Source organism: Carassius auratus, unplaced genomic scaffold (assembly GCF_003368295.1).
Source record: "Carassius auratus strain Wakin unplaced genomic scaffold, ASM336829v1 scaf_tig00214021, whole genome shotgun sequence".
In the NCBI taxonomy this organism is placed as follows: Eukaryota; Metazoa; Chordata; class Actinopteri; order Cypriniformes; family Cyprinidae; genus Carassius; species Carassius auratus.
The window spans coordinates 1,573,077-1,645,165 of NW_020527496.1; the positions used below are offsets into that span (position 1 = coordinate 1,573,077).

At 41.7% G+C, this 72,089-nt stretch overlaps 2 protein-coding genes across 4 annotated transcripts in view; both read left to right on the forward strand.

Annotated features, from left to right (window-relative positions):
• LOC113090812 (protein tyrosine phosphatase type IVA 3-like) overlaps positions 1-11,865 on the forward strand; it is a 26,348-nt gene extending 14,483 nt beyond the window's left edge. The window contains exons 1-6 of one of the 3 annotated variants that reach the window (XM_026256419.1): positions 1,052-1,070; positions 2,234-2,708; positions 3,133-3,225; positions 7,779-7,909; positions 10,288-10,362; positions 10,724-11,865. In XM_026256419.1, coding sequence (XP_026112204.1) covers positions 2,604-2,708; positions 3,133-3,225; positions 7,779-7,909; positions 10,288-10,362; positions 10,724-10,841 — 522 coding nt within the window. In that variant the 5' untranslated portion in view covers positions 1,052-1,070; positions 2,234-2,603 and the 3' untranslated portion in view covers positions 10,842-11,865. Of the gene's footprint in view, positions 1-1,051; positions 1,071-1,345; positions 1,560-2,233; positions 2,709-3,132; positions 3,226-7,778; positions 7,910-10,287; positions 10,363-10,723 lie in introns of those variants that run through there. The other 2 variants (XM_026256418.1, XM_026256417.1) reach the window with 2 other exon arrangements.
• Positions 11,866-55,370: 43,505 nt separating this feature from the next.
• On the forward strand, positions 55,371-58,603 carry LOC113090829 (XK-related protein 8-like). Its single transcript, XM_026256439.1, has 3 exons — positions 55,371-55,739; positions 56,675-56,868; positions 57,848-58,603. The coding sequence occupies exons 1-3, from the start codon at positions 55,432-55,434 to the stop codon at positions 58,573-58,575; spliced, it is 1,230 nt and encodes a 409-aa protein (XP_026112224.1). The 5' UTR covers positions 55,371-55,431; the 3' UTR covers positions 58,576-58,603.
• Positions 58,604-72,089: the final 13,486 nt, after the last annotated feature.

Here is a 72,089-nt window from a genome sequence, read left to right on the forward strand (position 1 = left end):
TGCGGTCACCTAACTCCTATTTCTCAAGTCGTCAAGTACGCATATAACCTTCAGGAAGTCGGCATGTCTACAACCTGACATTCAGAAGAGGCCATTTTTTGGCACAGTCCAGACACTTAGAGACTCAATATAGCCACTCGACCTGCTGCAAGATTCTTCTGAAGGACCAGTTTGTGTAACATGGAAAATCATGACACCTGTTTATGTGTACAAAGGAATATCGAAGTAGTTGTTGAGTGCTGTTTTTTCTTATGGGTCACCAGCTTGACCGTGGACCATGGCTAAAGTGCCCTAATGTTTCTATGATCTGTTTCCAGCCCATATCACCTCTTCTAAGTGGCTTTTCATTACTTTTCCCATCCTTGTTTTTCTGTAGAAATGTCCCAGAAGCACAAAGCTGCACTGAAAATTCCCAGCACAAATTATGGCGACCATACGTCCTCTTTTTCCCGGACACGTCCTGGCCAGGATTTCTGTATTGCCTGGATGACCTGGATGTTTTAGGCAATATAGAAATCCTGGCCTGATCGTGTCCAGGAAAAAGTTCTCACATGGTAACCCTAGCTCAAATATTTAACCAGTATTTATTGGACAAGAGCTAGTAATTGGCCCATGAAGACAAGCGCTGCACTGTTATGTTTACCCTCAGCGCTGTAGTTCATGCTAATGCTACAGGTTTAGCAGTAAATCTCACGCTGGTGTTGCTGTTCTTACCTCGGCAGGAATTGTTTACAAATCTCCACGAGTCTGTCTGTGTATCAGTGAATGCGTGAGACCCTTGTGTGCTGTTGACATAGCACAGAATCACCCAATTAACCTTCCTCGGCACGAAGTTAACGAGTACAGCCCCTCAGGGCCAGACCCCCGGTGGACCTGCTGACAGAAGTGTTCTTCTCATGTTTGTTTTACATGCTGGTCTTTGTTCAACAGCTTATTGCTCCACACTATCGTACATCAAGGGTACATATTACTACTCTGAGGTACTAAAATGCATGCTTCAGGGGTAGAGGAGATACAAAGATGTCCCTTTAAGGGAACTGTCCTGGTATCAAGCTGTTGTGCCCCTAAAGGTACAGTTGTTAACTTTTTTTTTTCTTTTTCTGACAGTGCAGAAAACATTAAATATCGTGAAAATCCAATTTAGATCAACCCTCACAGCCTTGATTTTGTTCTTCGGTGAAGTTGTTCAAAAGTTGGCTTATATTAACTAGTTTGTACTTTACTTAAAAGTAATGTGTGGTATAAATGACACAGTGAAATGTGAAACAGTATGCAGTTTATGTTTCATTCCAAAATATGGTCACTCAAGGACTCTTATAATTAGTGGCATCGTGACGCTGGCTGTATGGATGAGAGACTCGCCTTCTGTCAACACCTTTAACTGCTGAAGATACTCGTGTAGGACCCTACAGTCGCAGATCAGCGGGGAGCGTTCAGGGAATCGCTAGAGCTCATGAGAGCAGCATTCATACATCAGAATCTCAGCTTTCACCTGTGTGTCTGAGCCAGAATGGACTTTAATCCGTAATGCAAAAAATATTACTTAGAGACATAGCCGGGTAAGTCACAGACTTTTTGATCAGAAATGCTGGAATCAAGTGAGATTTTTTTTTTTAATCTTTCAGTTTGTCATTTTAAAGTACCTTTTGTTGAACTTTCACTGCTTGAAAACATCTGAATGATTGCTTGATGAACATTTATAGCTAAAAATGTAATAAAACATTTAAACGAGCAGTGCATGTGCAAAAAAAGTGAAGTTTAAAATAAATTTGGAAAACTAAATTAGAAGGTTTTATGAAGTTCGTGACAGCACTTGAAAAAGCAAATGCATGAAAACATGCGGTAACTCTTTACAGTTGTTCATGTAAACTAAAGTAGTTAACTAATGTTAACGAACAATCCTTATTGTAAAGTGTTACCAAAAATGCAGAGTCTTGGATAAAAAAAGAAAAGGCCTGGGAAACGTACTTACTCTTGTTTCTGCTTTCTGTAAAGCCTCATGCCCCTATCAGCCTCTGTATTACGCAATGTTTTGATTGCATGTGGTGAGTGGGATTGTGTGGGTGGGTTCGGGGACACTGCATGAAATCTGCGGTCACACACTCACAGTTAATGTGAGCCACGCTGTGTGCGTCATGTTTGTCTTCAACAGACTGCCCTGCTTCTGCATACCAGTTGATTTTAGAGAAGAAAACTCAAAACTCATCTCTTTTTCTGATTCTTTTTCCAACAGCTCTGTCTTTGGGTAGTGGCTTTGTCCATGGCGTTCTTGCAGAGGACTGGAGACTACTGCCACGCTCAACATCTACACGTCTAAACCCGGGAAGAAAACCGACCTGCGCCGATCCCTGGATGCACAGAGACGCTCTTCCTTCTGCTGCCTCCTATTGTCCTGCCACCCAAAACGCCTCACAAATCTAATGGGGTGATCTTACCTCTCTGGCTACAGTAAGCCATTAGAGAGAGGATACAGGATATTGGGGACTTTGAACATTGAGGAGTCTTGCAGTGTTTTATTCACCAAGAAAGTTCAGAGACTTGAGCAAAACCGTGAAGAGCATCCATTCGGTGAATTTGTTGGTAAACCATTTGGAGGAAGCACCATGGCTCGGATGAACCGGCCGGCTCCTGTGGAGGTGTGCTATAAGAACATGAGGTTCTTAATCACACACAACCCAACAAACTCCACTTTGAGCAGCTTCATAGAGGTGAGAATTTGTACACCGTCGTCTAGCCCCAACACTTTACCCCGTCTGTTTTCTTCCACCTTTTCACTTGAACGCACGCTCTTTTAGTAGCATGTCCCATCTCGGCTCACATGGTCTATCTCAAGACAACTCCGCCATCACATGGCCCACTCATTCTTATCTTGCTGGGGAAGTGTGCATGAACCGTAGAGGCTCTAATGATAATAGCCCATCCACAAAGCCTCATGGAAACCCATCCCAGTGCTTCGTCACATCGCAGGGATGAGGGACGGAGCATGTTCATGAGCAGCTTACCTAACTTCCCCACTATTAAAATGATTGTGTTTGTATTATAATATGATGAAATCATGTCAGAATATGGTGATTGTCGGTCTTGTTTTTATTTTTTTTAATCGCCTGTCTTTCTGTTCCCATCATGCTTTAGGATCTTAAGAAGTATGGTGCCACAACTGTGGTCAGAGTTTGTGAGATAACCTACGACAAAACTCCACTGGAGAAGGATGGGATCACAGTCGTGGTGAGTGCACATCTTCTTCATGTACTGTCAGCCGGAAACTACTCCCAAAAAAAGCATTCCAGTTATAATATAAAACAAAATCATTAAAACAAGATAAAGTTACTCACCCTCATGTTGTTCCAAACCTGTATTATTTTGAAGAATGTTGGTAACCAAAGAGTTGATGGTAGCCATTGATTTCCATAGTAATTTGTACATACTATGGAAGCCAATGGGTACCATCAACTGTTTGATTATTAACATCAAAATATCTTCATATCCTATGCATTGTTCCTTCTCATGTAAAATGTTATAATTTGAACTATTTTAAGCTATTTTACATGTCAAAAAAGACAAAAAAGTTCATTACTTACTTGATAATCTATAAATATAAAACATTAATTCAGTATGAAATAAATTCGTCAAACCACTGAGTGATATGAATGACATGAAACTAGGACTAATATTTTGAAAATGGAAGCTTAAAATTTAGTGGTCATCATACAAAAATATTTGACCCCAAAATGCCACCATCATCCAATCAGAATAAACAATAATCCAATAAGCTGTGTAAATAAATCATGTTGATTTGACATTTAAAGGGCCAGACGGTGAAAACAATGGAGAGGTAGGAGCTTCTGGTGCCGTAACTTTGGCAGTTACTGAACTTTTTCTGTGTTAGAAGTGCAAAGTGAAACCGCTCCTCACAGACCCCCGTGTGCTGGCTCTCTCTCTTTAACACACACACATACACACACTATAGTCATTATAGAGAGCGTTCTCTTCCAAGCAGCCACACATGCTTCTTATTACCAACATCAACATTTCACTGTTGCTATGGTAGCTGCAGAGCCTGGTTTCTCCGTGTGGCCTCCGATCGGTCCCCACCCACCTTCCCCCACCACCCAACCTTTCTTTTATACTTTTCCTCTTGACTTTCTCACAGCAAGCCTGAAAGAAAAGAGAAACCAGGGCGAACAGTTGCATAAGTCCTATCTTTAATACCTTGAGTGGATATGAAGGACACGTTGGCTGCTTTGACGCACCATTTGCCAAACCCAATAATTCACACAAATATGGCGGAGAGGTTGGCTGGATGCAGTGAATAAGAATTCTGTTACAAGACATGTGCAAAATAGTGCAACCCATTGGATGTCAGTTACTTGCGTTGGTGTTGATCGCCATCTGAAACATATGCTTGTTCATGTCCGCAGCTTCCTGGTGGGCTCATGCAATTTCAGTCATGTGGCGCACGAGTTGCTGAGAAACCCCAGTAGGAACAATCAGTAGTGTTGTTCGCCTCGTATATTTGTGAGCACCTGCAATAAGGGAGTAAAGTCTGTGCCATTCTGCACCCTTCCAACTCAGACCGGCTGCACCGAGATCTGCGATACTGCAGGTTTGAGCAAGTGACCCTAATTCCCAAAGTAGGCCAGGGCTGTTTACCCAACGAGCATTACAAAGCGGCCCTCCATCAACTCCTGAAAGGTTTCTGTGGCGTGTTTGCCCGGGAAATCAATAGGGTGGATTGGAGGGAAGTGGAGGAAGCATTTGCGGCGCGTCATTCATGCTTCAAAGGCTTTTCTGTACAGCCAGCCTCCTAGAGGCCTCTCCGGTCTGACTTGTTTACTTGAAAAGATTCACACCTGCTAGTGTTGAACATCCCGTCCCTAGGGCTGTAGTGTGACTGCATATCACTCGCTGGTCCCGTGTGATAAGCGTTATTTTGAGGCCTTTGAATGGTGACTTATGTGTATGTACTGTGAGAAAGCTCTTTATAATTAAGGCCTGGCCTGCCAAGCCGCTCTGGATCACATGAGTGTGTTTGTGTGGGCACCTGTGCCTGTGAAGACATGCCAGTTTGCGTGCTGGTCTACACGAGCCACACGAGCCTCTGCAGCTGAACCACATCAAAGTCCCTCAGCAGCGGTGTAGGCGGGCAAATGGGAAAAGAGGGCTTGAATTTTCCGGATGTCCTGTGAAGCATGGTGAATCGCCTCTCAACTTGAGGTCACGAGAGCACAGGAAAGCCACACATGTTTGCTAAATTTATGCAACACGTATGCTAAATTTATGCAACAGGAATGCTCAATTTATGCCATGTTCCACATGCCTCTCCTTTGCCTGACACAGAAGCATGTACGGCTTTTACTAACCACCTGAACACGGACAGGGATTGATAGACCATAAGATGTACATCACCACTTTTGTGGAAATTAAGGGTTAATAGCAGTGTCTGAAAGTCCTTAGCTTCATACACCATTTAGCGTTGATCTCAGATTATGTAGGGCATTGGTTCCCATTCTTTGTTCTGGAGTGTGTTTCCCAAAAGCATCGTTAACCAACTCTGCTCGCAAGTTCCGTCACATTTGAATAGATATCTCTCCTGTCCCTGAGAAATTAGGAGTGAGGTGCAGAGGCACTTCCTTCAGCCTGAGGTTTTTGGTGTGAAAGGGCACTTATGGTTGCCAAAAATATAACTTTGGGATTTTTTGTTATAAAAAATATATATATATAATAATAAGCAAGCCGCTGCTGCCCAGGTGACGCAAAAGTAATGCAATGCATTACTTTCGACAAAAAGTAACAAGTAATGCAAGTTAGTATTTTTAATGGAGTGCAATATTGTAATGCATTACTTTTAAAAGTAACTTTCCCCAGCACTGATGGTGATTTCCAAAACATTAGTTCTAATGAACATTCACAAACCGCTTCGCAAAGTTGTGTGGTTGGAAATATTCTTGACCTTGACCAACAACTTTGTTAATATTAGTGTTAGTATGGTTTTAATGTTGTTAGTATAACTTTGAGTTTGTCGATAATGAAGCCACAATTTTTTTAAGAGTTTGCATATACAAATGTACTTTTGTATGTGGGGGAACCACAGTCTATGATGAAAGATTGAATCAACCATCTGTAAATACATCAAAACACATGGAGAACCAAAAAAGCTAAGTTTTCCTCAAATTCCATTTTTATTAATAATGGCTATAATCTGTCATTAATTCGATCTCAGACGGATTCATTAGCATTAAGTTATTACTCAAATTCATGACGATGTCATTAACAATAGTTCTATATTGTTAAACCAACATGGTTTGAACAGCAGATGTGAAGAAAAGTCTAGAAAAGTCTAGAATTGCCCAACAATGCAACGTATGGTTGTACATAAGCAGCCAGTTACATCATCGTATGGAAAATGCACCCCTGGAAGGTTATTTCTGAATGCTACTCACTAACCCACAACTGTTGCTGGTCTATGCTTCTTCAGCACCTTCACCATCTGGATCGCCCACTTTTACAAAGAAGAACCAAGTGTAGAAACATTTGGAAAAAGCTAGTAGATCTCCCTTAGACTTTGAGACCTTGATCCCAACCTGTATTTTGACATTTAAGTAGCATTTAAGAAGTGTTTGCATTGCATGCAACTTCTCACCGGGGTTTTTTTTGTTTTTTTTCACACAGGTGTCCTATCAGAGTAAACAAAGTTGTGTTTCATCATAATTAAAGGGTTACCCCACCCCAAAATGAAAATTTGTCATTAATCACTTACCTCCATTTTGTTCCAAACCTGTGAACGCTTTGTTCGTCTTCGGAACACAATTCACAATATTTTGGATGAAAACCAGGAGGCTTGTGACTGTCCCATTTACATTGATTAATGAAAAAAAAATCATTTTGGAGTGGAGTATCCCTTTAACTTGGAACATTTATACACAGATGTTGGACAATAACGAACTGTTGCAATAAATTATTTTGCAATATATTTAGCTTTAAAAGTGTTGGTACAACCTGTTTCACCTGGTTTGATATTTAGTTGTATAATGCAATAACATTCATAGATTTAAGTGTGGTTATCATTTGTCTAAAAACTTTTAGACTCCAACTTTATTTTATTTTATTTTTTTTGCTTTTGGCTCCTTAAAGGGTCATCCACAATAACAGTGATTTGTAGTGGCTGGAGGTCATATTTTGTCAATGTCACCAAATTGAGGCAACATTATACTTATACTTATTACTAATAAATCTGAACAGTTTATCTACGCAAATGAGCAGCAGATCAACTACCAATGGGATTGCAGACAGTGGAGCTCACTTGATTTGCTTTATGATGCAATGTTTTGATACGCACTTGAAATTGAACCATGAAATTTCAACAACAAAATCAAAATGTCATGCCGGAGTGTACGTGTGTTGGCTGTGTTGCCAGTGTGATCAAGTCCAAAGTAATAGGTTGTTTCGAAATCAAAGCTCGTCTTTCAGTGTAAATAGAGGATAGTTCACCCCAAAATAACAATTGTGTCATCATTTACTCACCCTTGTGTTGTTCCAAACTCAAAAGAAGATATTTTGAAGAATGCTCGTAACCAATCAGTTACTGGTTGTCATTGACTTCCATAGGAGTTTTCCCTCAGTGGCTACCAACAGTCTTATGTTTTTAAGTCTTCGGCAGAAGAAAAAGTAATAGGTGTGAAACAATACGAGGGTGTGCAAAAGAAGACAGGAATCATTTTTGGGTGTACTGTCCCTTTAATGTGCTGATGTGAAGGTGTAACTTGTTATTCTCTCCCCAGGACTGGCCATTTGACGATGGCGCTCCGCCTCCCTCTAAGGTCGTGGAGGACTGGCTGAGTCTCCTGAAGAGACGTTTCATAGAAGAGCCTGGATGCTGCGTGGCTGTGCACTGCGTGGCCGGCTTAGGGAGGTCAGTAAATGAGCTTACAGAAACAGAATCACATTGCTCTCAAGATTTAAACATCTCTTTAACTAGCTGGCTAGCTGGTTTTTACTCAGCCCTGGGATCTCTGGGGTAAATGGGTTCATTTCTTGTCTGGTGGCCCATAAGTAAGCCCACCTCTTGTGCCCTGTTCGAGACCTTAATCTGGAAAAGAATGCGTTCTATAGAACATTATGCACTTCTGGCCTCCCAGGAGACACTTCTCCTCTATTAACTGTGGATGAAGTTGATCGTCCCCTATGGACTGAAACCGTACTGCGTACATAGAAAGCGAAGAGGTATCTCTTCAGAGGCTTTAAACTGGCCAGAGCGCTCTGCCAAAATCAACAGTCCCCGAAGTGCACTCACTCTGCTGCAGTAAGAGGCATCGGGTGAGGGCCGAAGACAAAACAGGAAGTTGCTTTTTACGAGCATTTGTTATTACTGTCCTCCTCAAACGCGTGCTCTTTCCATGACCTTTATGCCAGACTGTCTATCCCACATGACTGGGCTACATGTGAGGTATACCTTGTGGTCGTATTTCCTTCCATCCCGTGATTGATACACGAATGGAAACTCATTTAGCTGTTTTTGTTTTTTAACATTGAAAAAAATTCAGTGGGTACAACTTCGTGGTAACGACAAGGACAATAAAATCAAGCAATATTGCACACCTCAATGTACTATTTCAGTTCTAAATATGGAACAGTCTGTCTCATAAGGAGCTCCTACGAAAGATGTATTTATGCTTTCTGTTGGCGCACATGCAGTGAAACAAAACACCCCAAACGACGGCTGTAAAACCGAGTGTGACGTCCAGAGGAGGAGGAGGTACTCTGGCCCCACTGCTCTCATCTTTAGGGCGGTAAAACTCGTCTCTGACGCACTTCATCCACTTCCAAAGGGAATCGGGCTCGACTGTTGAAAGAGTGCCAGTGTTTTTTTGGCCTGACTCGTTTATTTTCATCTGATTCAGATGGCAACACTGTTTAGAGCTGGAGTTATGCTGTAAGATTTGAGGGTCTTTACTGTGCAGCGTATGTTTGAAAGGGAAGCTTTGAGGGTTAATTGTTCAAATTTGCTCTGCTGTCAAATTGGACATGAGTGATCCCTCAGTTGTGGCTTGTTAAGGAAAGGTGCTGTTACTTTAGGAAGAGAACAGAATTAAGATTTTCCATTTGGCGAGTGATGAAGTGGAAGGAAAGCTCTCATGGAATTTAAACGTGGAGTTATATGCAGAGAACAGAATATAGTAGCGATTCTAAGGTGGGCTCTTAATGTGACTTGGGCCACTACAGTTGTTTTTCACCACTCACCTTTTCTGGAATATTTTTTTTATTTTTTTTACCTTGAATAAATTGTAAAACATTAATTATTGTATGATGAATTAGCTCATCGCAATGCCTCTTTCCACTCGTTTGAGAGCGAGAATGTGGCATTGCTCCATTAATAAGATTTTCACTGTACAGCTATCAAGATCTGTCTTAGATTATGGAACAATTGAGCTTTTCTTGTGAGCCAATCAAATTATGTGTGTGTTAGGGTTGCCAAGTTTGATACCAAGTTTGATACCTTTTTATTAAATATGGACTACAATTCATATTAATAAAGTGTTTCTTCAAATATTAATACATATTAAAAGTATAATACATGTATTTTATTTAAATTTGAAATGATTCAAGTATTCCTTTGTACTTACCTCATGTCTCATTCAGCAGTGAGAGAACATTACTGTACCAAGCACATAATATTACAATTATAAAGCCTTTCATTCTCGCTCGGTCTGCAATATTGCAATGGATTGCGCTAATGACACATGTCCACAGAGGTATGCAAATACATACATTGACTGGCAGGTTGGACAGCCTATCGTAGCCCTCGGGCCGAGGGATATGATTGGAAGAATATTAGCGGGATGTGAGTCCAGCATAACAAAAATGTTTTTGAACCAAATGACCTACTCTGCCTTTAATAGGAAAATACTTGAAAGCTGCATGACGTTGTTTTAATTGTTTGTTAATATTTGTATTCATATTGAACGCCACAAACATAAGCCAACAGACTTAAAACAATGGCATGTAGCTGTCAGGTGTTTTTTTATTAAGTAAACTTGCATGTAATAGACAAATGACATAATTAAGTACACAGTCCTTGAAATTCAGCAATATCAAGTATTTTAGTAAAGTGGAAAAAAAGTGCTATCAAATGCAAAATATATATACAAAAAACACAAGAGTGCAATAAGTACAAAAAACAGCTATTTTGAGATGGCTAGTGAACGTGTCTAACAGTGATCTCTCACACACACATACATGTTCAGGTCAGTGTCACACCTCTCTCAGTATATGTGTTGTTTTCTTCTGCAGAGCTCCAGTGCTTGTGGCCGTGGCGCTGATTGAAAGTGGGATGAAGTACGAAGATGCCATCCAGTTCATCAGACAGTGCGTACATCTCTCTCTTGACTTCTTTCAAGAACCACAGACCTTGAGCTCTCGACGTCAACTGCTACATTCATACGAGTGGATCTTAAACGCTAGTTCTCAGTCACTTGCCAGAGTGCCTTTCTATAGCAAGGCCAAGCTGAACGCTCTCATCACGCAAAAGCTTCTCAACTGAACCTTTAAGCCCCGCCCCTTGTTTACAGTTATATTTTCAGGGCTATTTTCAGTCCAGCGTGGGCTGGAATGAAACGTGAGATCGCAAGCCATTTTAATCTGCCGTGTTTCTTGAAAGAAATCGTTCAGTTGGAATCTGATGAATGTAAGTCAACATGCTAATGCTCATTTGTTTGTGCGTCCTCAGGAAGCGACGGGGTGCAATAAACAGCAAGCAGCTGATGTATCTAGAGAAATACCGGCCCAAACAGAGACTGCGCTACAAACACCCGCACATTTTCAAGAACAAGTGCTGCATCATGTGACTGCCGTTCTGAACCCAGCTGAACCTGGCGGACTGGGCCACAACTGATGCACTTTGCTGATTTGTTATTAAAATATGAACTGATTCGGTCTGGATGAAAATCCCACTGGTGCCTAAAATCCTCACTCCTCGCTCTGACTGCGGTGTGGATACTGCCATGGCTTTTCAGAGGACTAAACGGCTACGTATCTCCGAGATCCGGCGAAGGCGACCTCTGACCTTTGACCCTGCACCAGGACTGACACCCTAACCATGCCTCAAATGATCGTGATTGTCTGAAAGAGCCAGACGGTGTGATAATGTGAATCGTGGACAAAATCTACTCTCTTTCTCACGCTCTCTACTGCTTTTTCTTTCTACCGCTTTCCTGCTCTCCCCGATTTTTAGACAACTTTAAAGTTTTCAGCACAGATCTTTTTACTGGTGACCTTTTCCATGATGCTTGTGTTTTGTGTGCAAACGACGGTTTAATTGGACTAATGATGAAGGGCTCATGTGAATCTTGCTATTTCTATTTGGATGTGTGCCCGACACTAAATGGTTTCTGAAGGCTACATGAAGGCGGATGAATTTAACAACAGAAATGCTTATGCGTGTTAATGTGCTTAAACTTGAGCCTTGTGTTTGCTGAAATAGTTTGAACGTGTACAGACTGTCTACAATGCTTTTCCATTCAGGTCAACAGAGATCAGATGGTGAAAAAAATGGCCCTATATAAATGATTTATGAGACGAGACTGGTTTAAAGTTGTTTTTGTCTGTTTTTTTTAAGAACACACCTCCAGCTGCATAATACAAATAAAGGCTGTTGCAATCATGAATCAGGATTGTTGCTGTTTTGTCATGTGGTGACCTCAATGTGCAACAAGTTGACTCTTTAAATCAAAATATTGCCATAGTGCCCTCTGCCGGGAAAAACTCAAATTGTTCTTGATCAGAGATGACAAACTTCTTATTGTGAATGGGCAAAAATGAACCTTTTGTCTGTAGACTGAAGGTAAAAGAATAGACTATATTTCATTAACATTTTATTTGTCTAAATTGTATTATTTGTTTTGTCTACCATGCTATGGAAAATTTTAAAGTATTTATATATATATATCGTTTACAGGTGAAATTTAAATGAATGAAATTTTATTTTGGAAAGCTCAATCCAGCTGCTGGAGGTGGTTTTCTTGAGCTTTGATGGCAGTTATGAATGATGGATCATTCATGCTTACATGAAGAAGTTTGTCAGCGTCCTCCATGCATTTCTTCATGTACTGCTCCTAAATGTCGCTTAAGCCTGCAGATCATATTTGCAAGTCTCGTGCTTGCCAGATTTCTGAAGGGATGGCTTTACATGAATCTGAATCTGAGCGAGAGCAAAAGATCTGATAAGGGGAAGGATGATGGAAGCTACGAGGAGATGAACTCAGAGCCATTGTCTCTTCAAATGATGTCCATTTTCTCTCCATTGGCTCCGTGGCTGATGATCCGTGCGTTTTCCTGCATGATGGAGCACCATGGCACAAAGCAAGAGTGATAAAGAAGTGGCTCGAAGATCATTACATTGATATTTTGGATCTGTGGCCAGGCAACTTCCAGGATCTCAAACACAGAGAACCTGTGGTCAGTCTTCAGAAGATGAGTGGACAAACAGAAGCCCACAAAGTGTGATCAACTCTGAGAAATAAAAATGCATTTCAGAGCGAATTGCGGATATTATGAAGAACAAGGGTCAACATTGTAAATACTTACTCTCATTTATTTCTTATTATTTGCAATAAAAGCCTTTTACAACTTATATGCTTATCATTGTTTTTCAGTATACCGTAGAAACAGAAGAAAAATAAGCTACAAATACTGAAGCAGCAAACTTCGCAAAACACAAAATGTATGTCCCTGCCAAAACTTTTGGCCATGACTGTATGTAGTTATGAGTAAATGATGAAGGTTTACTAGAGTACAACACTGCTCTCTGATGGTCAAACACAAATATACATTTCATCGAATCTTTTAAAACAACCCCAAAGCGCTTCACATAACAGCTAAAACAATAACTGATACGTCCAGACTTTATGAACATGTATTTGCAGTTAATTTTAGAATAGTATTTTTCTATGCATTTGGCATTTTCTACAAAATTATTTCGTAATTTCTGAATTAAAACAGTAGCTGGTCCTCACTGACTTTGATAGCGAGGGGAAAATACCTTAATGTCAGTTGGGACCAGCGACTGTTTGGTTACTTACATTCTTCAATATAACTTATATGTTCAACAGAAGACAGAAACTCATTCAGGTTTAAAACAAGTTGAGAGTAAGTAAACGATGACAGAGTGTTCAATTTTGGGTGATCTTTCTATTTAATATTAACAAACAAACAAACAAACAATACACAAAGAGAAAAGAATCCATCACTGCTCTTGACTGAAGAATTAATTTGCTATAATTGTATTATTGACGTATATTCAATTAACTTCTTGAATGCTACTGCTAAAAACACCTACTGTACCTGAAAAATAAAGCACTGTTTTTTTTATTTGGATATTATTTGTAGTTATAATGTGTATCTTGTTCTCATTTTTTTACTAACAAAGATAAAATAATAACACGTCTTTTATTTTCGCCACTTTGGCCTAAATGTATTGTCTTTTTTAATTTTATATTTTGTTATATTGTAATGCTTTTTTTTTAAATTAGGGAAATTATTTTAGCTGTACTGCTCAGACAACTGGCAAAATAGTAAAACCAACACGACAAAGAATCGTAATAAAATAATGAACTGTGGTATGATATTTTTTACCACCTCTAGCTGTAAGTAATAAATAATAAAAACGCAGTCCAAGTGGAGTGACCAGGACTGTGTTCAAACATGGCATCTCTATTGCCAAAGGTTGTTGGTTGCTTTTAGCAGGTCTTCCAGCCTCGCTATAGCAGGTTTAGCAGGCTGATTTTAGAGCAGGTTTGACCATTTCTTTAGCTAGTCAGGCTGGGAGAACAGTTGACACACCAGCTAAATTCATCTTGGTCAGGCTGGGAGACCTGCTAGACTATCTCAATCCAGATCGGTGCAGTTTAAACCAGCTAAACTATCTAAACTGCATAGACTGGTTTTGGCTGGGACTTTATTTATTTTTTCTCCAGTGTGGCTAGAATGCAAAGCTATCATAGTCATCTGGATACCTCAGAAAAAATATTACGGTATTGTTTTAAAACCATGGTATTACTATTGTGCCATGTTCATTCTTTCTATAGGCACATTTCAGCTATATTGCAGGGTTTTTGCATGTGGTGGCGAGAGAGCTGTGGGTCTGAGCTTGCAGTTTATCTGACCCATGACATCAGCATGCTGTGGCTCATTGAGATTTTCTGTGAGAGCACACCACATCATGCTGCAAAGTAACCATGCAAGACTGGACCAGTGTGGGTCACCACTTATGTTCTAATGATGCTCATAACCTTATTACATGAAAACAAAACAAACTATATAAAACTTCCTCCAAATAATGTTCTGTTTCCTCTTGAAAGTTTGTGGTAAAAAGCATTTCCTCAATTTTTTTTACCACAAAGTGTCAAGAGGAAACAGCATTAATTGGAGGAAGTTTCTTCTGTTTCTTCTGCTCGTTCCGAGATGCAAGTAATTTATTATGTAGGAAAATTATTATATTCAGTTGCTTCTCCTGCTTTTCTTAGTAATGCATAATGCCAGTTTATCAGGAAGTGTCGATTTTGTTATCTTTGACTCGTTGGATGGAAACAGTGCTTGTTCACAAATGTTATGTGCAATATTCCTATTTTGTGTTAATGAACACTGTGAACGACAAAGGCAGAAAAATTAATGAGATCAAGATGGAGATGCTAAAACTGTTCTCAAAACTCTGGCAGTTTGATAAAACCTAGAATATAAATGAACTGCGGACGGCAGATCCTTTTCCTATTTAGCACCTAAACTCTGGAATAATATCCTACCTAACATTGTTCGGGAGGCAGACACACTCTTGAAGTTTAAATCTAGATTAAAGACCCATCTCTTGAACCTGGCTTACACACACAACACACTAATACAGTTCTAATATCCAAATCTGTTAAAGGATTTTAGGCTGCATTAGGTAAACCGGAACTGGAAACACTTCCCATAACACCCAATGTACTTACTACAACGTTAGAAGAATGGCATCTACACAAATATTAGTCTTTATTAGTCTTAGTTTCTCTCTGGCTTGCTTAGTTGGGGACACTTCACTTACAGTGATATTATTGACTTGTATTATTTATTTGTACTGGCTACTGTATACAGGCCACCAGGGCACCATACAGACTTTATTAAAGAGTTTGGTGATTTTACATCCGAGTTAGTTCTGGCTGCAGATAAAGTTTTAATAGTTGGTGATTTTAATATCCATGTCGATAATGAAAAAGATGCATTGGGATCAGCATTTATAGACATTCTGAACTCTATTGGGGTTAGACAACATGTTTCAGGACCTACTCATTGTCGAAATCATACTCTAGATTTAATACTGTCACATGGAATTGATGTTGATAGTGTTGAAATTATTCAGCCAAGTGATGATATCTCAGATCATTATTTAGTTCTGTGCAAACTTCATATAGCCAAAATTGTAAATTCTACTTCTTGTTACAAGTATCGAAGAACCATCACTTCTACCACAAAAGACTGCTTTTTAAGTTATCTTCCTGATGTATCCAAATTCCTTAGCATATCCAAAACCTCAGAACAACTTGATGATGTAACAGAAACTACGGACTCTCTCTTTTCTAGCACTTTAAATACAGTTGCTCCTTTACGCTTAAGGAAGATTAAGGAAAACAGTTTGACACCAATGGTATAATGAGCATACTCGCACCCTAAAGAGAGCAGCCCGAAAAATGGAGCGCAGCTGGAGGAAAACAAAACTAGAGGTATTTCGTATTGCTTGGCGGGAAAGTAGCATATCCTACAGAAAAGCATTAAAAACTGATAGATCTGATTACTTTTCTTCTCTTTTAGAAGAAAACAAACATAACCCCAGGTATTTATTCAATACAGTGGCTAAAATAACGAAAAATAAAGCCTTGACAAGTGTTGACATTTCCCAACACCACAACAGTAATGAATTTATGAACTACTTTACTTCTAAAATCGACACTATTAGAGATAAAATTGCAACCATTCAGCCGTCAGCTACAGTATCACATCAGTGCACTATAGACCCCCTGAGGAACAGTTCCACTCATTCTCTACTATAGGAGAGGAAGAATTGTATAAACTTGTTAAATCATCTAAACCAACAACATGTATGTTAGACCCTATACCATCTAAGCTCCTAAAAGAGGTGCTTTCAGAAGTCATAGGTCCTCTTCTGACTATTATTAATTCCTCATTGTCATTAGGATATGTCCCCAAAACCTTCAAACTGGCTGTTATTAAGCCTCTCATAAAAAAACCACAACTTGACCCCAAAGAACTTGTTAATTATAGACCAATCTCGAATCTCCCTTTTCTGTCCAAGATACTAGAAAAGGTGGTATCCTCACAATTATATTCCTTCTTAGAGAAAAATGGTATATGTGAGGATTTCCAGTCAGGATTTAGACCGTATCATAGTACTGAGACTGCTCTCCTTAGAGTTACAAATGATCTGCTCTTATCATCTGATCGTGGGTGTATCTCTCTATTAGTTTTATTGGATCATAGTGCTGCGTTTGACACAATTGACCAAAGCATTCTTTTGCATAGACTTGAACACTTTGTTGGCATCAGTGGAAGTGCATTAGCATGGTTTAAATCGTACTTATATGACCTCCATCAGTTCGTAGCAGTGAATGAAGATGTATCATATCGATCACAAGTACAGTATGGAGTACCTCAAGGCTCAGTACTAGGGCCGCTACTCTTCATGCTTTATATGTTACCCTTGGGAGATATCATCAGGAAACATGGTGTTAGCTTTCACTGTTATGCTGATGATACTCAGCTCTATATTTCCTCGCAGCCCGGTGAAACACACCAATTTGAAAAACTAATGGAATGCATAGTCAAAAAATTGGATGACGAGTAATTTCTTACTGCTAAATTCAGAAAAAAAGAGGTGTTAATTATAGGGCCTAAAAACTCTGCTTGTAATAACCTAGAACACTGTCTAAGACTTGATGGTTGCACTGTCAATTCTTCGTCATCAGTTAGGAACCTAGGTGTGCTACTTGATTGCAATCTTTCCTTAGAAAGCCACGTTTCTAGCATTTGTAAAACTGCATTTTTCCATATCAAAAATATATCTAAATTACGGCCTATGCTCCCAATGTCAAATGCAGAAATGTTAATCCATGCATTTATGACCTCAAGGTTAGACTATTGTAATCCTTTATTGGGTGGTTGTTCTGCACACTTAGTAAACAAACTACAGCTAGTTCAAAATGCAGCAGCAAGAGTTCTTACTAGAACCAGGAAGTATGACCATATTAGCCCGGTCCTGTCATCGCTGCACTGGCTCCCTATCAAACATCGTATAGATTTTAAAATATTGCTTATTACTTATAAAGCCCTGAATGGTTTAGCACCTCAGTATTTGAATGAGCTCCTTTTACATTATACTCCTCTACGTCCGCTATGTTCTCAAAACTCAGGCAATTTGATAATACCTAGAATATCAAAATCAACTGCGGGTTGCAGATCCTTTTCCTCTTTGGCGCCTAAACTCTGGAATAACTTACCTAACATTGTTCGGGAGGCAGACACACTCTTGCAGTTTAAATCTAGATTAAATACCCATCTCTTTAACCTGGCTTACACATAACATACTAATACGCTTTTAATATCCAAATCCGTTATTAAAAAGGATTTTTAGGCTGCATTAATTAGGTAAACCGGAAACGGGAACACTTCACATAACACCCTATGTACTTGCTACATCATTAGAAGAATGGCATCTACGCTAATATTTGTCTGTTTCTCTCTTGTTCCGAGGTCAACCTGGACACCAGATCCAGTCTGTATCCAGATCAGAGGGTCACTGCAGTCGCCCGGATCCAGTACGTATCCAGACCAGATGGTGGATCAGCACCTAGAAAGGACCTCTACTGCCCTGAAAGACAGCGGAGACCAGGACAACTAGAGCCCCAGATACAGATCCCCTGTAAAGACCTTGTCTCAGAGGACCACCAGGACAAGACCACAGGAAACAGATGATTCTTCTGTACAATCTGACTTTGCTGCAGCCTGGAATTGAACTACTGGTTTCGTCTGGTCAGAGGAGAACTGGCCCCCCAACTGAGCCTGGTTTCCCCTCAAGGATTTTTTCTCCATTCTGTCACCGATGGAGTTTCGGTTCCTTGCCGCTGTCGCCTCTGGCTTGCTTAGTTGGGGTCACTTCATCTACAGCGATATCGTTGACTTGATTGCAAATAAATGCACAGACACTATTTAAACTGAACAGAGATGACATAACTGAATTCAATGATGAACTGCCTTAACTATCATTTTGCATTATTGAGACACTGTTTTCCAAATGAATGTTGTTCAGTGCTTTGACGCAATGTATTTTGTTTAAAGCACTATATAAATAAAGGTGATTGATTGATTGATTGATTGATTGATTGATTGACTTGATGGCAAATGATTACACAGATACTAATTAAAGTGAACTGAACTGGATGATGACATCACTGAATTCAATGATGGACTGCCTTTAACTGTCATTGTGCATTATTGACACGCTGTTTTCCTAATTGATGTTGTTCAGTTGCTTTGGCACAAACTGTTTTGTTTAAAGCGCTATATAAATAAAGGTGACTTGACTTACCTGACATAGAGGAGACACAAATATCCATGTCCAGCTTAAAATGGACCTGACTAGCACAAAAAGAATGAAGAAAGTAACCTGACAGGCTTCAGTGGTGTGGAAACTTATAAAAGAGTTAGGCCTAATTGTTGTCTGGAGGGAGTTAAACACTAAAGGTAAAGAGTATACAAATTGAGACCGTAATTAAAGCAAAATAGCACTTGTCAAGTATTGAGTACATGTACCTTAAATGAACATACTTTCCAGAAGGCCAACATTTCAATTTTTTTTATTGGTTTTCTGAAGTATTCTAATTTGTTTAGATGGTGAATTGTTGGGTTTTTGTTAAATGTGAGCCAAAATCATCACAATTAAAAGAACCAAAGACTTAAACTACTTCAGTGTGTGTGCATTGAATTTATTTAATACACGAGTTTCACAATTTGAGTTGAATTACTGAAATTAACTTTTCCATGACATTCTAAATTATTGAGATGCACCTGTACATGTTATTTGACCCCTCACTTAGTTTATTCCAAGATAGACTATTTCTTCACATTTAAATCAGCCCTTCATATTGTTAAAAGATTTGAAGTAGATTAAAAAGTTTGTAGACCAACTTTAAAATGAAAAAACCTAGCTAGAAAGCTATAAAAAGTTTTAAAAGCTTGCAGTCTGAAAGTTTTCAGTTTAAAGTAATTTGAAAGTTAAAATATTTAAGATTAAAGTTTCAATGTTTTCAAGGCAATATGCTCTATCCGAAAAACAGATAAGCTGTTTCTATTAGGACTAGGATGTTGCTAACATGTTTTATTATAATTAGCATGTTACTATCACGGGGTTAGCATTGTTTAGCATGATTAGCAAGCTACTCACATTTTGTTAGCATGATTAGCAAGCTGCTAGCATGTTTTGGTATGTTTCTATGCTAATCTAGCTAAAACCAGTTTATTCAGTATAAAAATAGCTAAAAACCAGCTAAGGCAGGCTAGCCTGCTAAACAAAAAGGGTCCACCAGCTTGGGAGACCAGCCTAAGCCCCCAAACAGCTTACGCTGGTTAGAGCTTTTTTTTTTTTTTTTTTATATTTTTTTTTATAGATAGTTGTTAAAGGGTTAGTTCACCGAAAAATTTAAATTATGTCATCAATGAATCACCCTCATATCGTTCCTAACCTGTAAGACCTCCATTCATCATCGGAACACAGTTTAAGATATTTTAGATTTAGTCAGAGAGCTCTCAGTCACTCCATTAAAAATGCATGTATGGTATACTTGTCCATGTCCAGAAAGGTAAGAAAAACATCATCAAAGTAGTCCAGCTGAAAAAGCTGCATGGAGAGTGAAGAAGACGGGGGCTGTGCAGGTGTGAAATCGCTCAAGTCTGATCGCTAAGCCCAGAGAATTCGCCGTTACTGGGAGGGGAGAAAGATGAGAGCGGTAGATTCAGAGCACCCTTTTATGAAGAAGGGAGTCCTTTATTCAAAACAAGGGCAGACTTCTTTCTCAGTGACAGCAGCCAGTCAGCGATACAGAATCATTGGTTAAAGATTTCTATTATGATCTGCCTAGAAGGATTTAGCCACTCGATGTAATGATCCTCACTTGTAAAACATGGTGGAGAGCAAACATGCGAGTTTTGTGCTAACAAAAGATCACTCAAAATGAGTTGCTTAGCTCCCTGACTCCACTGTTTCTCTCTCCAAGATTGCTGAGAGAGAAGAAATGGGAGAGCGGGGCTGTCTTCTTTGAAGAAGGCGGATCGCAAGTGGGGAAGATCGAGACTCATGCTCTCAGTGAGAGCATTCCGTCTAGGTGAGCGTGTGGCACTCACTGCCCTTCTGCATCATGGAGGGTTTCCTGCATGAGCCGCACTGGTAGGGCGACATTCGGAAAAACGTCACTAGGAAAATTGGCAGGGGATGTGCTTAGAGCTTCGAGGACGCCGAGTCTGCTTCATTCTGTTGTGAGGCGTATCAATGATGAGCGGCTTCAAGTTTTGTGGATCAGCAAAGAGATGATCGTTGTTGCTGAAGGAGAAGAAATCTGAGGATCCTATGCCAGAATGCCGGCTTGTATAGCCAGATGGACCCACCCATATTGGTGGGTTCTGGTGGGCTGCATTGCTATAGGCTTGTGCAATAGTTCTGATTCACCGTTGGTTTGTTTTATTTCACTGCAAGAAAGGCGTTTTTCCCATAGAATGCGATGCAGTACAAGTGGAGTATTGAAAGGGAACTGAAATGCGACACTGATGTCCTGCAGATGTGAGTGTGGGCACTTCCACTACATCTATAGCGTGGATTGTGGTGGATTATCATCAGTCACTCTGTTAATTTCTGCCTGACAAGGACGATCAATGTCTTAGGTGGTCTACTTCTTCTGGAACCTTTTTCTGATTGGCCCATGTGTGCCTGCGGTTGCTCTCTTTGCCTCTGTGTTGCCCTGCTACATCGCTGCTCACTTCCTTTCTCTGTGGCCCATCTTTGTAACAAGGGCTTGATTGCAGGGCACTAATTTCATGGACAGCCCTAGAGGGGAATGGCACATCTGGTACTTCAGCTGGTTCAATGTGGCTGAAGGACACACAAGAGGCAGTAGTCCGACCTACCACACATTTTTAATCAGAGACACCAGCATCCTGTTGGCCACTTGATGGTTGTTACCCTGATGGAGAGAGGACCCAGTTGTACTCCTTCATTCTGATAAACTGTGGAGGCCAAAACTCTTTGGCTAGAGCTCTCTGGTTACCAAATTTCTTCTAAATCTATTTTGAGTTCCACAGGGGAAAGTAAGTCATACAAGTTTGGAACAACATGAGGGTGAGTAAATGATGACGCAAGTATAGGTTTTGGGCAAACTATCCCTTTAAAAGATTTGAGTTTAATTTTATTAGGGTTCATCTTCTCCATTATTGTAAGCACAAATGTTTGAGATACTAGAAGCTCATGTAGTATGGTAACATTACCCCCCAAAAAGTGCATTTTCCCTGTGCTACTGTATATTCCTGCATTTGGTGTTTGAGGCTGTAGTTTCATTTTGATGTCAAATGCATGGAAATCATCATGAGTCTGGAGAGTTAGATATTGGTTATCTCTATCAAGAGCGTTTTCTAGCGCTTGCTAATACATCTTGGGTTATGATGACACTGTTGAGTAATAAGGGGACTTCTGACATTCAGTGTCTTTTATGTGGGTTATTTGTGCTTCCCTGTTTATTTGTTCTCTTTGTAGTTTCCATGTAAGTATTGAACTTTGGTGAAAAATTGTGCAGCTTATTGAGGAGAGGTCTGATAATACTTTCCTGAAGACTTATTGATGATTTCTACCTGGTGAATGATAATAAACAGTAATAATGAGGAAATACCATAGATTTACACTCATAGAGGGTTTTGAGACCAAGTCACATCTAAAGTGAAGTGACATTCAGCCAAGTATGGTGACCCATACTCAGAATTTGTGCTCTGCATTTAACCCATCCGAAATGCACACACACAGAGCAGTGAACACAAACACACACACTGTGAGCACACACCCGGAGCAGTGGGCAGCCATTTATGCTGCGGCGCCCGGGGAGCAGTTGGGGGTTCGATGCCTTGCTCAAGGGCACCTAAGTCGTGGTATTGAAGGTGGAGACAGAACTGTACATGCACTCCCCCCACCCACAATTCCGTCCGGCCTGAGACTAGAACCCACAACCCTTCGATTGGGAGTCCAACCCTCTAACCATTAGGCCACGACTTCCCCTAGAGACAGGAGTGGGCCACTCTTGGGCCAGTAAAAAAACAACAACACTCAGAACACCCTAGAAATGCCCTGAAAACCAAGCAAAACACCCTAGCATTACAAGGCCACCCACTCTATTTTAAACTAAATGCTAATAGAAATAGATGCTATTTAAAAGAAACATATAAGTATTTTCTTAGCGATATGCTATTTACACAAAGCTTATTTTCTTCACACTAAGTGTAAATAAGAAGCTATTTAGTGCAAATAGTGGCAGATATCTGTACCTCAATATTGTAAACATTGTATTGTACATTATAAAACAGTATGCAGTAATAATAGCCCCTGCCGACAAGGCGGGTGTAAATAGACACTCTTTAATGTTACTTTAATGCACTCAACAAATTTTGTTTCAGGGCTCAGTTTTTTCATTGGACTTTTTTTATTGTTCAGAAGTCAACAGAATTGATTTACATTTGTACATTTTATGTATTTTATGTCTTTTATGCAAAGTGAAGTACATGGCATTCAAAGTATACATTTTAGTAATTCATTTAAATTTTTAGCTGAGAATCGTGTCTACCACTTGAGGCTTTTTCTTTTTCCAGAGTATTGAACTTTATATTTCGAAATTAAAGGTGCTGTAGGGAACTTTCGTAAAAAAATATTTTTTACATATTTGTTAAACCTGTCATTATGTCCTGACAGTAGAATATGAGACAGATAATCTGTGAAAGAATCAAGCTCCTCTGGCTCCTCCCAGTGGTCCTATTGCCATTTGCAGAAACTCCATCGCTCCCGGTAAAAAACAACCAATCAGAGCTGCGGTCCATAACACTGTTTGTGTTCAAAATGTAGAAAAATGTATAGAATAAGCGAGTACATCATGAATCCATTTTCGAAACTGTGTTTTTAGCTTGTCCTGAATCACTAGGGTGCACCTATAATAAGTGTTTATATTCGGACTATTTTAGATTGCTTCGGGGTACCGCGGCGGAGTAACCCAGTACCTTTGTGATTCTTCATAGACATAAACAGAGAGAAGTAGTTCCGGCTACGATGTTCTTCCGCAAGACGCAAGCAGTTCTGTTTATTAACCGCTAGAGCATCAAAAGTTCCCTACCGCAGCTTTAAGCAATTATTTGGAATTTCCCCTGATCTCTATTAAATATGTTCTATAACTTTGTTTATCACTCTTGAAATTACCTGTACACTAAATAATCTAACCCTCATACTTGCATAACAATAGCAGTCTATTTATTTAGTGGTCCAAGTTGAAGCCAGTATGTATATTAATGACAATGGGACAAATATAGTTTAACACACCAAAGTTCTCAAACAAAAACTTTATTTTTTTTTTCTTGGCCAAAACAGCTTTTTACCAATACAGCATACTTGTCTTTTAAGATCATAATCACTTTTCAGCTTTTTACAATCCTAGCATGATACTTCAATAAGCTTTGAAGTCATGCTTTTTGATCACACCATCCTGTTCTGCCATGACACACTGCCTTCAGGAGAGGTAAAGTAGGTGCAGAAGACCTCCCTCACATTACAGGCCTCTGTTGACGCACTGTTTCCTCCCATGTTTCTTACTGGTGCCATGTGTCTCCCCACCTGCTCTGCCTCATCCAGCAATCTCTGGTTTTCGCTGGGGACAAGCAGGAAATTGTGAAGGATGCATGCAGCCATCACAAGTGTGTCAACATTTTTTGGTTGCAGGTTGATTCTGTTAAGAAATATTCTCTACCTGGAGGACAGAATGCCAAAAGCATTTTCAACCACCATCCTTGCTCTTGAAAGTCTGTAGTTGAAAATCCTCTTTTTGTAACTGAGGTTTGCTCTGGGGGAAGGTCTCATCAAGAATGGTTTGAGTTGGAAAGCTGCGTCACCAACCATGACGAATGGCACATCACCCGGGTGGGCAGCACCAGGTAGAGAGGTACTGGGTGGCACATGCAATGTGTTGGTATCCATTCCCCTCCCCAAATCCGAACTGGCACACTACCATTGCAGGTTCTTCCGAAGTCCCCTACTTGAATGAATCGGAACCTGTAGTCAGCATCCACAAGTGCCAAAAGCACTAAGGAGAAGGTCTTCTTGTAATTGAAGAACTGACTTCCAGACAGTGGTGGTGCTTGTATTATTATATGTTTGCCGTCTATTGCTCCCAAACAATTTGGGAAATTCCATTTTTCACAGAATCCTTGGGCCACCTCTTTCCAAGTGTCTTGTGTTGGCATGGGTAGGAACCTCTCCATCATCACCTTTTCAATGGCTGCACACACCATATGGACAGAGTTCATGACAGTTGCATGCCCTAGGTGATAGCTGAATGCTAAGCTGACCATTGAATCTCCAGAAGCCAAGTACACTGTAAAAAAGAATTTGTTGAGTCAACTAAAAATATTTAGTTACCCAGCTGGCTAAAACATTTTTGTTATCTTGACCAAAAATTTATTGTTGAAACAACTTCAAATTAGAGTGGAGTTAGTCCAGGTAACAAATTTCTTTAAGTTGACTTGACTATTATTTTCTAGTCCAGTCAACTAAATCATGTTGTGTCAACAGGGATTTTTTTTTTTTTTTTACTTCGATCAATAATCATAAACAAATGTTACCCCACTGCCTTAAATGTTTAAATAAAGATGACAAAACACTTTTTTTTTATGTTTTAATGCTTCGGGGATACCGCGGCCGAGTAACCCAGTACCTTTGTGATTCTTTATAGACATAAACAGAGAGAAGTAGTTCCGGCTACGTAATTTATTTAATGATAGAGACAACACTTTCATTCACATTTAGATTGAACAAGCAATTTGCTATCAACACATCAACTGATAATTGATAAACAAAACTAAAAATGCAAAATACAAACACACGTCTAAAGATCTGAACCGACACTTGAAAGTGTGATGTATAATAAATAACATTGGCATGGGATTGAGAAACAAATAGTTGCATTTCAATTCATCAGATCAAAACCACAGTGATTGTTTTTAATTTCATAACTCAATATGAAAATCAGAAGGTTGAACTCTGCATATTAACCCTGCACAAGTTCACATGCACTCCCCCCACGATAATGTAAGTCATGGTCAAAATGAGAAACCAAGATATATGTATATAACATCACAATTAGTTACAAAAAATGTGTGTACTGTACTTCTGTATAATAAGATATAAATGGAATGAATGCACATGGAAGCACAAAGATCTAAACAGTCAGATTCTAAATTTCATAGCACAACATGACCAGACAGAGGTGTTAACATCAGAAAGATCTTGAAAGTTTCCAAACTCGTCCCCCATCATAATGCTACATACTGAAAATGTCTACATACTGTTTAAGAAAATGAGAGGGGAAACAACATTTGTTTACATGAGAACATGCATATTCCAAGTCATGACATGATAAACTTTAGTGTACATTCTAAAATGTAGTGAAAGGCACAAAAGAACCTACATTTCCTTATAAAAAAAAAAATTATGCTGCAGCGCCCGGGGAGAAGTTGTGCCTTGCTTAAGGACACATTATTTGTGATGTTGAGGGTGGAGAGAGCGCTGGACATCCCCCACTCGCCAACACCTACAGTTCCTGCCGCGGTAGCGAGCACACGGTGGGAGCAGCTGATCTTCACAAGTTTTTGCAGAACCTCAATGGTGTATTTAATGCGCTGGAGGTAGTGGATGTTCACTGCATACAGACCCATTAGGAGTCCAAATGCCTTGGGGACATGGGAGATATCAGTGATGACAGGATGTCCAAATGAGACCAATGTTGGTTATTCCTTGGGAAGCACATCACATTGCTGTTCTTCAGTTACAATCAGAATGCCCTCTTCAATTTCTTTCTCAGCATCCTTAATGTCACTGGATGGCTGGGAAAAGAAAAAAAATATTACATTACTTAATACATTTATAACAAATGAACACACATATGTACATACACTATTAAAGTTGTGTGTTTTGTTAAAAGCACAGCTACCGATAAATGCAAATTGTAATTCACCTTCAAGTGGAAGATATTTTGAAACATTTAACCAAAAATGAAAGTAAACTGTAAATGGTGCTCCTCAACGGTTTCGTTTAGAAACATTCAAAATAACTTCCTGTATTAAACTGTTAAAAGCCTGTACACATTTCTTTGTTTTGCTGAACACAAAGAGTTTCAAATCCCATTGGAAGATAAGTGTAAAATACACCCTCAGAACCAACTATGCTAAAAATGGGGGGAAATTCTTTTCTTCAATGGTATTCTACATGATTTCTGAATGACATAAAATGTGACAAACCAATACAACATATTCAGTTTTTTTTTTCTTAATCCACTTTTAACTTTCTAATCTGTCACATTATTTTTACAATGATCAGAAAATATATTGGTGTAAATAGGTATTCCTTTTAAATAATAGTCTGTAGCACTGCATGTTCAGAGTAAATCATGACTCTTAAAGGGTTGGTTAACCCATGTATGTTTTACTCACCCTGACTTTCTTCTTTCAGACAAATCCAGTCGGATTATATAAAAAAAATATTTATGGCAATAGGTGGGTGTTTTTTTCAACAGTCCAAAAGTAGTAAAATAATGTGCATCAATTCATAATAAAAAGTACCTCACATGGCTCTGAGAGGTGAATGAGGGCCTCCTGTAGTGAATCCATGTGTTTTTGTAAAAAAATATACATATTTAAAATGTTATTCAAAACATATTTAAACACTTTTCTCTCATTTTCGTGAGAGCCTGAAAATAGGACATAGGGGTCATGCATGCACCGATGATAAGTGACCAACATGGAAGAGCGGAGAGACAACAATACGCCAATCACGAAGTAAATTCACAAAATTAGGCTTGCACGTATCATAGTCAGTGGAAGAGAAAAAAAAAAAGTGTTTAAAACTTTTTAAATATGGATATTTTTCTTACAAAAAGCGCATCGATTTGCGACAGGAAGCCTTTATTCACCCCCCAGAGCCATGTGAGACACGTTTTATTGATGGATGGGTGCATTTTATTTGACTATTTTTGGACTGCTGAGAAAAAAACACACCTGTCTACTGCCATTAAATAACTTGGAAGAGCCAGGACAATTTTTAATTCAACTCAGATCAGATTCGTCTGAAAGAAGAAAAACGTATACACATAGGGTGCCTTGAGAATGAGTAAAACATGAGTAAAAAATGAGTAAAAAAATGAGTAAAACATGACCTAATTTTAATTTTTTGGTGAAATAATCCTTTAAGCAAAGTTGCTAATGGCCAATATGCTAGCACTGAACATTTTTCAGGATTCAAAACAGTATTCAGCAAAATAATAAAGAATGGCTATGTCCATAAACAGGGTTTCTGGTGGTTTTATGGAGATAAATTCAACACTTTATAAAGTGTTGCACTTTACCAATTATAGAAAATGCAGATAAAGTCAACACTTTATAAAGACATTTTAAATACCAACTATAGAAAATTCACGGAATAAAACTGAAGGGAAAATAATGTCAAATTATGTTCTCTAAAATTTGAAGCTGTTTTCCAATGCAAATATCTACATTTTCCTAAAGGGTTCACCCAAAAAAGAAAAAGAAAGAAAATTGTCATTTACTAAACTTCAAGTTGTTTTAACCTGAATTACTTTATTTCTGTTAGTCCCAGTCCCAGATCGTCTAACACAGTACACAATCCCACAACGAGTTACAACCCCAGATCACCCAGATTTCTTCTTCTTCTTCTATTACCTGGACCACATCACTGCAGACTGATGGTGCTCAGATTGGTCATCCACAAGCGTGATCCCAGCAGTCATGTCCTTGATGAATTCCTGCGCAGAGCCTGTGTGCTTTAATAAAAACAAAGGGATGCATTAAACAGGGCCTTACAATTGTAAAGCATATAGACTCCAATAAATCTGTATTTATAAATAAATAAATTTACTTAAAACTTTTTCCAAACTCTACAGTGTAAATGCCATTTCCATTATGCCTGCATAGCATTTTGATGGATGCATGTCACATCAAGCCAATCCACAGGATTATTGAATTCTGTCATTCCAAAATATCATAAACATGAAAAATACAAAAACATGTTAAAACACTGTAAAATAATAAACATACATATAAAAATAAATCTTTACAGAGAAAGTCAAATGTATTGACATGTTTTTTTAAATCCCAAAGACAAACTATACCATCCAGACTATGCTTTTAAATGACACAACACAGAATTATAACACAATAAAAGGAAATTTAACACATTTGTGTCGATCGTTATTGTATCTCTATTTATACAAGATATATGCTATTATTACTTTTATTCTAAAATATATAGATTTGAACGTATGCAATTTACTTATGACCGTATATTCACCATAGACTGTATAAAAACAGATATTCACGCAGCATTACACTGGGTTCTAGGTTCTAGTGAGGCACTTGAATGACTAACGTTACTTCAGAAAACTGAAAGAAGAGTTTGTAACGCTACCTTCAGAACTTCATCTGAACCGTGGACTGTAAAAAAAAATCATCAGAACTAAGCTTCTGTCAGCGTGCGATATCAAATGTAACGTTAAGTTACGCGCTCCAGAAGAACTCTGAGGGAGGTGCTCATCTGTGCTGCTCATTCGTTTCCCTTATAACATGCAGAAAAGACACAGTTCGAGTAGGAATCTTCTTTTCTATTTTGAGTCTTCAGAGTGCCGCGAAACGAACATTTACATACAGTAACTTACATACAGAATATACGACTCTTTTAACCATACTTACTCTTCTGAGACAACAAATGTAATTTTGCACATTAAGCCAATAAATACGAATATTTTACTTACCAAAGTTTTATTCTAGTAAAATGTCCAAACTTTGAGGAGAAACTGACTAGAATGGCTGACGACCTTCTCTCTTCAACAGCCTTCACGAGAATGACGCGATCTCGAGATAAGTGATGTTGTGAACGTGATATTGCTATTGAATTGAGTCAACAATTTTTTTTTTACGTTATGAGGACAAATAACCTAGTTCAGTCAACTTTCAAACTAGCTGAGACACTGAAAACTTACATTTTTTAGTTGAATGAACAAATTCAGTAACTGCAAGATTTGTAAACATAAAAAAAAAAATGTATTCATCTGTGTGTCTTCTTTGTTTCAGTCGACATGTGCAGGTCGAGATGGAAGACATTAAGAGATGCTTTTGTGAAAAACAGAAAAAATAAGAATCTGCCTAGTGGATCAGCTGGTGGAAGTCAAAAGGACTGGAAATATTCAGAGATAATGTCCTCCCTTTTGCCCCACATAAAGCCAAGGTCTGTATAAATTTCAAACATGTAATTTACATTAAATTTAACAATGATAAAATGTTGTTGACTAAAGCAACAGTGTAATCTTTAAAAGAAAGTATAACTTAAATTTATAATGTTCCTATGGATTTTTTTTTTTTTTTTTTTTTTTTTTTTTGCATGGCATAAAGACATTGCAGTGACTAACTAGATGGGTAAAGTTAGTAGACAAACTTTAAGTTGGCTTGAAAAAGCCTAGCCAGAAAGTTTTAAAAAGTTTTAAAAGCTTTAAATTTTAGATAGATAGATAGATAGATAGATAGATAGATAGATAGATAGATAGATAGATAGATAGATAGATAGATAGATTAGTACGGTGGCTTTATTTCAAATCAACATAATTATTTTGTTTTTGCTGTTGCTTTTTATACAGTTCGAAAAGCAACTTGACCCTGTAAACAGTCTATGTGGAACTGTCATCATTGGGTACAGATGAATGATCCAGTACCCCTGGTATTACCATACAGAGGTCCATATCTGCATCCCCGGCCCAATCACTTGCTGAACCAACAACCTCAGAGGAGAGGCAAAGGCCCTCTAGGTCCCGTAGCCCTAGGGAGCGGGCATCCTCACCAGTAGTGGTACGTGCTTCACAAGAAAAAAGGAGCCACAAAACACAGACCACAGACATTGGGGAGAGGCTGATGTCTTTACTTCAAGAGCCTATTCCAAAACCACACATGCCAGATGCTGAACTAGATGAAGCGTATCACTTTGCACTAAGCCTTGTGCCAATGTTGCACAGATTGGATAAGGACAGGAGGCTTTCAGAATATTACCTTCCCTCCACAGGGTGACGAGAGCAATGAGGGGTCTTACTACAGAGACATGTAGCCAGTACAGGGAAAAACTTTTCTCTTTATTGTAAATAGCTACTTGTTTTTTTATGTTTATTTGATGTTTATTAATAATAATAAAAAATACTTGTCTGAGAATTTGGTATATAAAAAAACTTTCTTGAGTTTGTGGTCAGCAATTTGTTGTCTATGACATTATGATCTTTCCTCAATCCAACAGCCAGTCTCTGCTTGGGTTCTATGGCAGCTCTGTAATTGGTTGATTATCTGGTCAGTTCAGGGCCAGCTCTGCACTCATCCTAAAGTACAGATGATGGCATTGGCTGTCCAGCCTCAGTTCAGCCACAAGATGATAAAAATCACCCTGTCTCCTTCGCTGGTTGAGAGGATGCACCCAACACCGTTTCCTTCTCCTTCTGCCCCTCTGTATTCTTTCAAGTAGGAGAACAAATATCAGTGTCCTCCTCCTGCTCACAAGCACTGTATGTGAAAAATAAATGTGAGATAATTGAGAATGCATTTTAAAGGACGAAAACACAGCAACAAATATTTTATCCTTGTCATTCCTTACTACCCTAGTAAAAAAAAAAAACTATACCAAAATCTATTTAAAATACATTAACTTCATTGTATAGTTCAAATCCATATTTATTGACCTATCACTTAAAATAATAATTAACCTTTATTTGGAGCATTTCTTTATTGCAAAATGCACATTTCTTAATATTACATCTTAAACCAAATCAATATTTTAATATTGCATTTCAAAAATATATTATTTAATTTAATATCTCTATTAATAAGGATTGTGCAGTATACACTTCCCCACAATTAAAGTGAATTAAGAAAAAAATTAGTTTTCCCAATTTAGTAAAATATAGTTTAGTATAAAAAAGTAAAATTGTAGGGTATTTTTTATTAAGCACATAAATATTTAAATTTATTTTTAGGATACTTAGCACACACACACACACACACACACACACAAATATTTCCAATAGGCCTACATCAAATTTGTATTTTTTTTTTACACTATTGTGGACATTTAAGTGTATTAACTATGCCGGCAACAGCTCAACAAAGTAGGACATAGCTAAAAACATAACAATAAACACAATTACACCGGTCAAAACATAAACATTTAGCCAACTTACCCATGGTACTTGAAACCCCAAAATCAGAAAAACACGTCGGACAGGCGAATCACATGGTCTCATGCATCCAGTTGCTCCGCTTCTGATATGCTCCCGGTGTGAGTTGGCACCGCGTGGAGGACGGAATAAAACCTTGTCGCAGCCGTAATGCGCCACACATGTATTCAGTGTAAATGAGGGGTTACGGGATAATGCTTTATTTAGTGATGATTCACATACAAATGTAGTTTTATAACAAAGTTCAGGAGAAGCAGTCGCAGTTCATTAACCTGATTAACACAAGTGGAGACCAATCAGTAATCAACTAATGTCAAGGCATAAATAACAGCAGAACCTACCTCTGTTCATTGACAGTTTTCAGAATCCCGGTTCGCGCTGTCTGTCATCTTATCACAGACGCAAATTTTCCTTCCAGCAAGGATATCCATACCGGTGATTTTTCAGATCTGCTACTTTTGCTGACTATGATCATTAAACACGGGCGTTGAGCACCATCAAACGTCATTGCGACAGTGGCTCTCCTTGCCAAGCCACATGTCGTGGCCAATAGACCGTGCAAAGCTCGAGCTCGCCTCGCTTGACGCCACGATTGACCCGATCAAGACCGGGCTCTCTTTGAGCGCTGGAATCGCAGCACCAGCAGGCATTCAACCAGCCGGCTCCTCAGTTCTTACTGCAGCAAGCCTCTTTCACTTCCCGCAGCAAGCCTCTTTCACTTCTCGCAGCGGCTCAGCCTTTCACCGCGGCTTTTTCCGGCCGAGGCGCAGTTTGAGGCCGCCTCCTTTAGCGGCGCAGACCGTGCGTCATAAATCAATACATTTTCAGGTGAAGACGCTAAATACAGGTTTGCGGCTAGAAAGTAGTGCGGGAGCCGCGTGGAGTTCCGATCACATACGCATGTGGAAATTCAGATCCAAATTGAGCCTCGGATGCGTTCAAATATTTAAACTTCTGCGACCAGGCCGTGCGCAAACACCCGACAGGATGTGGTGTATTTTAACCAGATCTTTCGGTGCGAGGTCAGAATGACCTATATTTTGTTAACTTTGACATTATTCTTCAACATAATTTATGTTATTATGCTATATGTTATTACTAGTCTCTCAGCGGACGCATTAAATATTTATCCGTTTCCACTGTCCGTCCAGCGAGCACTAGTCTCTCAGCGGACGCAGTAAATATCTATTTCTCATTATTATTTTTCTTCCATCTGTCTGTCCAGCGAGCCTCAGCCCCCCAGCGGACGCAGAAAATACCTATTTGTCTCCTCTATCAGTCCGCGAGCACTAGTCTCACAGCGGACTCAATAACATCTATTTTTCCCCTGTCTGTCCAGCGAGCCTCAGTCTCCCAGCGGACGCAGTAATATCTATTGGTTTCCCCTGTCTGTCCAGCGAGCACTAGTCTCTCAGGGGAAGCAGTAAATATCTAATTCCTTCTACCTGTCCAGTGGGCCTCAGTCTCCCAGCGGACACAGTAAATACCTATTTTTCCTCTGCCTGTCCAGCGAGCACTAGTCTCATAGCGGACGAAGTATGCATGCATCTCTTCCTGTTCTTCGTCCAGCAAGCCCAGTCTTCCAGCGGACGCAGGGACATAATTCATCTCCCATATCTGTCCAGCGAGTCTCAGCCTCCCAGCGGACACATTACGCATCTAGTCAATAAATCAATACATCTCACAGGCAGACGGTAGAACCTGTCTTCCCGACATCGTAACCTCTTCTATCTCATCCATCAACTAATAGGACCTGCCTGCTCCTCCGCTTCTGCAAGAGGCAACGCGAAATCTCCTGGCCAACGACCACGATAAAAAAAAAAAAAAGTCAGCCCGCCAAATCTCTGCGTTTTGGGGGGTTCGTAGTCCGGCGGCTGTCCTTTTCCTCTCTTGTTTTGTGAGGAGTACTCTGGGTTCGGGCCACATCTCGAGCTCGGAGCCCTCCACCCGGACAGCACGCCAAATACGCTAACAAAGAAGCTGTCGCAGTTCATTAACCTGATTAACACAAGTGGAGACCAATCAGTAATCAACTAATGTCAAGGCATAAATAACAGCAGAACCTACCTCTGTTCATTGACAGTTTTCAGCATCCCTCCTCCACCCCATTCTCCTCACTATAGATCCATCTACTCTTACCACAACCAGGGGCAGTACTCTCGGTTCGGGCCACATCCCGAGCTCGGAGCCCTCCACCTGGACAGCACGCCAAATACGCATAACCTTACTGAATTAATATACGTAGATGTGAACTCGTGAAATCAGTAATAAACCCAAAAATATAAATACTGTATATTCAACCTGACAATAATTGTGGAAAAAAGGTAAATACTAAATAAAAAAAATAAAAAAAGAACTATATACAGAGGGGTATGAAAAACTAATTAATATCTCCAACTACAAAATAAGTATACAAAAGTCCTTAAAAAGGATAACATTTCAAGGCTTTACAACAATCTATAGTCTTTTTTGCTTTAGAGTTCCTTACACATTCCATCACTTTAAGATACTGACGTAACTCAAATTTAAATTGTAAAAAACTAGGTGTACTCTTTGACCATCGACATTTATGAATGTGATATTTCGCTAGTATAATAAACAAATTAATAACGAAATAAGATTTATTCTCTAAAGGCTTATCATAATAAAATAAAACATCATTTTCTTCTAAAGTAATGTCAATTCCTGAAATCTCTTCAAAGAAGATCCTAAAATCACACCAGAATAATTTAGCAAAAATACAATCAATAAAAAAAGATGGCATACTTTCATCATTCAAATGACAAAAAACACATTTCAAATCAATATCCTTCTTAAATCTTTTAATAACCTCATTTACTGGATAAATACAATGAATAGGCTAATTTTAACTGAAACCTCGCGAATCTTATTGATGACACAGTATCTCCTGTAGATTTTAAAAGCCTCCTGCCAATTAATGTCCTTAAAGCTGGAATTCCAAAAACTTTTAGCTGGGGGTATTCTAAATGGCCGACAAATCTGTCTAAGAAAATTATTATTGCATTTTTTATCAAGAATACTTATACCATCTAACTTTACATTTAAGTCACTAGTTATGTTCAAATCAAAAGCATCAGCAGCTCGCATCAACTGAAGAAGACCAGAAGGTATAGCATCAAAGACCACTGCATAATCCTTTGCAGAAATTGGAAGTTTAAACTTATTTAAAAATTCTCCATATGAGAGTAAAACACCATCAGGACGAAACAACTGTGTCACCAATATAATATTATTTCTGAACTAATAATCGAAAAAAAGTGTCTTATTCTTATGTTTAATATATTTATTGTTCCAAATCAAACACCTGTGGGGAGAGAAATTGTGTTTGTAGACCAACAACCAAGATAATAGAGCTTGTCTATGAAAGTTAGACAGCTTAAGGGGAATTTTATTAATATCAAAATTACAATTGAGGAGAAAATTAATACCGGCAATTTTGTCAAAAACTAAATTTGGGATGTAATACCATAATTGATTATTAGATTTAATAAAACTTTGAATCCATTTAATTTTAAAGATAGCATTAGTTCCCTTTCAGTCGGTCACTCTCGACGTCACGTCGGTGACCGACGAATATGGGGTATCGCTCTGCTCAACTGTGTCTGCTGTGAATTACGAGTTCAGCACGCTCTCGGAAGCTTCGTGTATTGGCGAGAAGTCGCTTCGGCGTCAGTCGTTCCTGTGTCGAGTGGATTGCACACTTCAGGTTGCCCTACCCCTGTCATGTTGCAAGCGAACAATTCCCCTGTGCACCTCAGCACTAAAAGAGCATTTCCTAAGGAGCAAATTTCTCTAAAATAGCTTCACGGGTGCATCTTTGTAAAGACAACAGATCGTCCTTATAAGGATGCCGTTTCACCCGTGCATTTCTGGGTGCGGTCATTACCTGGCAACGGGTGATGGTCACGATCGCTGCCTCACGATCGCTGCCTCACGTGTCTGGGCGTTGAGCACGCTGAGGTGGCTTTCGTGGATGAGTCATGTTCTCACTGCGGGAATATGACCATCTCGGAGCTGCAAACTAGGCTCCGCTACCTTCAGGGGGGCGGAGTCCCGTTGCCATGGCCGCGATCTGGGGCTCGTTCTGGCGGCCGACAGACGAGAACCACTTCCGGCAGTAGCGCGAGTGGTTTGAGGGTCACAGTGGTGGCAAACCCCGCAGGGAACCAACCCTCTGGGGTCCACCACTCCTCTAGCACCTCCGATCCAGTGGAGCAACTGTGTCCTAAGTCCGCCGCCTCCTGGCGTGGAGACCCGGTGCTCCCTTCCCGGGCCTGTAGGCACTCGTCTGGTCTGACCGGCAGTGCCTATGTGGCTTGCGGGGAAGCTGCTTCCGCCTTACACGCTATGGCGCTACTGCAGGTGCACCAGGCTAAGGCACTGAAAGACCTGCACGAGGGTGGTCACGATCCAGTGCTTCTGGAAGAGCTCCGAACCGCCACTGACCTTGCGCTTCAATCGACGAAGGTCACCGCGAGTTCGCTGGGTCGTGCAATGTCCACATTAGTGGTCCAGGAGAGCCATCTGTGGCTGGGTCTGGCAGACATGAGGGACACCGACAAGGTACGGTTTCTCAATGCCCCTTTGTCCCAGACCGGCCTCTTCGGTGGCGCAGTTGAGATCTTGGCCCAGCAAGTCTCGGCTGCCCAGAAGCAGACTGAGGCGATCCGACACATCCTGCCCTGTGTCCATGTGTCCATACTTCCGCGCCACAGACCTTTTCTGCGGTTTGCGTTCGAAGGACTAGCATATCAGTACAAGGTCCTGCTCTTCCAGCTGTCCCGGTCTCCCTGTGTCTTCACGGAAGTCATGGAGGCAGCTCTCGTTCCTCTCAGAGAGCAGAGTGTTCGCATTCTCAACTACTTAGACCAGTGATCCTCAAATCTGGCTTGCGAGATCCACTTTCCTGCAAAGTTTAGCTCTAACCCTAATCAAACACGCATGAGTTTGCTAATCAGTGTCTTCAGGATAATTAGAAAATCAAAGGCAGGTGTGTTTAATTGGAGTCGGAGCTAAACTCTGCAGGAAAACTGGCTCTCGCGAGCCAGATTTGAGGATCACTGATTTAGACGATTGGCTGATACTAGCACAGTCTCGAGATCAGTTGTGCGAGCACAGGGATGTTGTGCTCCGGCACCTGAGCCTGTTGGGCCTTCAGGTCAGCTGGGAAAAGAGCAAACTCTCGCCGTTGCAGAGGATCTCTTTTCTCGGTATGGAGTTGGATTCGGTCGAACAGACAGCACGCCTCACAGAGGAACGTGCGTGATCGGTGCTAGCCTGCTTGAATACGTTCAAGAGCAGGACAGCGGTCCCACTGAAACTCTTTCAGAGGCTCCTGGGGCATATCGTGGCCACAGCGGCACTTAGACCGCTCGGCCTATTACATATGAGACCGTTCCAGCACTGGCTTTATGGCCGAGTCCCGAGGTGGGCGTGGAAGCGGGTCCAAGTTACACCGGCCTGTCGCCAAACCCTCACTCCGTGGTCAGATCTTCCATTCCTCTGGGCAGGGGTGCCCCTAGAGCAGATCTCCAGGCATGCTGTGGTTTACACGGATGTCTCCACCACCGCCTGGGGGGCCACGTACGATGGGCATGCAGTCTCAGGGGTTAGGACGGGCCCGCAGCTGCAGTGGCACATCAATTGCCAAGAGTTGTTAGCAACGCACCTTGCCTTGAACCGTCTCAAAGGTCTCTTATGAGGCAAGCCTGTGCTGGTCCGATTTGACAACACTGCGACTGTACATCAACCGCCAAGGTGGTCTGCGCTCTCGTCGCATCTCGCAACTCGCCCGCCACCTCCTCCTTTGGAGTCAGAAGGTTCTGAGGTCACTTCACGCCGTTCACATTCCAGGCCTGCTCAGTACAGTACAGCCGACGAGCTGTCTTGAGCAATGCTCTCAGGAGAATGGTAACTCCATCCCCTGACGGTCCAGCTGATTTGGAGGCGGTTCAGAGCCACTCAGGTAGACCTGTTTCATGCCCCAGACAACTCTAACTGCCAGGTTTTCTACTCCCTGACCGAGGGAACTCTCGGCACGGACGCACTGGCACAGTCCGGGAGGACGAGGAGCAAGTCTTGCTAGTAGCTCCATATTGGCCTACTCAGACCTGGTTCCCCGAACTAGTGCTCCTCTCGACAGCCCCTCCTTGGCCGGTTCCTCTGAGGAGGGATTTACTGACTCAGAGATGGGGTACCATTTGGCACCCGCTTCCAGAACTTTGGATACTCCATGTTTGGTCCCTGGATGGGACGCGGAGGTTCTAGGTGACCTACCCCAAGAGGTAGTGAACACCATCACTTCGGCAAGAGCACCGTCTACGAGACACGCCTATGCCTTGAAGTGGAACCTGTTTGTTGAGTGGTGTTCTTCTCACCGAGAAGACCCCCGAAGATGCCCGATTGCAGTCATGCTATCCTTTCTGCAGCAAGGGTTGGAGCAAAGGCTGTCTCCCTCCACCCTCAAAGTCCAGGTTGCCGCTATTGCTACGTACCATGACCCCGTGAATGGGAAATCTTTGGGTAAGCATGACCTAATCATCAGGTTCCTTAGAGGGGCCATGAGGTTAAATCCATCCCGGCCCCCCTGTATACCCTCTTGGGACCTGTCTCTAGTGCTTAAATCACTACAGCAGGGCCCATTCAAGCCTTTGCATTCAGTTGAGCTAAAGTTTCTTTCATTGAAAACTGTGCTCCTGCTTGCACTGGCCTCCATCAAGAGGGTAGGGGACCTGCATGCATTTTCGTTCGACGATTCGTGCCTAGAGTTCGGGCCGGCTGACTCCCAGGTAATCCTGAGGCCCCGGCCTGGCTACGTGCCCAAGGTTCCCACTACACCCTTCAAAGACCAAGTGGTGAACCTGCAAGCGCTGCCCCTGGAGGAGGCAGACCCAGCCCTGGCTTTGCTTTGTCCTGTCCAAGCATTAAGGTGCTACGTGGACCGGACGCAAAGCTTCAGGACCTCAGACCAGCTCTTTGTCTGTTACGGAGGCCGGCAGAAGGGGAATGCCGTTTCTAAGATTGTAGATGCCATAACCCTGGCTTATCAGGCTCAGGATGTGCCCTGCCCATTCAGGTTGCGAGCTCACTCAACTAGAAGTGTTGCATCCTCCTGGGCGCTGGCTCGTGGCGCCTCGTTGACAAATATTTGTAGAGCTGCAGGCTGGAAGGTTCTATAGCCTTCGTGTAGAGCCGGTATCCTCCTGTGTTCTCACCTCAAACGGGTAGTGGCACTGAGAGGCCCCGGTTAGTGTCGGCTTGCTAAAACTGTTCCAGAGTGTCCATACTGTAGACCCTGTTGAGATCCTCCATCACCCTAGGTAGCTGGACGAGGCGGAACGTCTGGCGCCAGGCCTTCATGATGAATCCTTGAGAACCATGGAAGGCTGGGTTCCATATTGAGACCTAAGCGGTACTCGTATGTGTATAGTCCACGGTATAGCCTTAGAGCCTGTGTTTCCCTGGCAGACTTCTGCCTTCCCAAGAGGGTTTTAATCACCTCAATTTTTTCCTTATACTCCTAAATGGATGCTATATGTGTATTTGCCTCCGAGACCTCCTTCGGGAAGGATGGGGCTTTCGCAGCGTCCCGGCTCCAAGCGGACCGGGTATGTTTTCCCAGTGTTATCCAATCTCACCCAGTGAGGTAGTACTTTGACAACGGTGAGTGGAGCTACTTGTTCTGAGCCCCGGCTTACACCTAATAGGGGCGCAGGTGGCTCGCACAGGGCACTGGAAGGGGCAGCACCCATGGCGCTTTGATAGGGATCCCATATTCGTCGGCCACCGACGTGGCGTCGAGAGTGACCGACTGAAAGGGAACGTCTCAGTTACGTATGGTAACCCTCGTTCGCTGAAGGAGGGAATGGAGATGCCACGTCCCGTAGCCATGGTTCCTGTACCGCTGCTGAGCTGCCGGGTTCCCGGCTCGGCTCCTCAGCGAAAAACTGGTATGCATTGCACCTGCTGCCCTCTTATACTCACGCAGTAATCAGTGGCAGCTGGATGCAATAATTGCATGCCAATGTGCATTGGCTCGTTTAGTTTACACTCGAAGTAGATTGGTCTATCGAAACGATATCCCATATTCGTCGCTCACCGACGTGGCGTCTCCGTTCCCTCCTTCAGGGAACGAGGGTTACCCTACGTAACCGAGACGATACTCCAAAGTCAATAGGATTTAAACCACCTTGATGAAATAAATTAGCTAGAATGTCTCTATTTAAATAATGTTGTTTATTCTTCCAAATAAAGTTATACATTTTCTTATTAACTTGACTAATAAATGACTTTGGAGTATCTAAAACCATTGCTGTTTAAGATAATCTTGAAAGTCCTTCAGCTTTTGATAGTAATATTCTACCATTCAAAGATAAATCTCTAACCAAGAATTAAATTTATTTTGTATTTTATCAATCAATGGAAGATAATTTAAATAAATTCTTTCCTTCTGATTTTTACAAATTTTGATTCCCAAATAAGAAACATGGGTTTTAACTTGTATACCACACAATTCCACCACACCATCAGATATATCTTTTATTGGAAACAGTTCGCATTTATTAATATTTACAGTTAAGCCTGAGACTAATGAAAACATATCTAAACACCTAAGTGCTGCATCTATTTCTCTGTTACTTCTTAAAAAAATAGTTGTATCATCTGCAAGCTGTGAACATTTTATTTCTTTGTCAAGTAAACAAATACCTTGAAATGGATTATTTTTAATGTGAAGACACAAAACCTGCATAACTAATAAGAATAAGAATGGAGCTGCAGTGTCTCCTTGTTTTACGCCTCTAGAAGTGTTAAATCTGGGAGTTGTTCCAAAAGGTAATTTAATTGAAGTATTGCAATTACTATAAATTGTACGAATAGCTCTTATAAAATTACTGCCAAAGCCAAAGAAACCTAGAGTCTCCATCAAGAATGAATGATCCACAGAGTCAAAGGCTTTATAATAATCAACAAATAATATATAACTTTCTTCATGAATTAGAAAATTTTTTGTCAATTAAGTCCAAGACTAACCGAATATTATTTCCAATATACCTGCCACGCATAAAGCCAGACTGGCAGTCATCGATTAATTTATCCAAACAAAGTTTCAACCTTTCTGCAAATATAGCATATAACAATTTAGCATCATTATTAATTAATGGTATTGGCCTCCAATTTTCAATACTAAGTGAGTCTTTACCTGACTTTGGAATAAGTGCTATTAAACTTTGAGTCATTGTAGGCACCATCTGCTTAGCTTCCAATATTTCCTTAAAAACATGTAAAAGAAATACAGAAAGATCTTCCCGAAAGGTTTGATAAAATTCAGCGGATAGACCGTCATTACCCTGCGATTTATTCTTCTTCAATTTGACAATATTTTTGTTTATTTCATCCAGTGTTATTCCTTTATCACAATTATTTTTCAAGTTTTCATCTATTACAATAGAATTTATTTTTATATTCTCCAAGAATGACCGTGCATCTCCAATACCTTCATCTTTTGTATATACATTTTTATAAAAACTTTTTACGAACTGAGAGATCTATCTTGAGTCTGTTGAAACTTTATCACCAATTCTAAGTCTCTTTAAAGAAGAGTTCTGTATTTCTTTTTTCCAAATTGAAAAAGTATTTTGAATTCTTTTCGCCTTTCTCCAACCATTTACGCCTTGACCTCACAAATGCTCCTTTAGCTTTGTTCTCAAATATTTGATCCAATTCTAATTGAAATTTCACCAACATGTCTTTATCTATCTGAGACAAATTATGTTTTTCATATATACAAATTATATCTTTAATTAAGGAATCCTCTTTAACCCTTCTGTCACGGTAGGAAATCCAGTGTTTCCTCCGTGTCATGTTTTGTGGTTGTTTTTGTACTTACGTTGTCTCCATGTGCTCGTTTAGTTGATTGTCATCACCTGGGTGTTGATTGTCTCGCTCCAGCTGATCTTCATCACACCTCAGCTACTTATACTCACCTCGCTCTCTCTCTGTTGTCAGATCCTCTCTCATGTTTCCGTGTCCTAGTTGGATTTCCGTCTTCCGTGTTCGTGTGCTGGATTGGGTTCGTGTTGTCGTCCTCGTGTCAGTGTTCCGGTCTGTTCCTGGTTTCAACCATTGACCACCTTCACCTGCACCATCGACTTCACCATCCAGCTCTTCTCACGCCACCGTAGACCTTCCTTGCCATTGCCAACATTCTGGACTCTCTTTCTAATAAACATCATCTGATTGCCTGCAATTGCTTCCTCCTCTTTTACCTGTCGTTACAGTAGGATCTGACCATCATGGAAGCAGCAGGCGATCGCTCCCCATCTCATCTGGAGGAATTTCTGCAGGGAGCCGTGGGTCGTATGGATCGCCAAGACAAGGCGATAGATGAGATGGGTCGAGCCTTCCAAGCAATGGTGACGAAGGTGTCCGAGCTCGCTCTCCAGACTCAACACCAACAACAACCGCCACCCGCTGCGCCTCCCACGCCACCCACACCGCCGATCGTCTCCGGGGGGATTTCCCAGCCCGAACCACGCCTCCCCATCCCTGAGAAATATGCGGGTGAGCCAGAGTTTTGTCGATCATTTCTATCTCATTGTTCTCTGCACTTCGCCCTGCAGCCCCGCACGTTCTACACCGAGGAAATGAAGGTGGCATTCGTCTTGTCACTACTGACGGGAAGGGCTGCCCTCTGGGGGACGGCGGTGTGGGAAAACCAAGACAGCTGCTGTGCCTCGTTCCACGCCCTTTCGGAGGAGATGAGACGGGTCTTCGACCGCTCCGTCGCCGGGAGGGAAGCGGCTAGACTTCTCACGGACCTACGTCAGGAGGACAGGTCCGTATCCGATTATTCGATTGAGTTCCGCACCCTGGCGGCGGAGTGTAAGTGGAACGAAGAGGCGCAGTGGGATCACTTCCTGCATGGGTTGGCTGACCGCATCCAACAGGAGATCCGCGCCGTCGAGCTCCCCACTTCTCTCAATAGCCTGATTGACCTCACCATCAGAGTGGACAACCGACTCGATCAAGCCGCCAGACGGAGGGGGAGAGCAGTTCTCGCGAACAGACCGGAGGCTCAGTGTCAGCGCTCAGAGGTTGCGGTCAGCCCACCGGGAGATCTTGAACCCATGCAGGTGGGGCGAGCTCGGCTCTCCCGGGAGGAGAGGATCAGGCGGAGATCCCTGGGACTATGTTTATACTGCGGCAGCCAAGAACATCACATCCAGCGCTGTCCGGTAAGAAGACCAAGCCCGATAGTAAAACTGAGGCTACTATCGGGTGGGATCTCTGCCAGGAAGACCTCATCTACATCGACACTCCTTCCGGTGAGTCTACGGTGGTCCACCCACGCACTCGATCATCACGCTTTGTTGGATTCTGGGGCCGAGGGTAGTTTCATGGACTTTAAGTTTGCCACTAAACTCAACATTCCTCTCACGTCCCTCAAACACCCCATTGCACCTTTTGCACTCAACGGACACAAACTGCCAGTCATCACACAGACCACTTTACCTGTTTCCCTCATCACGTCTGGCAACCATACGGAGGAGATTTCATTTTACATCACGGACTCACCTCAATCCCCCATTGTTCTCGGTCACACCTGGCTCCAGAAACACAACCCCAGGATCAATTGGCGCCTCGGATCTGTGATTAGCTGGAGCGAGGAATGTCATTTGTCTTGTCTTTTGTCTGCTGGTGTTAATGTTTTTGAGTCTGTGTTTCAGGGGGAAGCAGTGGATTTGGCTAACGTGCCTGCGGAGTACCACGACCTGAAGGAGGTGTTCAGTAAGTCTCGTGCTGATTCTCTTCCTCCTCATCGTCCCTATGACTGTGCGATAGAGTTATTGCCAGGTACTTCTCCGCCTAAGGGCAAGTTATATTCTTTGTCTATTCCAGAGATGGCGGCCATGGAGAAATATATATCCAGTTCTCTAGCAACGGGGTTTATCCGCCCTTCTTCTTCTCCAGCGGGGGCGGGGTTCTTTTTTGTGGGAAAGAAGGACGGATCCTTGCGACCTTGCATTGACTACCGAGGGCTGAACAACATAACGGTAAAGAATACCTATCCTTTACCGCTTATGTCTTCAGCTTTTGAGAGGTTGCAGGGAGCGTCCGTTTTCACTAAATTGGACTTACGTAATGCTTATCATTTGGTCCGCATCAGGGAGGGGGATGAGTGGAAGACTGCCTTTAACACCCCTAGAGGCCATTTTGAGTACTGCGTGATGCCTTTCGGGCTAACGAACTCGCCGGCAGTCTTCCAAGCACTCGTTAATGACGTGTTGCGAGACATGGTCGATCTGTTCATATATGTTTACCTGGATGACATATTGATTTTTTCTTCGTCTCTCCAGGAACACGTGCAACACGTACGACGAGTGCTTCTGCGGTTGCTAGAGAATGGATTGTTTGTCAAGGCGGAGAAATGCGTTTTTCATGCACAGTCTGTTTCCTTTCTAGGACACATCATTTCGACTGAGGGTGTTCGCATGGATCCTGAGAAGGTTAAGGCTGTGGTAAATTGGCCATCCCCAGAGTCTCGCAAGGCCCTGCAGAGATTTCTGGGGTTCGCCAATTTTTACCGGCGTTTCATTTGCAATTTCAGCCAACTAGCCGCTCCTCTGACCGCCTTGACCTCCCCTAGTTTGACGTTCAGGTGGTCAGACGCAGCCGAGGCTGCGTTTGCCATCTGAAAAGCTGCTTTGTTTCAGCTCCCATTCTCGTCACCCCTGATCGTTCACGTCAATTCATAGTGGAGGTCGACGCGTCAGAGGTGGGGGTAGGAGCAGTGTTGTCCCAACGCGCATCCTCAGACGGAAAGGTGCATCCATGCGCGTATTATTCTCACCGTTTATCTCCTGCAGAAGTTAATTATGACATTGGCAATCGAGAGTTGTTGGCAGTCAAACTTGCACTGGAAGAATGGCGTCACTGGCTTGAAGGGTCGGGTGTACCTTTCATTGTATGGACGGACCATAAGAATCTCGAATACATTAGAACCGCCAAAAGACTTAACTCCAGGCAGGCTCGGTGGGCATTGTTTTTCGGTCGTTTCGATTTTACACTTTCTTACCGGCCGGGTTCCAAAAACATCAAACCCGATGCTTTATCCCGTCTTTTTGAGCGTTACGATCGTACTGCTACTCCCGAGCCCATTTTACCGGGGACCATCATTATCTCCGCGCTCAGATGGGAGGTCGAATCGAAGGTGTTGACTGCCTTAGAAGGGGTAACGCCCCCGGCTCGTTGCCCACCGAACCGATTGTTTGTGCCGGAGGGGTTACGGTCAGACGTTCTCCAGTGGGGTCATTGTTCCAGTGTTGCTTGTCACTCAGGGGTTAGTAGAACTAGATTTCTAGTCAAGCAACGATTTTGGTGGCCTGGTATGGCTCGTGACGTCCACGATTTCGTCTTGGCTTGTTCAGTTTGCGCTATTGGTAAGACTTCCAATCGACCTCCAGATGGGTTACTCTTACCGCTGTCTGTCCCTTCAAGACCCTGGTCCCACATTTCGCTAGATTTTATCACTGCCCTCCCGCCCTCTAAAGGCAATACGGTGATTTTAACCGTAGTGGACCGGTTCTCGAAGGCGACTCATTTTATTCCCTTGCCCAAATTACCTTCAGCCAAGGAAACAGCGGTAGCTGTCATTGACCACGTCTTCCGCATACATGGCCTTCCGACAGACGTGGTTTCTGACAGGGGTCCCCAATTTGTGTCCAAATTTTGGCGAGAATTTTGTAAATTGTTAGGAGCGACTGTTAGTCTTTCTTCCGGGTTCCATCCCCAGAGCAATGGTCAAACCGAACGAGCCAATCAGGATGTCGAGAGGGTTTTGCGATGTTTGGCTTCCAATAATCCTTCGTCCTGGTGTCAGCAACTCTCAGTTGTGGAGTACGCACACAATTCTTTGCCAGTGTCATCTACGGGCATGTCTCCATTTAAGTGTAGTTTAGGGTACCAACCACCTAATTTTGTCAGTACGGAATCCGAGGTTTCGGTCCCCTCCGCACACGCACTAGTCCAGAGGTGTCACCGCACCTGGACCAGAGCTCGCAGAGCTCTGCTCCAGGCTAGGTCGCGCACCAAGGCTAAGGCCGATCGCCACCGGTCGAAGCCTCCCCGTTACGTCGTCGGTCAAAGAGTGTGGCTTTCTACCCAGAATATTCCTATGCGTTCCGTTTCTAACAAACTTGCTCCCAAATTTATTGGCCCGTTTTCTATTACCAAGATTATTAATCCGGTAACCGTGCGTCTTAGCCTTCCTCCGGCGTACAGGAGGATTCATCCCGTGTTCCATGTGTCCAAAATTAAATCGGTGATTTCTTCCCGTCTTAATCCGCCTGCCCCGGTTCCCCCCCCGCCTCGTCTCGTTAATGGGGAAACCACCTATTCGGTTAATCGTATTCTGGACTCTAGACGGAGGGGACGCGGTTTTCAGTACTTGGTGGATTGGGAGGGTTACGGTCCGGAGGAGAGAAGCTGGGTTCCTGCTCGGGACATATTGGATCACCACCTTATAGATGATTACAATCTACAGGTAAAGCAGGCTGGGAACGTCAGGTGACGTCCTAGGGGAGAGGGTACTGTCACGGTAGGAAATCCAGTGTTTCCTCCGTGTCATGTTTTGTGGTTGTTTTTGTACTTACGTTGTCTCCATGTGCTCGTTTAGTTGATTGTCATCACCTGGGTGTTGATTGTCTCGCTCCAGCTGATCTTCATCACACCTCAGCTACTTATACTCACCTCGCTCTCTCTCTGTTGTCAGATCCTCTCTCATGTTTCCGTGTCCTAGTTGGATTTCCGTCTTCCGTGTTCGTGTGCTGGATTGGGTTCGTGTTGTCGTCCTCGTGTCAGTGTTCCGGTCTGTTCCTGGTTTCAACCATTGACCACCTTCACCTGCACCATCGACTTCACCATCCAGCTCTTCTCACGCCACCGTAGACCTTCCTTGCCATTGCCAACATTCTGGACTCTCTTTCTAATAAACATCATCTGATTGCCTGCAATTGCTTCCTCCTCTTTTACCTGTCGTTACACCTTCTGGCTTTGGCCATCTTTTTCCCAAATCTGATAGCAAATTTCCTTATTGAATACTTCATAAATTCCCAGTGTTTTCCAAACATTTTAGAAGTGTTTGCCTTATTATAAGAATCCTTTATAATATCTTTAACAGCTTTTTGAAATTGTTCATTTTCAAGAAGAGAGTTATTTAACTTCTAATAATTAAACCCTAATTTTTTCCTGGCCAAACTATCAAAACTAACAATAACATCAATCATTTTGTGATCCGTAAGAATGGAAGGTATTATTTTAATTTCCTTAACTTTTTGTACTAAATCTTCAGATAAAAACCAAAAATCAATTCTGGATTGTTTGGAACCATCCTTACTACTCCAAGTAAACTCAACTTTGCCAGGATTCCTATTTCTCCATACATCAAGACAGTTAAGATGTAAACATAAGTCATTAATAATATAATAACAATGATTTCTTCCATGTCTTGGGGGCAGACAGTCCAATAAAGGATCACTGATAGTATTCCAGTCTCCACCCTAAACCAAAGTATCATTTGAAAATTTTGATAACAATCTTGAAACCAGTGTTAATTTTGATACGAAATTTTAATTTAGTTTTAGTCTTAGTCTTTTGACTATAATTATTTTTAGTTTTAGTCAAGTTTTAGTCATCTGATTTGTTTTAATTTTAGTCTTATTTTAGTCGACTAAAATTGCTTGGTATTTTAGTAGACTAAAATTGCTTGGTATTTTAGTCGACTAAAATAAGACTAAAATCAATAACAGATTTACTAGACAATTTTCTACAGCTTGTATAGGAAACAAACTTAACCAAAATATATAAAACACAAATTGAACTTTATTTCAACACAACTGTGTCTTTATTTCGATTCAAAAGCTTCTATGCAGCAACAAACACTGTCGTGATAATGTAAACAATAACTAGCTGCCAATTGACCATCAATAAAAGAAAAATAAAGTTAGGTCCAGGACCTTAAAGCTTACAGCTGAGCTGAACAATAAGTGCATACATTTAAAGTAACTATTTAATAAGTTGGGTGGATAAAAAAAGTAACAAGATTTTATAAGGTATTCATTTGTCTAGCAATATTGTATGTTTTAAATACTACAATATTGCTAGATTAGTATGTATAATGATAGGATGTGAACATTCACGTTTTACATGACTAATATATAAACATTTATGATATTGTCAACAAGTAGAATATTATAAAATATACTAAACATTAGTATTAATCAAATGTATGTATCATAATATTAGGTATTAGTATTGTGCTCTCATCTAACTTGAAGAAGGGGCTATTTTACAGTACTTTTCAGTTCGTAATATTTAATGCTACAACATCTACGAACTCAATAAACAAAAGAACATCGTTGTGAAATTATATTTGAGAAAATGTCCGGGTGGCTCGTCTGTAAATGTCTTTTCAAATTGGTTGTGTTCTTGCCAGGAATGAGCGCTCCGCGTGCTTTACGCTTTGTTTTGTTTTGTTCGTCGTCAAACGTGAAGTGAGCTGTGGACATTTTGTCGCTCTTTTAGACATCACCTCTTCGAATGCCGTCTTCCCGGGAGCTCATTTAAAAACTGAAAACCTTCGCTTCACGTCTCAATAAGTCAGGCTCTGATTGGTTCTCTTCTCTCATGCAGTCTCGCCTGTTCCGTTTTGCCGGTTCTTTTGTTCATTCCTCGCATCTCTCCCGTCTGCTGATTTGATTTTCGTCACAGTCTATTTTCGTCTCGTCCTTTATTCATTGACGATAATGTCAATCAATTTAGTCATAGTTTTAGTCTCCATCAGTGCCTTCTTTTTTAGTTTTCGTTTCGTTTTCGTCCGCAAAAATGTATTCTTGACGAAAATAATGAAGAAAATATTTAGTCAACGAAATTAACACTGCTTGAAACAATAGGTTACTGTCGTAACCCCGGTTCTCTGAAACATCGAGTGGAGAGATCCACCTATGGGAAGGGCATCCGTACCTGACCTCTGCAGAAGCATCCAATTGCACCAAGTCTGGCTAGACAGACAGAAGCGCGCAGCCAATGCCAGGTAAGGGCCCGCCCCCTTACCTAGGGGTATAATAATGGCTGCAGCGCTGCTATTCCCCAGTTAAGTATATTCGCTTCTCGTGTGGCAAGCGGGGCAAAGCTGGTGGATCTCTCCACTCGATGTTTCAGAGAACCGGGGTTACGACAGTAACCTATTGTTCTCTTTCATCATCTCGTGTTCGAGATCCACCTATGGGAGAGACATGGACAGCTCCCCGATTGCCCAATACACTCACAGTGAGGTTCCGAAAGCCAGAGAAGGACGGTCGCCCCAGAGAGGCGGTGCCTGACACGTCCCATACTCATGAACCTGCAATACTGATGCACAGTCGTGACTGCTGTGCATATGCAGCACATGAAAAAATGTTAGCATCACACACATGATAACCAATGTGCATATAAATACACCCAGAAAAAGGAATGTAAAAACATGCTAGTGACAGGGATGTGCATGGCCAGCCGGTCCATTCACTCCTTCTTCACCTCTTCCAGCGCGGTTGCAGGGAAGGGCTAAGAGGACCCCACCCCTAAAACCGAATGTGCTACCGAGATGCTGGTGACAACCAGCCAGTAATAACGCACTAAGGTATAAGGAGAAGACCAAATGGCAGCGGAGCAGATGTCCTTTAGCGACGCTCCCTGGTGGCTGCATTCCCTTTGATTCATAAGCCATAGCTATAGCGTTCACAAGCCAATGTGAGAGGCGTTGCTTAGAAATAGGATTCCCTCCATTAGTGGATGCCCATGAAATAAAGAGCTGGTCGCTCTTCTGGAAAGCACTAGTCCAGGCGCCACGGCTTGGCATATAACAGAGGGATTATCTCCGCCAGCCATGGTGCTTTGGGTCACCTGGGTGCTATCAGAATGAGAGACAGGCCCTGCTCTCTCACCCTGGTCAGTGTAGGAATTATCAGGCACAGGAGAGGAAAGGCATACAGCAGCACTCTGGGCCACGGGTGGGCCAGTGCATCTACCCCGAGGGGTGCGTCCACGTCCTTTAGCGAGAAGAACATAGGACAATGGTAGTTTTCGCGCGAGGCGAATAGATCTACGGTTGCCTGTCCAAATCTCATCCATAACATATCCACTATCTGCGGGTGAAGGCGCCAATCTCCGTAGATTGGGTTTCCCCTTGATAGAAGATCCGCGCCTCTGTTTAGAAGGCCGGGAACATGAGTCGCGCGTAACGACAGGAAAACCCGCCCGCTCCACACTAGAAGCTTGTAAGCTAGAGCGTGAAGTTTCGACGAGCACACGCCGCCCTGACGGTTGATATAAGCCACTGTCGTGGTATTGTCGCAGCGTACGAGCACAATGATGTCCCTGCAGGTGAAGCAGAAAATGATTCAGAGCTTTCCATACGGCCATAAACTCTAAATAATTTATGTGCGCTGAACGTAGTCTGCTCGGCCACAGACCGTTCACCGTTCTGCCCTCCTGGGTGGCACCCCAGCCTGTTAAGGACGCATCTGTCGTCACAACTTTCTGCATCATAACTGTCCCCAGAGGGGTTCCATGTGAGTAAAAGTCTGCGCTCTTCCAGTGGCGCAAGGCTGCCGAGCAGGCGCGCGTCACTATTACAGAGCGGCAAAGATCGCGCGTCGGGCTGAAATGTAGTAACAAAACCCATTTCATGAACGCTCTCATTCTCAGGAGTCCCAGCGGTACAACCTGGATTGATGAAGCCATAAGACCCTGCAGCCTGAGGCATGTGCGATGTTGTACTTTCGCCCCCTCTCTGAACTGCGACAGACAGTTCATGAGAGAGAAAACGTGCTCTTGAGAGAGACGCAAATGCATGGAGACTGAGTTCAACTCCAAACCCAGGAAAATGACATTCTGACTGGGTGTAAAATTGCTCTTGCTCACATTCACTCTGAACCCGAGAGATGTGATGTGCGTGAGCACACGGCAGGTGTCCTGCAACACTTTCTCTTTCGATTCGGCTATGATTAGCCAATCGTCTATGTATGTCAGAATCCTCATACCTGACATTCTCATGGGTGCTAAACCCGCCTCCGCACACAGACAGAAACACCGGGGGCTTAGACTGAGCCCAAACGGCAGAACTGTGAATTCGTAACATGTGCCTTGGTAGGCGAAACGAAGAAACTTCCTGTGTGGCGGATAAATGCTTATATGGAAGAAAGCATCTTTCAGGTCGACCGATGTGAACCAGTCGTTCTGTTTTATGGCACGGGCGAGTGAGCCATGAGTCAGCATTCTGAAATTGTATTTCCTCAAATGTTTGTTTAACACACGAAGGTCCAGAATAGGGCGGAGAGCGCTGTCCTTTTTTGGGACCAGGAAATAACGAGAATATCCCTGATTCATCAGAGTGGGGGGCACCACCTGAATCGCTCCCTTGTTTAGGAGGGAGGATATTTCCTCTTTCAGAATGTGTGAGGCGTTCTCTTCTGTGTGTGAAGAGAGAACGCCGTTGAAATGTGGGGGTTTCATTGCAAACTGCAGTCTGTATCCCTGCAATATAGAACGCATCACCCACTCGGGAGCCGAAACAGTTTGCCAAGCCCATTCGTGATTCGCAAGTGAGAGATCCTCTCTCCGTAACGAATTCATTTGATTCGTTTGTTTTAATGTGGTTTTTTTTCTGTGTGTTTTGTGTTGGGGAAACACTGGGGCCGAAGCCTTTATTGGTTGGGTGAGGGGAACAGAGTGTATGCAGTGTGGTGACACTGCTTTTGCACTTTTCCTCACAACAGACCCCCTGAACGTGAGGGGGGAACACACAACGTTCATTAAACACATGGGCTGGGCAGCCTCGAACGGAGAGGAATCGATCCATCCGCGTGAGACCCTGCGTCTTTTGAACGGGGGTCCTGGGACAGGGAGAGAGTCCGAAGGGCTCGTGGCCCATGAACGCGGACTCGATGCCTCCATCAATCGAACATCAGGCAGGCCGCTTACGTTTCGAGTCGATGGGGGTAGGGTTAGATGGTCCTCCAGCCGCGGCCGCGGCGGGAGTCGATTTTTCCCCCTAGGAAGACATAACTTGAAGGCCTAGTCCTCCTTCTTTTTGTCGTCACACCGTTGTTGCATCAATGCGACGGCGGGGCCGAAGAGAGCCCAATCGGGCTACATCGACGCGCCCGCGATGCGCCGCTTCTCACTGTCAGGAAGGCCTGACAGGTTAAGCCAGAGCGCGCGCTCTCCCACCACAGAAAGCGCCATAGAGCGCCCGCAGGCTTGGACGGCCTGCCGAGCATTACGAAGGACGAGGTCGTTCACCGTGAGGATATCCTTCCACAAGTGTAGAGAAGGAGTTCGCTTTTTTAGCTGTTGCCCTAATTCGTCCAAAATCACCGCCTGGTAAGCGGAGAGGAGAGACGAGACGTTCAGGGACCTGACAGCCAAGGCCGAGGACTTGTATGCGGCCTGGTGAACTGAGGCAGAAAAACGGTCCAGCTTGTTGGGCAAGACCGGCTTAGGGGGAGTAAGCAGCCCGCCCTGAGCGGGGTTAAGGTGCCTGGCGATGGAAGGCTCGATAGCGGGGGGGTCGCCCATACCACGAGCTGCCATATCCTTTACTTCAAGGCCCGAAAGGCCGTGTTTGAAGTCGAGCGGTTCGCTCCAGTTGTGCCTCATATGCTTAGCACACGCTGGAAGGACGGGGAAGAGTTGTTTCCCCGGACCGGGAGGAGATCCCAACACTTTTCCGTCGCAAATATCCCTCTCCTGGTCAGTGGCGCTCTGTGGAGCCGGCCACTCAATGTCGCTCACACACTTCCAGGAGGATGGACTGAGGCAGGGCTGCGTGGCCGCTAGCCTGGGGAACGCCAGAGGGCGGGATGGCATCCTCGTCCTCTGAGACCCCGAAAAGGGCCGCATCATCCTCATCGCCGGAACCTGCCGGTTCGTTGGCGAGCATGAGGTTGCCCGCGAAGATGTCCTCTTCGGGGAATGCGGGATTGGGCTGGTCAGCCCAAACAAGTGAGGAGGCGCCCCGGGAGTCCCCCGGTAGCGCGTCGTCATCACCGTGTCCCAGATCTGAGTCAGTAAAACTGAGCTCGGAGCACTGGGTCGCTGAAACCTTAAGATGGCGTCGTAAAACATTTTTGGGCAGCATAAGGCAATGACTGCAATTTTCCGCGTTCTCCAAGGATTCTTGAGCGTGTTTAAGGCCCAAGCAAACCACGCAGAACGGGTGAAGGTCCTTAGCAGTGATGAATGCTCCACACGTGGCCGGGCAGGCCCGTGATAGGCTATTCCCCGGAGAAGCGTTATGTACAGAAAGCGACATACCGGAGAAGAAATTGGAAAAATCCGTGGCGGGCAGCCGTGGGAGCAGGTGAAAACGACGAGAGCGCGGCGGCCCTGAATGCAGAACACAAGACGACAGTCACGTCTGGCGGAGGCTGATCAATTGATATGTCCTCCTGAAGACACGAAGGTGAGCATCGTAATCCAACCGAACTGTGTCAATGCAGAGATCGCGAGAAGCGAATGTCAACTGGGGAATAGCAGCGCTGCAGCCATTATTATACCCCTAGGTAAGGGGGCGGGCCCTTACCTGGCATTGGCTGCGCGCTTCTGTTTGTCTAGCCAGACTTGGTGCAATTGGATGCTTCTGCAGAGGTCAGGTACGGATGCCCTTCCCATAGGTGGATCTCGAACACGAGATGATGAAAGAGAAACTCCTCTTCAAAACTCTGCAACAAAGTTTGATTCTCATTTTTGTTATTATATCCGTAAATGTTACCTAAAATAACAATATTACCTTCTGTCTCTAGTATCAAAATTACCCATCTTCCAGATAAGTGTACATTACTTTTAAGTATTTTTCCTTTAAACATTCCACTCAAAATCGCAACACCCGCAGAATTACTGCTTGCGCAAGACAGCCAAAGATTATCTCTCCATTGATTCCTCCAAAATGTATAGTCAGTTCCTAAAGCATGAGTCTCTTGCAAAAAGTAAAAGTCCACCTTGAATTTCTTGAGATATAAAAAAATTGCTTTTCTTTTTAACATATCACGAATACCCCTCACATTAAACAAGTATAAACATAAAGACATTGTGTAGAAAAAAAATCAATCCGTGAAGAAAACAGGCTATCAAACGCCAAAGAACAATGTAACTAAATAAATAGTCAGTCAGTTATCCAGTGTGTATATTAAGATGAATCTATCAGCGTGAGGGATGATAAATATCATGTACCTTAAAGTCCAACGCACTCCAAAATGGAGCTTATAAATTAACATCTCAATCAGAGACCAGGTGTATAAAAAAAATAAAATAAATAATAATAATACAAATAAAGAAAAACACCTCACGAGGCAAACAACTTTTTTTTTCGAACTTCTTTTTCATCTATTATTGCTTTAGCTCCCACGTAGAAAGCTCTTTTTCCTTCTTTATGTGCAGCATCAATCTGAGGGCACAGTTTGTTACGAGCCTCCTTGTCTTTTGTAGTCAGATCCTCCCCAAAACGCAACTTCCTAGTTTTTAAATACTCAGATCCTTTAGCGTTCTTCCAGATGAGATCCCTTGTAGACCTGGTGACGAACCTGATAATAACTGGACGAATCTTCTCCGCGTTCTTCCTGCCGACTCTGTGGCTGACATCAATGTGCTGCTGACAGGCGTCCTCATTATCCGGAATGACAAAGCGGCAGATTTGAACAACTCGAGCTTTAAAATCCTCTCCTTCCTCTTCTCCCAGTCCATACAGCCGCAAGTTCCACCGTCTCTGGTACCTTTCTGTTTCATTGAGCTTGTCCTCCAACTCCGTTATCCGTTTCTGGTTTTCTTCACTCATTGTTTTCATATTAGAGATGTCTGACTTTACATCCTTCAACTCCTGAAAGAGGTATTCTGTGGCTTCCTTCAAAGAATTGACACACTCACGGTTTTGTTTTATTTCTTGATTAAGATCAGCTGTATTCTGACTCATTTTCTCCACCAATATCTTGACTATATTGTCTTGTACTTCCCCGAGTGTAGGTTCGGGCCAACTTCTCTTAGAATCTGGAGTACAAGGTTCTGATTCGGGCAAAGGTATCGGATAGGTACCTGCATCATTCTTACGTGCATATAAGTGCACTTCCATGTGTTCAAGCGAATCTTTTACTCGCCCAGCTGCCATTTTATCTTTGCTCTTTACAGGTCTCTTCTCTGCCATCGTTTAAATGATATATCAAATACAAACAACAACAACAAAAAAACTCGAAGCATAAGACTACTCCCTCGCAGCGTTTTAGAAATTCACACTGTACAAGCGTAAACGATTTTAGTTACAGTTGTTCACATGGTGCAAAAAGAAAATTACTCTCTCAGGACACAAAACGTGTGTCTCGTTCGCCATCTTGGCCACGCCCCCGAAATGCAGAATACTCAGAACAGCGGCGCAAGGCTGCTCACAGCGCTTGGTCACGTGTTGCACAAGAACCGTTTTCAGGACCGAAACTTAGAAATTGCTCACGGTTCCGGTTCTTTTCAAAGAACAAAACCGGTTCTGAATAAGAACCGATATTCGGTTCCCATCCCTATAGTGAAGAGAGCATATCCTACTTTGAACCAGTCTGGTCTAGACATGTTTGTGACATCACTACATTCTGACACTACTTATTTAAAGAAGGAGTTTATGAAAGAGCACAAAGATTACTTTCTGTTTCGGGATAGACCCAGGAGGTTTTTTAAAGGGAGGTTTTTGTAATTTTTTTATTATTATTATACTGTGAGTTTTCTCTCACTTGGTAAGATGGAGGAGAGCTTCCCTTATCATTACACTTTATTGGAGTATCTGTTTACTTTGTTAGGACTGTTATTGTTCCTGCTGGATATAGCGCTGGACATTTGGACTGTTGTGTCATTCTATCAGGATGGGTCCTATGTGTATATGGCAGTGATGATCTTTCTGCTGCTGGGCTCTTCGGTGTTGTTACAGGTGTTCAGCTGGCTCTGGTACTCTGAGTTACTGGAGAAGATTGAGACTAAGGTGGAGAAATTTACAGCCCGGCATTCATTGATCAAACCATTCCACTTCCTACAGCTTGGAGTCTACCTCAGGTTTGTGACAGATTTGCTACTCAATTGTCCTTGAATACTGTTGTGAGAAAGTACGCTTTAGCATACTTTTACAAAAAGACTGCTTATTACTGAAATAATATACTTCAAAAGAATATACTTAAGTGAATGCCATGTTTTCAGACAATTTTCAGAATGTGTGGTGGTGGTGGTGTAAATGGAAAAGAAAAGAGTGTGTAAAAATGAATGAGCAGTGGTGAATTTTCAGTTAACATATAACACAATCACGATTATTTACGAGGCATTACTTAAAAAAAAAAATATATATATATATATATATATTTCTAGTAATCTATTGGTCTCTGTTTACATCGATTTGCTTGCAGCATTGAACTCTTACACATAATTGAATGACAGTCAGAGGTGTGTGACTCTGAATCACTGTTTACAGATACCATAAATTTGTAAAATATATGAGAATAAATGAGAAAAATAAATGAGAAGTGCTGTAAGCGGAATCCTACATGTCTCAAAAAAGTCAGTGACTTCTCTTTTTTTGTGGTGTAAACTGTTGTGGCAATTTCACTTTCAGTTAAGAGAATGTTAATCCTGCTTCGAAAAATGTGACTGAGAAAAACTGTAAATGCAATTAATTGAACTAGAGTGCTTTTTTACCCAATTAATTAGGACTTGAGTATATCTTTATATTGCTTTGAAATATGGTTAACTTTTAAGGTTTGAAGTATTATACATTGCAAGTGCACATTCAGTAGCTACAATTAAGTATACTTCTGTTTTACAAGACTAATGCTCAATAAAATAGAGCACTTAAAAACATTGTTCACACAAATGTGATTGAGAACTGAAACAGGACTCAAACTATTTACACATCTTAATAAACTGTGGCCTCACTGTTGTTTATAATATTATTTTGCTTAAGTGTTGTTTGAGTTAAAGCAAGTACCTTGTGTTCACAGGTATGCTGGAGTGATAGAGATCTCCACAACACATTTTCTTCAGCACACTAATAGTTTCACAGAGGGTATAGCTGTGTACCTGAGCCACGATCTTCAGATGCTTCGTCTTTTTGAGACATTCTCTGAAAGTGCCCCACAACTCACACTCATGATGTCTATAATCCTACAGAGAGGAGAGCTGGAGCTTATTACAGGTCTGTCTCAAATCCAGAGCACCTACCTAATTATTTTTCAGATCATAATTCTTATGTGTCCCTAAACCAAGTAAAGTAAGAAAGAACCCATACTGGGAAATTCATTCAATCATTTAGCACCTGCAACACCATACCAAAACTCAGCTCAAACATATCCATTTTAACCAGTTGCAAAGTTTTATTGAAAGTGCAATCTCTTAAATGCAATTAACAAATCATATAATGCCATTAAATATAAAGTGTCATTTATAATATTATGTTTTACGAAGTCATGAAACTCTAGATAGCGCAGACCAAAAGGTTCCAACTCAGTCTGATGTAATCACATAATTATTCACACAGCGCAGCTGATTGGTTTCTTTTCATTCAGAATCCAAGCCCTTCCCCCTCCCCAGCTCCACCTGTATAGATCTGCTAGGGGGTGATTGCATGTATGCTATATTCGTAGGTTATATCATGTGCAGCAGCAGTATTACATACATGCCTACATAAGCATATCTGTGGATGTATTGGCAGTAGCAAGTTTCAGTTCTTATTGTGATGCAGAAGCATAGCAGATCTATTATATTAATAACTATTTGTAGGGCTTGTTTTGTTTGTTTTATGGAGAGCTTGTTTAATCAGATCAACAAGACTAATAATTACAACTAAAACAATTACAAATTATCTACTATCATATAAAACAATAAACACTGGTTCAGAGGTTCATGGAGATCGCCCCTAGCGGCAAACCATTGAAATCTCAAAACCTTTAAAAACAGTTATGCCAAAATACTTAGAGAAATTATTTTGGCGGTTTTCGCCCTCTGAATCACTGGTTCAAAACAAATGATTCATTTTAAATTAATCAAAGGTTTCCAAGCTTCACAGAGCAGTGTTTTGAAAGCACCCATCACTAGCTGTGACTATTATGAAGAACAGCACTAATGCATCATGTGATATTGTTTAATAATAACATGCAATGTTTTTTTTGTTACAGGTTTAAAAATCCTCACATCAGCTGCTGCAATTTCCAGTAGCGTTGCTATGTACCACCGCAACATGCGTGCCTTTCTTCCTAAAAAACGCAAGATGAGTTGGATCTCCACTGGTGTCTACTTCCTGTGGAACTTGTTGCTGATCATTCCCCGTGTAACTGCTCTGGCACTCTTCTGCAGTGTATTGCCATGCTACATCATAGCTCACTTCCTGTCCCTGTGGATGCTGCTGGTTTTAGCGGCCTGGAGCCAGAAAACAAATTACATGGAACATTCTGGTTGGGAATGGCTCTACAGAGCTTCTGTTGGACTCATCTGGTACTTCTGCTGGTTTAATATATCAACAGGAAGCATAAAATTTAAGTCAATTCTCTATTATAGCTTCATGGCTTTGGACACAATGATGCTGCTGGGCTTCTGGTGCTGGAGGGTGTTTGAGTATGCAGGCTGCTGGAGATCCTTAAACCCGTATATGGTGATTCCGACACTACTGGGTTTGTACGCCATTGGAATACTAGTGAAAATTATGTACTACAGGTATTTTCATCCCAACTGCGACGAAAAGAAAATCACTGAGCCCACTGAAGAAGGGCAATTCATTCAAGTGGCAAATTCTGTTGTGAAGGGTTTGGGAAATAATTCACGTCACACTAGAGCTGCAGCTCCTGCTCAAACTTTATCTGGAGTTCCCAATAGACATAGGAAAATGGCTGCTAACTTCTTCTCTTAGTTCTTGGTTCTACTTGTTAAAATACCCCCCCCCCTTCATACAGAGATGTTTTGATAAAAAACTGTAGAATTTTAAATGATCTTTCTGAAAAATAAATGATTTTCTCATCTCTGAAAACAGTGATATAGTTTATGTTGTGTAAATAATTAATAATATGGATTTCCTTTGTTTGACACATTTCTGCTTACAACATGCTTTAAAACGTTTAAGAGAGCAAGATGGTAAATCTGAGCTGGTTTTGACTATTGGAGTAGGGTTGGAGACTCCGGGTAAAGACATTTGGTGATGCAGCATTTTAATACAATACTCAACAATTGGTGATGACAAGAAAGGAACATAGGAAAATAAGGTATTGTTCGATTCAGTATGCAGTTCTGAATGTAATGAGACCAATATTATGATTATTGACCAAGCCATTTATAAATTATAAGCAGACATGTCAAATGTCTATATATTTTGACCAGTAGGTGGCACTAGGCGGAAACGACTCAAATGCCCTCAGGTCATGCTTGTTATAAAACATACCAAGTTTGTTCATAATACTCTGAAGTATTGTGGAAATGTAGCCTAATGTCCATTTTTGCAAAAACTACATCAAATTCGTTAATGCACTTTACGAAAATTGTTTGGTAGCAGAGCTGATGCTCCCTATACGCAAAGTATGCAAGCTGCCCCCTTGCTCCGAAAGATGATTTAAAGGGGGGATGAAATGCTCGTTTTCACTCAATATCCTGTTAATCTTGAGTACCTATAGAGTAGTACTGCATCCTTCATAACTCCAAAAAGTCTTTAGTTTTATTATATTCATAAGAGAAAGATAGTCTGTACCGATTTTTCCCGGAAAAACACGAGCGTCTGTAGGCGTGACGTGTGGGAGGAGCTAAAGAATCACAAGCGCCAGTAGGCTTTTGCTTTGATAGCGTTTGGAAGCTGTGACATTACGTGAGGACAAAACCAACCAAAACAAACCATGGCTAGCAGTCAGATTCAGCGTATATTTATGATATTTATATTATATTTAACAAGAGCAGCAGCAACAACAGCGTCTCTATGTGGTATGTACTGAAACTGTATATATTTGCTTAGCGGTTTTGGAAAATGACTAAGTTGAATTTGGCCAGTGGTTATGAAAACTTGAATGATCATTTATTTTATTGCGGTGCACTGTAAAATGTTTCAAATCATGTAACGTGAATGTCAAACTGTCTTACTCGAGACAAAAAAATCAACATCTGTGTGTTTTTTTTTTTTTAAGTGTCAAAATTTTTAATCAATTACAGTAGGATCAAAAAAGAGTCCTATAAGAATCTAAAATAAATTGTAAACCATCTTACAATAAAAAATAATCATTATTTGATTCTTAAAGGGATAGTTTACCCAAAAATTAAGATTCTGTCATTTACTCACCTCTATCCAAACCAGTTTGAATGACTTTTGTGGAATATAAAAGAAGAAATTTAGAAAAAATGTCTCAGAAAAAAAGATTCCTTCAAAATCTATTTTGTCACAGAGGTTTGGAACAGCATCAAAATAAGTATATGATGGCACAAGTTTCATTTTTGGGTGAATTATCACATAAAAAAGGATTTGGGTTTGATCCCATAATTTAATTTCTAAATGGTTAATATTTCCAGTTCTATTATCATTTCTTCAGGATTTCTCAACAAAATTGTTGGCTGTTATCAAAGGTTACACTGAAACAAATTTACCTTATCTGTAAATTAATAAACTGATATCCAAAAAGATATATATAGAGATATATATAGATAGATAGATAGTACAGACCAAAAGTTTGGACACACCTTCTCATTCAAAGAGTTTTCTTGCTTATATATATATGCTTTTCTTGTGACATGTTAATATTCTGTTCTTGGGCTCATTTACAGGTCATTATTCTACACATTACTTGTCGACATTGGCCATCAATATCAAATCCGACTGATCTTTGTGAAAGTGTCTGGTACAGTATGTTCTTTGTTGCCTTTGCAGAGCTTTCAGGTTGATTTAAGGATGATGATTGATTGAGGATGCTGTTGATTTGCACTGGACTGGCTCTTCTGGGTGCAGTGTGCAGTTGCCGAGGAGGAGACCGACACAAGCTGAACTGCACAGGTGTCACAGTGAGCAGAGGCAGTGATACGCTCTTTTGCACACATGAGATGCCCCGTCAGATATAGACCATGCACAGCATTTACCTGCAGGGAGGAAAAAACAGAAAAGGATTCAATTATTAAGTTTTATATTATTATTAACATGTTATATTATTAATGTTGTGAACATTGTTACCACATGACAAACTAGTGTTAGACTCATTATCAATGATTTAAGGCCATTTTGTCAAATTCTTACTGACTTGTTGGTATAAATGGGCTGCTTGTATCATCAGTCGAGGCTTGCATGGCATCCCAGATTTTGTACATACTCTGTTTTTATAGTGGTTGAATTTGCAAAGCTGAGAATGAACTTAAGTCCATCCCTTATGTAACCCAGCTATCTTGCCAGGTGTATTCTCCTTATTTGCGGTTGCCCTCTGTGTTCGCGGGGTGTCGCGGGACTTCACAAAGCTGAAACCGAGGGTTGCGTCATTTCCCTTTAAATATGGCCGCGTGCTGTTGTTTGGTGTGTGTGTGCGGGAGCTGGTGTGTTGTGCTGCTGCAGGTGGGCGTTTAGTCGGTAAAACATTTCATTAATTTAACTCATGGTTTAAATTATGTATGTCAACCTTTTAGATTGCCCTTACCTTTTTGACTGCTGTTGAGTGACTTAATGACACAGGAACTGGTGAGTTGTCATTGTTATACGGTGCTAATAGTGTATTGTATGTGTATATGGATCGGATAGCTGGTGCTGGCTGTACTTTAATTATACTGAGTCTGACTGTGTATGTGTATATATATATATATATATATAGTGCCTATTTAACTGAGTTATACATTAAGCTTAATATTGTTGTATTATGAAGTTGTCAACTACCCTTTTTGATTCTGAAATGCATTTTGATGATATGTATTGATGTCTATTTATAAGACTACTCTTGTTGATTGTTAAATTATTTATATTGCTATATGCAGTATTTAATTTGAAGAATGTACATGGAACAAATTAATTGAGATTATGATAATATGATGACTTTATTGTATTATGGTGATTAATAGTTGAGATGCTTGGAACCAGAGTGATGTATTAATTGGTCCCGTTTCGTACAGGCCAGGTTCTGTGCATTGATGGCGAGCCAATAGGCCCAAAAACTGATGCTTTGGGATGCATTCATCTATCGGCGTGGTAGGAGGTACTGCAGCTGTTAATTGATATACCTGCACACACACCCTTAGAGACATTTGCACACACCTTTTGGGGATTCTCTATACATCAATACAGAGCTTATGAACTGTTCCATTATGGACCCCTTTGGGCTGTGTGTTGTGAACTGCTGTGGCTTTATGCATTTTTTTTGTTATTATGCTTTATCAAATACTGGATTGTTGTATGTTCATTAATCAATTTGAACTGGATACTACTTATATGCACGTGTAAATATTGTAAATACTTGTTGTTCTATATGTAATACAATTCACAATTGCACTGCAGCCTTGACTCTGTGTATCATTGAACTTCGCCTTTTCCTCCTTGAGCCAAACTAGAACCTTCTGATACTGGTACAATATTCTGATTTATAATTGCAGCACTTATAGATGCTACATAACTTTGGCGAGCCAGCCAGGAGGAATTGGTAAGTTTAATGTGCATTGGAGTTATTTATTTGGGTTATATTGCAGTTCCGTAAGAATAATGGATGTGTTTTTGAAGCGTGGTATTAAAATACCCAATGCTGTGTTGTTGGAGGGCATAACTGAACCAGGGAGTAATGAAGTTATTGAGTTTTTAAGCAAATATGGGTCAGTTGATAAAATTGAGGAAATTTCTGAGACCGAATCGGGGTATGATGGTGTGCTTGTGGTTGAATTTACTACCGGTGCAGCTTTGGCATCGTTGCATCCCATTTTGCCATACACATGGGTCTCGTCTAAAAAGACACATACATGTTGTATTTTGGAGTTATCTTCTGTTTGTACAGATCACCTTGCTAAAGCTAAAACTATGTTGTTTTTGTCAGATTTGAAGAATTTAGCCAAATTAACTGGGGTTGACTACACAGAAGTACTCAAAACAACGATGTCTCAGATTGGACTTTCGGTTTCTGAGCTCTGCCCTGCGCCTCATGTGGAAGATCCATCAGTAACTGGGTCGCCTACGCTGCCAGAGCCATCAGTGAAGCAATCAACTCAGTCTCCATCAGCCAGTCCTGTTCCCCTTGTGGACACTGCCGCTCCCCAGGTCTGTCACTGAGCCCTGCAGTGACCCAGCTAATCCTAGGCAGCCAGGTATGAGACATTCAATTTCCAGCATTGATGTCCATCCACCTGAGGTTCAGCGCTACGTAGTAGAGCACATTGTGAAGAATGAGGAGAGTGCAGTACATCATCAGAGGCTCAGAGTTTTCTCAGGTCGGGTTCCCAGACCCACTCATGAGGCTGACTATGACTCCTGGCGGTCGGGAGTAGAACTTTTGTTGAAGGATCCATCTGTGTCCGACCTCCATCACTCAAGAAGGAGAGTGGAGAGCCTCCTTCCTCCAGCAGCAGACATGATAAAGCAATTGAGTACCAGCACGTTACCTATAGTGTATTTAGACACTCTTGATTCTGCATATGCTACTGTTCAAGATGGGGACGAACTGTTTGCTAGATTCATGGATACATTTCAGGATACCGGCGAGAAACCATCTGCCTACCTCCAACGGCTCCAGGTTGTCCTGAATTCTGCCATGAAAAGGGGTGGAGTCATAGGGTCTGAAGTAAATCGGCATTTGTTGAACCAGTTTTGTCGTGGATGCTGGGACAATTCTTTGATTGCTGAGCTCCAGCTAAAACAAAAGAACTGCTGCTGCTGAACTGCTGCTCCTCTTGCGCACTGAAGAGGACCGAGAGGCAGCAAAAGCTCAACGAATGAAGCAATATCTCGGGTCTACACGACAGAAAGCTACATCTCATGCCCAGTTTGCTCGTGTTAACCCTGAAGATGCGACTGCAGTTACTGCTTTGGTTAACATCACCCAGCAACTGGCTCAACAATTAGCTGGAGTCCAGCGACCGTTAGCCATGCTAATGGCCAGGCCGTCAAGGACCAGCCCTATTCTTAAGACTTCCACCTATAGTAAGCCACATGCCAGGGCCACTAATCAGCAGCCTCGTCGCTCCCCACTTACTCCGGCAAAACCTGGTTATTGCTTTCGGTGTGGTGAGAATGGTCACATCCGTCCCCAGTGTGAGAATGAACCAAATTATACCCTGGTTGCTCGTAAAAAGAAACTGTTCAATAGCAACCAACAAAACGCTTCCAATTCCGCCCATTTAAACTAAGTTCAGTCCCTGTTGTGGGACAGACGGGGGCCAGAGGGGATCAAATCTGTCCAAATGAAAAAAAGATTGTCAAGTGTGCAGAATTGTCACAGTCCAAGATAATGTAACCATACAACTTCCAAAGGGTTTGGTGGGTTCAAAATGTACTGCAGTTGTCCAAATTGCTGGACAGAACTACCCTTGCCTTTTGGATACAGGTTCACAGGTCACCACAATTACAGTCTCTTTGTACAATCAGAGTCTCAGTGATCACCCTGTGAAGCCACTTTACGACTTACTCCAGGTAGAAGGTGCCGCCGGTCAGTCAGTACCATACCTGGGGTATGTAGAGATGACCATAGGTTTTCATAAAGAGTTCTTGGGAGAGGAATTTGATGTACAGACTCTTGCCTTCCTTGATTGTACCCGATGGTCATCCTGAGGGTTTTTCAATGGTGCTTATTGGCATGAATACTCTGGAGCCTTTATATGAGCGATATACCAGCAGTGGTATCTCTAATTTTCAACCTACGGCTAAAGGGTACAGTGCAGTCTTAAAGCTCCTACAACTGAAGCACCAACAAAGCCAGCTGGGTCGAGTAGGATCCGTGAAAGTTGTTGAGTCAGACATCAGTACGGATCCCTTCTGGTCAAACCATTGTTCTAGAAGGCTCTGCCAGAATAGACAGTCCAACTACAGTTCAATGGGCTGTGATTGAACATCCTGTATCCCCCCTCCCTGGCGGGCTATGTGTCCAGAGTTGTGTCATCACATTCCCAACTCATGCTCCCTATAAGGTTCCTGTTCTCGTTATGAACGAGTCTGAACAGGATATTCTTATTCCGCCAATGACCGTAATTGCTGATATTGGTTCGTCACCTATCATCCTGGCTCAGCACACTGTAAACACTCCTCTAGTTCCAGAATGTTCCCAAAGAAGCACTTTGGAGTTACATTTTGGTGAATCGGTTCTCCCAACTGAATGGAAGGAGCGAGTAACATCTAAGCTCAACCAAATGCCTGAAGTGTTTTCTCACCATGATCTTGATTTCGGCTGTACAGACCAGGTAAAACACCATATCAAGCTCCACGATGAAGCCTCTTTCAAGCTTCGAGCTAGGCCGATCCATCCCCATGACATTGAAGCTGTTCGAAGCCATTTGCGGGATCTGCTTGAAGCTGACATCATCCGAGAGTCTGAGTCATCATTTGCCTCCCCAATTGTGGTGGTCCGGAAGCGGAATGGTGATGTTAGGTTGTGCATTGACTATCGTAAATTAAATTTACAAACTGTGAAAGATGCCTATGCCCTGCCGAACCTTGAAGAGTCGTTTTCAGCATTAACAGGCTCCAGATGGTTTACGGTTCTGGATCTAAAATCTGGATATTACCAGATTCAAATGAGTGAAGCTGATAAGGCTAAAACTGCATTTGTGACACCGTTGGGGTTCTGGGAGTGGAATCGGATGCCGCAAGGTGTTACGAATGCTTCAAGTACATTCCAGAGACTTATGGAGAAGTGTATGGGTGACCTGAATCTCAAGGAAGTCCTTGTATTTCTAGATGACATCATTATTTTCTCTGACACCTTAGAGGAGCATGAGAAGCGCCTATTCAGAGTACTTACCCACCTGAAGGAATTTGGCTTGAAGCTGTCTCCTGAAAAATGTAAATTTTTCCAGTCCAGTGTACGTTACCTTGGACATGTTGTATCTGAGAAGGGGGTTGAAACGGATCCTGAAAAAATATCTGCTCTCAAATCCTGGCCAGTCCCCCGAAATCTTAAAGAACTACAGTCCTTTCTAGGATTTGCAGGATATTATCGGAGGTTCGTCAAAAATTACGCCACCATAGTAAAACCCCTTAATGTCCTTACGAGAGGCTATGCACCCCTTCGTCAGTCTATCAAAGATAAAAGGCCTGCTGGAAAGTTCTTGGATCCAAAGTAGTCCTTTGGGGAGAGATGGACGCTTGATTGCCAGGCTGCTTTTGACACCATGATTTCTAAGCTAACAACCGCTCCTGTCCTTGGGTTCGCCAATCCGAAGTTGCCTTACATCCTTCACACCGATGCTAGCATAATTGGATTGGGAGCCGTTCTATACCAAGAACAGGATGATCAACTCCGGGTAATTGCTTATGCCAGCCGAGGCCTATCTCAGAGTGAGTCTCGATATCCGGCACACAAACTGGAGTTTCTGGCCTTAAAATGGAGTGTTACAGAGAAATTCCATGATTATCTTTATGGTGCTAACTTTACTGTTGTTACAGACAACAATCCTCTTGCGTACGTTTTGACCTCAGCAAAATTGGATGCCACAAGTCACCGGTGGCTAGCTGCATTATCAACTTATTCCTTCAAGATGCAGTACCGAGCTGGCAGACACAACTTTGATGCCGATGCTCTGTCTAGACGTTACAATGAAGTGTCCGATAAGGCTTCAAGCTGTGAAGAATGGGACCTTGTGAACCGCCTAGCAGAGCAACTGTGTGACCCTGGTGAAGCTGTCGAAATTGACCCCGACATTGTGGTCGCTATATGTCAGAGCAGCCTTGTTAGATCATGCCATCCTGCTGATTATACTCAATCTGATGTGACCTTAGTTGAGTCTCTTTCTGTCCATGCTAATATTATTCCTAACTGTTTTGCTGAGGAAGAGTCACATGGCCTTCCTGTCATTTCTCCTTTTAACCATGCTGACTTAAGAGAAGAGCAGTGTGCTGACCCAGCAATTCGAGAAGTGATTTACCAACTTGAGACAGGGGAAAAGGTTTCTTCCGTTGTCAGAGAGGAACTTCCTGAGCTTCCATTGTTGTTACGGGAGTGGAATCGGTTGGAGCTGGAAGATGGAGTTTTATACAGGAGAAGACAGGACGAAGATAAACTTGCCCTTCAGCTTGTTCTGCCTCCAGTGTTGCATTCCGTAGTGTTGAAGAATCTCCATAGTGATATGGGGCACATGGGTATAGAGCGAACTCTGGATTTGGTGCGGCAGCGATTCTTTTGGCCAAAAATGGCTACTTATGTTGAGAACTTTATTAAGACCTGTGGTCGTTGTATAAGACGTAAGACTCCTCCTGATAAGGCAGCTCCTTTAGTAAATATTCAAACCAGTCGTCCTTTGGAATTAGTATGTATGGATTTTCTAACGCTTGAGCCGGACAGCAGCAACACTAAGAACATCTTGTTGCTTACTGATCACTTCACTAAATTTGCAGTCGCTATTCCAACTGCAAACCAGAAGGCTAAAACTGTGGCAAAGTGTCTGTGGAACGATTTTATGGTTTGCTATGGCATTCCAGAACGTTTACATTCTGACCAAGGTCCAGACTTTGAGTCTAAGCTGATTAAAGAGCTCTGCGATGTAGCTGGCATCAAGAAAACTCGGACCACTCCATACCATCCCAGGGGCAACCCTGTTGAGCGCTTTAACCGGACACTGTTAAACATGCTGGGAACTCTCGAGAACAAGCAGAAGGCTAAGTGGAGGGAGTACGTTAAACCTCTTGTCCATGCATATAACTGTACGCGGAATGAGGTAACCGGGTTCACACCTTTCAACTCCTGTTTGGACGATCCCCACGACTCCCAGTTGACTTGGCTTTCGGGTGGCCAGTATGTAACTCTCCATCTCCCTCGCACTCCCAGTATGTGAAGGATTTAAGATCACTTCTCGAGGAGAGCTATAAGCTTACATGCCAGAATGCTCAGAAGTCAGCTAAAAGGAACAAAAGTTGGTTCAATCATTGTGTAAAACCTGCAAGCTTGGATGTTGGGGACCGAGTCCTTGTTCGGAATGTTAGAATCGGAGGAAAACACAAGCTCGAAGATAAGTGGGAACAAGAGGTGTATGTGGTTGTAAAACGTGCAGGGGATCTTCCAGTTTACATTGTGAGACCAGAGACTAGGGAGGGACCAACCCGTACGCTCCATCGTGATCTGCTCTTGCCCTGTGGCTTCTTATCAGCTTCGGTTACAGAGGATTTCTTAGAAGATCTTATTTCTCAAAAACCCCATACTCGTAGCCAGAGTCGCAACCGTACTGACCAAATTGATTTCTTTGAGGATGGGGATACTGCGGATGCTGAACTTACCATCTTTGGGAGTTTTCCCCAGATTCCAATGAAGTTTAGTGTGGAAAGAGTGAGTGGAAGTGAACATGATACAACGATCCATGACATTGTGGGGTCTACCTCACTGACAGCCCCAAGTGACACTGATTCTGTTTTACCATTACCACAAAGTCCCACAACAGGACCTTCACTTGCAGTTTCATTTGAAACCCACTTACCTGAAGCTGAAGAGTCTTGGCCAATTATTGGTGAAGACCCAGTTATGTCAAGCTGTGAGGTAGGAACTCCTGTGGAAGAGGCGGAGTTAGGAGAGCCTGGAAATATTTTGCCTGACCCAGTAGAGGAACATAATATGAGAGAGATGGAGCTACTTGTAGGAGGAGAATTGGAAAGTCCTGTGGAAGAGATAATTGTTAATGTGCCTGAAGCTGAAGTGCTTCTGGAGCCTGAGGCTGAAGATCGTGAGCCAGTCCAATCTGAGTCAATTGTGGGTTTTGATGTTCATAGTTCTGCTATTGCCCCCAGTGATATAGTGGGATCTGATGTAGTACCCAGGCGTTCAGGTCTTGGGCAACCCGTTAATTTCAGTTGTGCAAACCCTTTTTCATAGTTTGGCTAATGTTTATACAGAGGCTCTTAGTCAAGCTGCAGCAAATGACTCCATCCCTAGACCATAATAGTTGCAGTTTCTATGCAACGGGGACGTGCATGATTTAGGGGGGGAGGGTGTAACCCAGCTATCTTGCCACGTGTATTCTCCTTATTTGCGGTTCCCCTCTGTGTTCGCGGGGTGTCACGGGACTTGAAACCGAGGGTTGCGTCATTTCCCTTTAAATATGGCCGCGCGCTGTTGTTTGGTGTGTGTGTGTGCGGGAGCTGGTGTGTTGTGCTGCTGCAGGTGGGCGTTTAGTCGGTAAAACATTTCATTAATTTAACTCCCTGGTCTAAATTATGTATGTCAACCCTTTAGATTGCCCTTACCTTTTTGACTGCTGTTGAGTGACTTAGTATAATTAAAGTACAGCCAGCGCCAGCACCAGCTATCCGATCCATATACACATACAATACACTATTAGCACCGTATAACAATGACAACTCACCAGTTCCTGTGTCATTGTTATACGGTGCTAATAGTGTATTGTATGTGTATATGGATCGGATAGCTGGTGCTGGCGCTGGCTGTACTTTAATTATACTGAGTCTGACTGTGTATGTGTGTGTGTGTGTGTATATATATATATATATATATATATATATATATATATATATATATATATATATATTAGTGCCTATTTAACTGAGTTATACATTAAGCTTAATATTGTTGTATTATGAAGTTGTCAACTACCCTTTTTGATTCTGAAATGCATTTTGATGATATGTATTGATGTCTATTTATAAGAGTACTCTTGTTTGTTAAATTATTTATATTGCTATATGCAGTATTTAATTTGAAGAATGTACATGGAACAAATTAATTGAGATTATGATAACATGATGACTTTATTGTATTATGGTGATTAATAGTTGAGATGCTTGGAACCAGAGTGATGTATTAATTGGTCCCGTTTCGTACAGGCCAGGCTCTGTGCATTGATGGCGAGCCAATAGGCCCAAAAACTGATGCTTTGGGATGCATTCATCTATCGGCGTGGTAGGAGGTGCTGCAGCTGTTAATTGATACACCTGCACACACACCCTTAGAGAAATTTGCACACACCTTTTGGGGATTCTCTATACATCAATACAGAGCTTATGAACTGTTCCATTATGGACCCCTTGGACTCTGCCTGTCTTGAGGGCTGTGTGTTGTGAACTGCTGTGGCTTTATGCATTTTTTTTTGTTATTATGCTTTATCAAATACTGGATTGTTGTATGTTCATTAATCAATTTGAACTGGATACTACTTATGTGCACGTGTAAATATTGTAAATACTTGTTGTTCTATATGTAATACAATTCACAATTGCACTGCAGCCTTGACTCTGTGTATCATTGAACTTTGCCTTTTCCTCCTTGAGCCAAACTAGAACCTTCTGATACTGGTACAATATTCTGATTTATAATTGCAGCACATATAGATGCTACACTTACATTTCTGGTCACCTTGAAATTTCCATCAAGCGTCTTGCTGTAAAACAGAGAAAACATTTAGGAATGCAATTAGTGACTATTTTATTTTTGAAATGGCACATTGTAAAAATTATCTAACACAAAACATAATAATAATCAAACAAAATATGAGTCAGTGGACGTAGTACTTACCGTAATTGGTTCATTTGGATGTGTTTGATGTATCTTCGTAAAAGACATCCAAGACGCAGCTCAGCTCTCTGAAGTTTCTGACTGACAGATCCTTTGCACAGGTGAAATTTGAATTAATGAAATTTTATTTTGGAAAGCTCGTCCAGCAGCTGGAGGTGGTTTTCTTGAGCTTTGATGGCAGTTATGAATGATGGATCATTCATGCTTACATGAAGAAGTTTGTCAGCGTCCTCCATGCATTTCTTCATGTACTGCTCCTAAATGTCGCTTAAGCCTGCAGATCATATTTGCAAGTCTCGTGCTTGCCAGATTTCTGAAGGGATGGCTTAAATCTGAGCAAGAACAAAAGATCTGATAAGGGGAAGGACGATGGAAGCTATGAGGAGATGAACTTGGAGCCATTGTGATATCACGCAAGAATGATAAAGAAGTGGCTCGAAGATCATTACATTGATATTTTGGATCTGTGGCCAGGCAACTCCCCGGATCTCAAACACAGAGAACCTGTGGTCAGTCTTCAGAAGATGAGTGAACAAAGAATGGATTGCCATCAGTCAGGATTTGACCTAGAAGCTAATATCCAGCATGCCAGAGTGAACTGCAGATATCATGAAGAACAAGGGTCAACACTGTAAATACTGACTCTCATTGATTTATTATTATTTGCAATAAAAGCCTTTTACAACTTCTATGCTTGTTATCATTGTTTTTCAGTATACCGTAGAAACATGTGGAAAAATAAGCTACAAATACTGAAGCAGCAAACTTCGCAAAACACAAAATGTATGTCCCTGCCAAAAGTTTTGGCCATGACTGTATGTAGTTATGAGTAAATGATGAAGGTTTACTAGAGTACAACACTGCTCTCTGATGGTCAAACACAAATATACATTTCATTGAATCTTTTAAATAACTGATACGTCCAGACTTTATGAACATGTATTTGCAGTTAATTTTCGAATATTATTTTTCTATGCATTTGGCATTTTCTACAAAATTATTTAGCAATTTCTGAATTAAAACAGTAGCTGGTCCTCACTGACTTTGATAGCGAGGGAAAAATACCTTAATGTCAGTGGGGACCAGCAACTGTCTTACATTATTCAATATAACTTATATATTCAACAGAAGAAAGAAACTCATTCAGGTTTAAAACAAGTTGAGAGTAAGTAAACGATGACAGAGTGTTCAATTTTGGGTGATCTTTCTATTTAATATTAACAAACAAACAAACAAAACACAAAGAGAAAAGAATCCATCACTGCTCTTGACTGAAGAACTTGAATTAGTTTGCTTCAATAAGAATCAATGTATAATTGATGTATATAGTGTATATAGCATTTTGTTAATTCAATTAACTTCTTGAATGCTACTGCTAAAAACACCTACTGTACCTGAAAAATAAAGCACTGTTTGTTTTATTTGGATATTATTTGTAGTTATAATGTGTATCTTTGTTCTCATTTTTTACTAACAAATATAAAATAATAACACGTCTTTTATCTTCGCCACTTTAGCCTAAATGTATTGTCTTTTTAATTTTATAATTTGTTAAGTTGTACGGCTTTGTTTTTAAATAGGGAAATTATTTTAGCTGTACTGCTCAGACAACTGGCAAAATGGTAAAACCAACACGACAAAGAATCGTAATAAAATAATGAACTGTGATATGATATTTTTTTACCACCCCCAACTGTAAGTAATAAATAATAAAAACGCAGTCCAAGTGGAGTGACCAGGACTGTGTTCGAACATGGCATCTCTATTGCCAAAG

Excerpts from the sequence above, each read along its gene's own strand:
- LOC113090829 (XM_026256439.1), top strand. The coding sequence starts at position 55,432 with ATGGAGGAGAGCTTCCCTTATCATTACACTTTATTGGAGTATCTGTTT. Across the intron at positions 55,740-56,674 it reads CAGCTTGGAGTCTACCTCAG|GTATGCTGGAGTGATAGAGA; the intron begins GTTTGTGACAGA and ends TTGTGTTCACAG. Across the intron at positions 56,869-57,847 it reads AGAGCTGGAGCTTATTACAG|GTTTAAAAATCCTCACATCA; the intron begins GTCTGTCTCAAA and ends TTTTTGTTACAG.